The sequence below is a fragment of the Artemia sp. Qi Xiang Cuo genome, chromosome 7 (genome assembly GCF_049724085.1).
Source record: "Artemia sp. Qi Xiang Cuo chromosome 7, ASM4972408v1, whole genome shotgun sequence".
NCBI classification, from domain to species: domain Eukaryota; kingdom Metazoa; phylum Arthropoda; class Branchiopoda; order Anostraca; family Artemiidae; genus Artemia; species Artemia sp. Qi Xiang Cuo.
Window position 1 is genome coordinate 45,758,671 of NC_142800.1, and position 72,089 is coordinate 45,830,759.

Below are 72,089 nucleotides of genomic sequence, written 5' to 3' on the forward strand. Positions count from 1 at the left end.
ATGTCTTTGGAAAGTATTGCTTGGTCTTGGAGCATTCAAAAAGCTGTAAAGTAAGATTGTGGGTGTAAATGATGTGTACTTCAATTTGTAAAATGGGTTTAGGAGGGACATTAAGAAAAGAACTTGTTCTGAAATGCCATTTGAAAAGTATTGCTTGGTGTTGGCGTATTCAAAAAGCTGTAAAGTAAAGTTGTGTGTGAAAAAGGATGGGTACTTCAATTTGTAAAAAGGTTTTATGAGGGACATTAAAAAAAGGAACTGGTTCTGAAATGCCTTTTTAAAATTATTGTTTGATGTTGGGGCATTCAAAAAGCTGCGAAGTAAAGTTGTGGGTGATAAGGATGGACCCTTCAACTTGTAAAATGGGTGTATGATGGACATTGAGAAAATAACTTGTTCTGAAACGTATTTGAAAAGTATTGCTTGGTGTTGGAGCATTCAAAAGACTGTAAAGTAAAGTTGTGTGTGAAATAGAAGGGTACTTCAATTTGTAAAAGGTTTTATGAGGGACATTAAGAAAAGGAACTGGTTCTGAAATGCCTTTTGAAAAGTATTGCTTGGCGTTGGGGCATTCGAAAAGCTGTAAAGTAAAGTTGTGGGTGAAAAGGATGGGAACTTCAAATTGTAAAATGGGTATATGAATGACATTAAGAAAAAAACTTGTTCTGAAATGTCTTTTGAAAAGTATTGCTTGGTGTTGGAGCATTCAAAAATGCAGTATAGTAAAGTCGTGGGTGAACAGTATGGGTACTTCAAATTGTAAAATGGGTTTAGGAGGTGCATTAATAAAGGAACTTGTTCTGAAATGCCTTTTGAAAAGTATTGCTCGGTGTTGGGGCATTCAAAAGCTGTAAAGTAAAGTTGTGGGTTGAAAAGGATGGGTACTTCAACTTGTAAAATGGGTTTAGGAGGGACATTAAGAAAAGAACTTGTTGTGAAATGCATTGAAAAGTATTGCTTGGTGTTGTGGTCTTCAAGAGCTGTAAAGTAATGTTGTGTGTGAAAAGGATGGTAACTTCAATTTGTAAAAAGGTTTTATGAGGGACATTAAGAAAGGAACTTGTTATGAAATGCCTTTTGAAAAGAATTGCTTGGTGTTGGAGCATTCAAAAAGCTGCAAAGTAAATTTGTGGATGAAAAGGATGGGAACTTCAACTTGTAAAATGTGTTTAGGAAGGACATTAAGAAAATAAATTGTTCTGAAATGCCATTTGAAAAGTATTGCTTGGTGTTTGAGCATTCAAAAAGGCAGTATAGTAAAGTTGAGGGTGAAAAGGGTGGGTACTTCAACTTGTAAAATGGGTTTAGGAGGGAAATTAAGAAAAGAACTTGTTCTGAAATGCCATTTGAAAAGTATGGCTATGTGTTGGGGCATTCAAAAGTTGTAAAGTTATGTTGTGGGTTGAAAAGGATGGGTACTTCAACGTGTAAAATGGGTTTAGGAGGGACATTAATAAAAGAGCTTTTTCTGAAATGCATTGAAATGTATTGATTGGAGATGTTTCCTTCAAGAGCTGTGAAGTAATGATGTGCTTGAAAAGGATGAGTACTTCAATTTTTAAAACTGTTTTAGGAGGGACATATAGAAAAGGAACTGGTTGTGAAATGCCTTTTGAAAAGTATTGCTTGGTGTTGTGGCCTTCAAGAGCTGTGAAGTAATGTTGTGTGTGAAAAGGATGGGTACTTCAACTTGTAAAATGGGTTTAGAAAGGAAATTAAGAAAGTAACTTGCTCTGAAATGACATTTGAAAAGTATTTCTTGGTGTTGGAGCATTCAAAAGCTGTAAAGTAAAGTTGTGGGTGAAAAGTATGGGTACTTCAACTTGTAAAATGGGCTTAGGAGGGACATTAAGAAAAGAACTTGTTCTGAAATACCCTTTGAAAAGTATTGGTAGGTGTTGGGCAGTCAAAACCTGTAAAGTAAAGTTGTGGGTTGAAAAGGAGGGGTACTTTAACTTGTAAAATGGCGTTAGGAAGAAAATTACGTAAAGAACTTGTTCTGAAAAAATATAATAAAGCCTTTTGAAAAGTATTGCTTGATGTTGGGGTATTCGAAATGCCTTATAGTACAGTTGTGGTGAAAAGGATGGGTACTTCAACTTCTAAAATTGGTCTATGAATGACATTAAGAAAAAAACTTGTTCTGAAATGTCTTTTGAAAAGTATTTCTTGGTGTTGTGGTACGCAAAAAGTCAGAAAGTAAAGACGTGTGGAAAAAGATAAGTACTTCAAGTTGGAAAAAAGGTTTAGAAGGGACATTGAGAAAATTACTTGTTCTGAAAGGCCTTTTGGAAAGTATTTCTTGGTGATGAGGCATTCAAAAAGCTGTAAAGTAAAGTTGTGGGTGAAAAGGATTGGAACTTCAAGTTGGAAAATAGGTTTAGGAGGGACATTGAGAAAAGAACTTGTTCTGAAATGCCATTTGAAAAGTATTGCTTGGTGTTGTGGTCTTCAAGAGCTGTAAAGTGATGTTGTGGGTGAAAAGATAAGTACTTTAACTTGTAAAATGGGTTTAGGAAGAAAATTACGTAAAGAACTTGTTCTGAAAAGATATAATAAAGCCTTTTGAAAAGTATTGCTTGATGTTGGGGTATTCGAAAAGCCTTATAGTACAGCTGTGGGTGAAAAGGATGGGTACTTCAACTTGTAAAATTGGTCTATGAATGACATTAAGAAAAAAACTTGTTCTGAAATGTCTTTTGAAAAGTATTTCTTGGTGTTGTCGTATGCAAAAAGTCGGAAAGTAAAGACGTGTGGAAAAACATAAGTACTTCAAGTTGGAAAATAGGTTTAGAAGGGACATTGAGAAAATAACTTGTTCTAAAATGCCCTTTGAAAAGTATTGCTTGCTGTTGGGGCATTCAAAAAGCTGTAAAGTAAAGTTGTGGGTGAAAAGTATGGGTATTTAAACTTGTAAAATTGGTTTAGGAGGGACATTAAGAAAAGAACTTGTTCTGAAATGCCCTTTAAAAAGTATTGCATGGTGTTGGGGCATTAAAAAATCTGTAAAGTAAAGTTGTGGGTTGAAAAGGATGGGTACTTCAACTTGTAAAATGGGTTTAGGAGGGATATTAAGAAAGGAACTTGTTCTGAAATGAAATTTGAAAAGTGTTTAGTGGCGTTGGGGCATACAAAAGCTTTAATGTAAATTTGTGGGTTGAAAAGGAGTGATACTTCAACTTGTAAAATGGGTTTAGGAGGGAGATTAAGAAAAGAACTTATTGTGAAATACATTGAAAAGTATTGCTTGGTGTTGTGGCATTCAAGAGCTGTAAAGTAATGTTGTGGGTGAAAAGGATGGGTACTTCAACTTGTAAAATGGGGTTTGGAGTGATATTACGTAAAGAACCTCTTCTGAAATGCCATTGAAAAGTATTGCTGGGTGTTGGAGCATTCAGAAAGCAGTAAAGTAAAGTTGTGGGTGAGAAGGATGGGAACTTCAAGTTGGAAAATGGGTTTAGGAGGGACATTAAGAGAGGAACTGGTTCTGAAATGCCTTTTGAAAAGTATTTCTTGGTGTTGGGGCATTCAAAAGCTGTAAATTAAAGTTGTGGGTGAGAAGGATGGGTACTTCAAGTTGTAAAATAGGTAAAGAAGGGAAATTAAGATAATAACTTGTTTTGTAATGACTTTTGAAATATATTGCTTGGTGTTGTGACATTCAATTATCTGTAAAGTAAAGTTGTGGATGACAAGTATGGGCAATTCAACTTGTAAAATGGGTTTAGGAGGGACATTAAGAGAGGAACTGGTTCTGAAATGCTATTTGAAAAGTATTGCTGGGTGTTGTGGTATGCAAAAAGTCGGAAAGTAAAGACGTGTGGAAAAAGATAAGTACTTCAAGTTGGAAAATAGGTTTAGAAGGGACATTAAGAAAATAACTTGTTCTGAAATGCCTTTTGAAAAGTATTGCTTGCTGTTGGGGCATTCAAAAAGCTGTAAAGTAAAGTTGTGGGTGAAAAGGATGGGTAGTTAAACTTGTAAAATGGGTTTCGGATGGAGATTAAGAAAATAACTTGTTCTGAAATGCCTTTTTGAAAAGTATTGCTTGCTGTTGGGGCATTCAAAAAGCTGTAAAGTAAAGTTGTGGGTGAAAAGTATGGGTACTTCAACTTGTAAAATGGGTTTAGGAGGGATATTAAGAAAAGAACTTGTTCTGAAATGCATTGAAAAGTATTGCTAGGTGTTGTGGCCTTCAAGAGCTGTGAAGTAATGTTGTGTGTGAAAAGGATGGGTACTTCTATTTGTAAAACGGGTTTAGGAGTGACATTAAGAAAAGGAACTGGTTGTGAAATGCCTTTTGAAAAGTATTGCTTGGAGTTGGGGCATTCAAGAAGGAGTATAGTTAAGTTGTGGGTGAAAAGGATTGGAACTTCAGCTTGTAAAATGAGTTTAGGAAGGACATTGAGAAAATAACTTGTTCTGAAATGCCATTTGAAAAGTATTGCTTGGTGTTGGCGCATTCAAAAGACTGTAAAGTAAAGTTGTGTGTGAAAAGGATGGGTACTTCAATTTGTAAAAGGTTTTATGAGGGACATTAAGAAATGGAACTGGTTCTGAAATGCCTTTTGAAAAGTATTGCTTGGAGTTGGGGCATTCAAAAAGCTGAAAAGTAAAGTTGTGGGTGAAAAGGATGGGAACTTCAACTTGTAAAATGGGTTTAGGAAGGACATTGAGAAAATAACTTGTTCTGAAATGCCATTTGAAAAGTAATGCTTGGTGTTGGAGCATTCAAAAATGCAGTATAGTAAAGTTGTGGGTTGAAAAGGATGGGTACTTCAACTTGTAAAATGGGTTTAGAAGGGACATTAAGAAAATAACTGGTTCTGAAATGCCTTTTGAAAAGTATAGCTTGGAGTTGGGGCATTCGAAAAGCTGTAAAGTAAAGTTGTGAGTGAAAAGGATGGGTACTTCAACTTGTAAAATTGGTCTATGAATGACATTGAGAAAATAACTTGTTCTGAAATGCCATTTGAAAAGTATTGCTTGGTGTTGGAGCATTCAAAAATGCAGTATAGTAAAGTCGTGGGTGAAAAGGATGGGTACTTCAATTTGTAAAATGGGTTTAGAAGGGACATTAAGAAAATAACTTGTTCTGAAATGCCTTTTGAAAAGTATTGCTTGGTGTTGGATCATTCAAAAATCAGTGTAGTAAAGTTGTGGGTGAAAAGGATGGGTACTTCAACTTGTAAAATGGGTTTAGGATGGACATTAAGAAAATAACTTGTTCTGAAAAGATATAATAAAGCCATAAAAAAGTATTAAAAAATGGGGGCTCAAGGGCCTTTGGGGCGCCGGGGTCCTTTGGGGGTCTGGGGGGCCCTTTAGGGCCGGGTGGCCCTTTGGGAGCCCTGTGGACCATTGCGGACTGGGAGAGGGCCTTTGGGGGGCCCGGGGAGGGCCTTTGGGGGTCTGGGGAGGGCCTTTGGGGTCTGGGGGGCACTTGAGGGCCGATTGGTCCTTTGGGAGCCCGGTGGACCTTTGGGGTCCGGTGGAGGGCCTTTGGGGGTCCGGGGGGCCCTTTGGGAGCCTGGTGGTCTTTTGGGAGCCCGGTGGACCTGTGGGGACCGGAGGGTTCCTTCGGGATTGGGGTATGGGGATCGGAACCCTTTGGATCGGGGTAGGGCGATCGGGGCCCTTTGGGTTGGGGTAGAGGACCTCAGGACACTGTTCAAATAGAACTTGTTTACTATAACGACCACACTCAAAACCTCTTCTAAAACCCTTTCTAAAATCATCTTTTAAAATGTCTCTAACTGTTTCGCCGAAATAATTCCCTAAAATGGTTCCGCCCAAATAATCCCTAATCGTAACTTCAGCGTATTCCTTTTGTTTTTGGCATCTCTGCGCTGACGTATTTGAAATTTCTAGGAAACCCTTTCCTACGCTAATCTCTTCATCTCATAAATTTTCTAGCTACACTATTAAGGTTTCCTTGGAATATCAATTTATCTCTCCGACTTTAAGCTCAGTGAAGCCGTATTTAAAAATAGAATTTCTATCTTTTTAGACACCCTCATAATTCCAAGATAACAAGTGATGTCATTTCTAACTCCTGACAGTAAAGATCAATGAAGCCCTATTTAAAAATAGAATACTAATTTTTCTCTCTGACCTAAAGAACGTTTATCCCTCAGACCTAAGATTAAAGAAAGCCATAATGTTTCTTAATTCCCCCTTCGTGAATCAATATATTCCCCGCCGATTATGTAAATCAATTTCTCAAGTTAGGTTAGCCTAAAGATCAAAGAAGACATGTTTGTTTCTTAATTCCCCTTCGTGAATCAATAATTTCCCCGCCGATTATGTAAATCAAGTTCTCAGGTTAGGTTAGCCTAAAGATCAAAGAAGCCATGTTTGTTTCTTAATTCCCCCTTCGTGAATCAATAATTCCCCCGCCGATTATGTAAATCAAGTTCTCAGGTTAGGTTAACCTAAAGATCAAAGAAGCCATGTTTGTTTCTTAATTACCCCTTCGTGAATCAATAATTTTCCTGCCGATTATGTAAATCAAGTTCTCGGAAATCCACTTCCTCTTCGATTACGCAATCAAGTTCTCGGACATTCACTTCCCCCTCGAGTCCTAGATCAATAACATTGTTCCCGTTAGAATTCAATGCGCATGTGCAACCTTCGTCCCGGAGCTATTACACCTAGAAACAACAAATAAATCAACCTTGGAAAAAGAGGTCATTGACCGATTACGCAATCTTTCTCCCTAGGGACTCTATGCCCATATATGGACTCCCGTCACGACCTTTATAGTCATTTCTACTAACCCACCACCCGTGGGGGGATATTTTCCGGGGGTAAACGCCTAGACCCGTAGACAGTGACAGGGCGAAGGGAACCCCCATTAAAAGACATTAGAAAAAAAGAGAAATAAATCTAGTCTTAACGGTTTTTGACGTCCAATTTTCTCTGTTTTTGTGACAACAAAACAGAGCTTTTTTTATCAATCATCTTGACAGGCATTTACATATTATGACTTTAAAAAACAAACAATTCCAACAAGGTTGAACATGTCAAGATGCTAAATTGTGTTTTACCCAATGATATTGCCTCATATCTGTAGAATACTGAAAAACTGAGTATGGTGATTCGTTTGCACGAGGGTTGAGTTGCACGGGGGTGAAGTTGCACGGGGATTCAGTTGCACGGGGGTTTAATTGCATGGGGGTTCAGTTGCACGGTGGTTAACTAACACGAGGTTCAGTTGAATGGGGTTGAGTTGCATGGGATTCAGTTGCATTAGGGGTCATTTAAATGGATTTTAGTTGCACGAGGGTTTATTTACGTGAGGGTTCAGTTGCAGGGGGGTTCAGGTGCACGGGGATTCAGTTGCACGGGTGTTCAGTTATATGATGGTTCAATTGCGCGGAGTTCAGTTACACGGTGGTTCAGTTAAAGGGGTTCAGTTGCTTGGGATTCAGTTATGCGGTGGCTCAGGTATACGCACCGCTATTTTTTCCTTTTGATAACTTGAGAATAGAATGGCTCATTCGATTCAATATCGAAAGTTTTAGTATCCTTTTTAAGAGTCAAAAATGTGTTTCCTCTCTGACTATTGATTACCTAGGTAGTATAATTGGACCACTTACGAAATAAAACAGATAAAAAAAAATCCTTGGATAATTGTGATTTCAACAAGATGTAACAAGTCCAGCATAATATTGTAGCTATTCCTGAAACCTTGTAAAGAACGAACGACAGCCCATAGTTACGAAAACAAAACAAATGCGTTTCTGAAAAAATTCTCTAGTAAGAAAAAATTCTCAACTGGTTTTCTTTATATAACCAGCTGTTGTAGTTATAAACAGCTTACAATTAGAAAAATATATTCTTGAATACTTCGGAAAGAAACCTGACCCCCCTAAAATTGGCGTCTAGAGTTCGCAATCAGAGTTCCCGGCCTAAACCCTTAACTGAATATTCATAATTCACTATCTCAAAAATGTAAGAAAATTGTATTTTGGATAAAGACAAATCCAGATTAGCCTAACAATGGCAGACAAGAAGAGGTATATAGCAGAAAAGGCTATTTCAACATCCTTTCCTTTTTTCACAGCGCTAGCAGGCTACATGAAGGCCACAGGGTCGTAGTTATGGACTCAATTGACGGATAATTTTGTCTACGTAAACACTATGTGTAAATTTGTTATGACAGCCCTCGAACTAATAAAAATAATAATATTTATTTTTTAACCACGTCATATATAAAGATGACACTTGTGGGGTATAACAAAAAAAGAATAAAATACAATGTATACATGAAAACTTAGAAAGTTTAAAGAGCAGAGTAAATAAAGGAAACGAAAACATTCAAGACACAAAAACACAAGAAAACGAAACTATATGCGAAAAAAAAGGTAGATAAGACGGTTGAACGGACCAAGACTTAGAGGAAGATCATTTAATAATACAGAACATAATATTTGAAATATTTTGAATGATGTCCATCACTTAATATATCGAAATTAACATGACTATTATCGAAAGATTAGAAAAATACAGCAGACATTTAATATACAGGTAATAGATCGCATTTATGAATAATACTGCAAACACAGCCATAAAAAAAATACGGAATGGTCATAATTACTATAGCATATTATCATTTTTTTTTTATCCACTCTTAACAATAAAAAAAAATTGGAGCAAAAAAAAACAAACAGAACAGAACAGAAAAATAAATTACGACTGAAAAACCTGATAAGGCGGTGGTGCGAAGAATTTGGAAACGAGTGGTATCTGGAGGCTCTCTGTCTAATACTTCCAATTTTACAGTAATATTAGGAACAAGAAATTTTTTAATAAGAATCCGAGTTTTTTGTGCAAGGGTAGAGAAACAATAAATATTTACAAAATCTTAAATAACTAATCCCGATTCTTTTTGATTCATTTTTCTTAAGAAGGAAAAAATTTCCATAAGCTAAAAGAATTGAATGGTACAAAAAGCTGAGTAGAGCTTGGCAAACGCAAATTTTTTATGTTTACCACTATTGGCAACAATCTTAGCATATCCTGATTGGATTTTCTTATTAATATCTGAGACTGTGCGCTGACGCAAGCTTGGAGGACTATTAGTAATCAGGGTTGCCACTGAGGTTACGTTCGCACCAGTTTTGGTACGTTTTAAATAAAACGGTAAATTTTACGTTACGGTCCCAAAAACGTTACATTTTTGTTACGTTTTTGAATTTATGTTACAATTATGTTACGGTTTTTAATGATGAGTAAGCTTCACATTTTCTGAGTAATTTTTTTTTTCCGCCGTGAAAAAAATCCGCTGTTACACTGAGTATCGACATTCTTTCACATCGCGTCGTTTAATCTTATCACACAATCACTCAGTTATTAGGATGAGAAAATACCCACTTGGCTTACTCGCATAGTAAGTTAAGAGCCGAGTTTTCAGGCTCAGTGGGTTCGAACACGGGTTGTTTTCGTCTAGTTTAAAGTTTCTAGTTTTTCGTCTAGTTTCAGCAGCTTCGAAGTTTCAATCCCGTGTTTTCCTCGAGAACCCGCTTTGTGAAAACGCTTGATGCACTAGACAAGAACAACCCGTGTTCGAAGACGGGTTGTTCCCGACTCAACGGGTTCGAACACGGGTTGTTTTCGTCTAGTGTATCAAGCGTTTTCACAAAGCGGGTTCTCGAGGAAAACACGGGGTTGAAACTTCGAACCCGCTGAAACTAGACGAAAAACTTGAAACTAGCCGAGAACAACCCGTGTTCGAACCCGCTGAGCCTGAAGATGCGGCTAAGATAACATTCTCTCTCATGAGCATAAGATTATTATTTGCTTAGTGACAAGTGACAATAGTCAGTTAGTCACCTCACCAACTTTCAATTTCATCAGTTGAGTTTGAATCTTGTTCAGTCAACAATCATACTGAAATTATATCATATTGAAAATATATCATATATCATAAACATATATATTGGGCCGGGGCCCCAACACCCTGAAGACTTAAATTTCTCGGAATTTCTTTATTAAATTATAGGTTTTTTATTATACCCCCTATTTTTTTTTAAATTGAATGATTTCCAGTTCGTTTTTATTAACTCACTGATTTTTTTTCCATCTTCCATTTATTTCTTTGTCACACAATTTTTTTTTTAATTTTTGAACTATTTTTCAACCACTTCCGAACGTTAAGTTACTTCCCACATTTTTCAGTATAGCACAACAGTAAGGGCACTTCCTGATGCTGTGTTGACTTAGGTTGTAATCTTGGATGAGATATTATATTTTTTTAATTGGAAAATTAAAAATTTGAAAATTTTTTTTTCAGAATCTATAAATATAAGTGAAAATTAAGGGAAAAAATCGATTCATTTTTGCATACTTTAATCTTTTTACTTGTTTTCCTCAACTCATCGACTTTTTTCGTTTTAGCATTCAAAACCTAGATAAATTTGGTGTTTATAGTATGTAAAACCCAATGCTTTTTGTGCCCCTCGGTTTCTCTTATATTCATATATTCTTGAGAAAAAATAATTCTCTCCTTTTTAGTACATCTTGAAAATGAGTTTAACTTTTTTCATTATTTGATTCCCCCCCCCCTAAAAATTTTTTGTTCGTGCCTGGATTTGTGAGACCCATCAAAACAGCTTTAGGCTAACATTCTTTTGGTTGAATTGTGTGAAGTATCTTTTTTATTTCTTGAATTCTTTTGGTTGGGAGTTACGATTTAAATTACAAACAGAAAAAGGCATTTTATTTATTATAACTGCTGTTTCGTACAGGAGCTGAATACAACGATTGAAATATTTTTTGTTCGATAAAATAAAAAAAAATAAAAACTCGGAATTGCTCAAATCTTCATGTTGGAGCGATGGAAATTTGAAGCTGGAGGAGGGGAGACTGAAACCGAGCCAATCTAAGATATTAGACGGGAAGGGATTGATTAAAATGATTTTTTTTTTGAAGAAGTTGGATTTACTAAGATCGCTTTTTATTGAAATTTAACAATAAAAAAAATCTAGTTTGTTATCTTCTTTTCTGAAAAACTATAAATTTCCCTGTTTTTATTGATTTGCCTTTTATCTTGTACGTATTACTCATCAAATTTTGGTTTAAAACACCAATAATGGCAATTAAAACCAACAACAACAAAAGAAGCAAAATAGTAGCCTGGGGTTATATATACGGATTGAGGGGGGGGGTGTCTTTCTGTTGTGCAGGTAAACCGGAAGTAACACTTACAGTTGAATAAATAGGAATTTCCTAAAGGTCAAGAAGCATGAATTGTTATTATTGTATACTTTTTAGGCACCTTTTAAAAGTTCGAGGGATGGTTTTTAATGAGATTACGTAAAGATATATTTTTTCAAATTATACAGGCAACAAATGTCCCCTCTCCCCGTTAAGTACCGCTCTTGATAGCAAAATTAAGGCACCCTGCCTTCAAAAGAGACTTTCCTATCAAAAGTCACGAAAAAGTTACATTTTAAGAGTTTGGACGTTACGAAATTTTTTGGTCTGGTCGCAACCCTGTTATTAATAGAAATACCGAGCCATCGAAAAGAATCGACGAGAGGGATAGTAAAGCCACTACAACAAACGGGAGTGCTAGAATTCTTGTTAAAAGAAAGAAATTCACATTAATATAAATTAAGAGAAAGGCCTATATCCGAAAAAGAAGCGGCAACACGAAAAACCATGTTATATAGACTAGTCTTAGTACGGCTTATAAGAAGCAGATCATCAGCATAGGCAAGATATGATACATCAGAAAAACCAGAGACATAGGTAGCCGATATCTTTACCAGCACTACTGAAATACATAATTTAAGTAGGGTCGGAGATAAAATCCCACCTAGCCTAAAACCTCTTTTCACTTTAATAATAGTAGCTGGCGCCGATTTCAGCCGGAGAAAAGGAATAGAATAACAGTAATGAAGAAGCATTATAACCGAAAGATCAACGCCACAACCATGAAGAGCAGAAAAAAGCTAACTATCGAAAGTTTTTGATAGATCTAAAGCACAAAGATAGATACTCTTTCCCTTAGGAGAGTTTTCAATAAGCACAGAATATAACACGCGCACACGATGCACGTGCTTACTACCTACTCCGGGCCAAAATCCAAACTGGTTATCTCCCTCAAGCATATGATTTATTAGTCACAAAAGGTAAGTAGCACATGCTCAATAACTTTACTAAAAGTGCAAGAGAAAGTAATAGGCCGGTAAGAAGAGCAATTTAAAGGAGATTTTCCCCTCTTTAGAATTGAAGAAATAGTACCACACAAAAAACTCTCCAGCACACTAGAAGTACAAAGACACATCTGGAAAAGTATGTGTATATGGTCCAGTGGCGGATCCAGGGGAGGCTGAGGGGGGCGCGCGCCCCCCTAACGTAGTCTAAATTAGTGTAATTTACCTAATTAACGCAATATTGCGTCAATTAAACTTGCTCCCAACACAAGTTTATCGGATCAACCTATTATGCACCCCCCTAAAAAATCCTGGATCCACCCCTGCAGTGGCGGATCCAGGGAAGCAAGGGGGCGCCTCCTAACATAGTCTAAAGTAATGTAATTTACTTAATTAACCCAAGCTAGCGTTAATTTAACTTGCTCCTAACGCAAGTTTATCGGATCAACCTCTTTGTCCCCCCTAAAAAAAATCCTGGATACGCCACTGCTATCAGCACCTGGGTCCTTGTTATTTTTTAATCCTTTTAGTACTGTCACTCACAGTCTTCCTCACAAAGCAAATCTTCCTTTTACATCCAAATGGTTGCATACTTTTTCATTCTCTAGGCCTATATCTTTTCCATCTCTTTCTAACTTTTTCCTCATCACTTATATGGCTCCGTTCCTATCTCTGACTGAGACAGGTCTAGATTAACTATTCCCTCTCAATTTATAAACATGCAAGTACAATATTTTACTATCATGCCCTCTGGCTGCATCTTCTAGATCTTCAGAAATTTTATCCATGGCCTCCACTTCAAACCTCCTTAATTCACCGATTAATGCATTCTCTTTTAAACATACAGCATTTTCAATAATATTCCTAGCTTCGTGTCTAGCTTTCCTCCTTCAGACATCTGCGACTTCACAAACCATTTTCAAAATATATTCCATCCATGTTCTGTATTTTCAAATAGCATAGTCTATTGTCTAAGTTTCTATGGTTTTCACTGTCTAAATTAAAAAAAAAATATTTTGACTTTATAAATGGTTTTAGAAGCCAATTTTTTAAATTTATTTATAGCTTTCGGAACTTAAAAGCCTTTTTGAATTGGCTCCTAAAGGGTATTGGCTTTAAAATTAGCAGCCAGTTAGGAATATCTAGAACCAATTAGGCGTCTAAATTTGGAAACTTTTACCACAACGGAATGAGACACAATGTCATTGCGCATTCCAACTCTTTGGCAAGCAGATGATATGTAATTTTAATTTTTTTAAAAGTTAGAAGTTGCAAAAGACAGTTGAAGACAGAAGTTGTAAAGACATTTAAAGCTCTCAGATTTCTTAAAGCCTGTTTGGCTTGGCTCCTAAAGGGTATTGGCTTTAAAATCAGCAGCCAGTTAGCTTTTAAAATATTAGACGCCAATTAATCTCATAAGTTTAGCAACATTTAACATAATGGCATGAGACATAATTTCATTGAGTATTCGAACTCTCTGTCCAGTTAGTAAATAGGATTTTAATGTTGATGGATACTAGTTAAAAATCGAGCTCAAAACCTCCATGTAACTACTTTATGGGGACTATTGAATGGACCTTTAGCTCTTTTCTGCTTACAGTATTAGAGGCTGAAAGTAACCGCATTTTACTGATTTAAACAAGGTGCTACTTTTATATTCACTTGCACCAAGTCCAGACTTGGCTCGTTTTCTTACCGTATTAGGACTTCGTTCATTCCCGCATCGAATTAAGACTTGACTCGTTTTTGTTACACTTAAGTATGCAAATTCTTGCATTAAGGACCTGTGCTTGTTTCTGCGTGAAGTGAGTCTTACTACATAAATCATTTGGTTAATCCACATCAAGACAACCCCGTCTAGTCAATCCACTGGTTGGACTGAAATCGCTTTGGCACGAAATCAGGACTCAGGAATATGATGTATTAATTGATCCCTCTTCTACCTGGTATCATCAATCGCCGCGAGTTTCAAGTCCACCAGGGGCAAAAAATTGTTAACACATTTCTGGCGATACAAATTTATAAAGCCATTTTTAGTTTTTAATTTTTTCTCTGTTGAGATTCACTTGGTCCAGAGACTTAAGAATATAATTCTTGAGCCGATAGGAAGCCTAAATTTTCCAGCCTAAGGCCCCGTTTTTTGAGTGCAACGAATCTATTAGTATTTTGGTCTGGCAAGACCAAAAATATACAAATTCCAGTAGCTGCTTTTGTTTTAGAGTGACTGCAAATAATCCAGTCCCAGGCAGTTGATATAAAACTGCTCTTTAGCCAGTTCTTTGGTGCTATTATTGGCCATGGCGTTTTTTTACCCTTCAAGTTACCCTTTTAAGTTTTTCCACTCTATACTCAGAAACTTAAAGGCTTGAATTTCAAGCCAGTAAGGGGAAAGCTTTTTGGCTGTTTTTTGGGCCTCATTTTCGGACAAACCAATGTTATTTTTTCATTTATTTTGTTCATTTGAGTTCCCGTTTGTCAATAATTAAGAGATTAAAGTTTCAAGAAAATGGGGAAAATAGAGTTTGCCCCATTTTTAAGGGGCCTGCGTCCTAAACATATTTTGTTCTGTTAGTTACCCCTTTGTTGAGGGACTTAAGGATATGAGTTTTAAACTGATCAGAGACAAAAGGCCACTCAGCGCGTCCCCCGGTGGCAGATAGGGGAATGTCCGACAGATATGTTGGGTACCTTCACTAGCAGTTCCGAACCAAGGGTGGCCTAGTCTCTAGGCGTCCATAACAAATGGACGCCTCACCCGGGGTTCGTAAATACAGGCGGAGGAGGAAGAAGACCCCTCGAATGTAGACTCAGATAGGCCTACCGGCATGTGGACACGTCCCGTGACTTACAAACCTTCTTCTAGCAATGGGTTAAATTGCATGGGGAAGCAGAACACCCCCGTGGGACAATCTTCTATAGGAGGGTAACTGTGGCAGGGTGTAAGATCCATATTCATGGACAACGGCATCTGTAAACTTGTTGTGTACCCCACCTGCTGTGTAGATTCTGGTCAGAGTTACCGGCCCTAAGTCCGCATAAAGTGAGCAGGGCTGGGTCAAAGGCTTGGACCCTGTTCCCTGGAATTGCTTCGTCAAGGAAAACTATCTTGCAATGAAAAGCGTCAATTACGCCCCGGATATTTCTTTCCATTTACGATGCCAACCCTAGTATGTCCCTGGATATCCTGGTGACGGTGGTTAAACCACTCGAAGACTGAACCTCCTAGAAAATAGTGGTATCAAGATTGCTACTTGGAATATTCTGACTCTGAATTTTACAGGCGCTGAGCTAATTCTCGCTAATGAATTCAACTAGTATTCTGTTGCTATTGCTGGCGTTACAGAAAATCATTTGCCAGGAAAAGATGACCAATTCATCAGTGAAAATTACAGTCTAATTTGGTCAGGTACTGGCAACAAAAGGAGGGCTGGTGGTGGGCTAGTTCTTCATAAGAGAGCTAGAAATGCACTTATATCCCATAATGCCATATCAGAGCGTCTCCTCGCAGCCCGCTGGAGACACCGTCATGGAAGATTCTTTGTAGTTGTATGCTATGCGCCAACAAATGAGGCTGAACCCGATGATAAGGCCCAGTCTTTCACAGACCTCACGCAACGGTTTTTTTTTGTTTTTTTTACAGGCTTCACGGCTCCATCACAAATGATGATTTGCCGCTAGTTCTTTTAGTTACCTCATTTTCTAACACTGAGGTACTTGTTATATCTTCTCTTGAACGCGTCAAGGGAAGGATTTTTCGGGATTACCTCTGCCGGCAATCTATTCCATGTGGCAACCGATCGCCGGGCGAAACTCCTTTTCAGATATTCTTGGCGAAGAGTACCCTGCTCAAGGTAATCCTGATGAGCTGTACTTCGGTGAGTTGATCGCAAGGGCTTTGCTTTATCAGGAACGAGCTTTGATAGCTCCTCCGATGGAGGGTTACACAAGTACTTATAGAAAACCGACATGGACGCCACATCAAAACGTTCCTGGATCCGCTGTGGGGTTTAACTTTCGTGTTGCCAGAGTTTACTCCACACACTGTTCCATTTTGAATATGTTGGAGTGGAGCGATGTGGCTTTTTGGTGCACCAGCAAAGAGAGGACATGCATATTCCATGACAGGTCTGACGCATGAAATGAATAGTGGCAGAATAAAATCATCAGGAAGAAGACTTTTGCATCTTAGGATAACACCAAATTTCTTGTTGCAAGAGGATCTAATTTTACTGAAATGCTCAGTCTATGAGAGATCCGGAGATAAATTAACTCCAAGTAGGCGCAGTTTATCAAGTCGCGTTATTACCTCTCCTTTGAGGACGAAATCTGGATGAGCCCTCATATTACGCGCCATAGAAATTAGGAGCTCTTTCGTTTTCGGTGTGTTAAAACTTACAAGCCATGCATCTGACCACGCCTCAACTTTCACCAGGCCAGCCTGAAACTCCTTGTGGGGTTCACTGGGATCTTCGTCTTTTGCGATTGATGTTTTTATTGTTGTGTCATCCGCAAAGTGGTGAGGTTTTTTCACAAGGTTGTCCCCTAGGTCGTTTATGAACACCAAGAAAAGAGTTGGCCCAAGAATAATTCCTTGTGGTACTCCTGATAAAACTGGGTGTTCTTTTTATATGAAGCCATCGAGGACAACTTGCAACGATCGTTGACGAAGAAAGTCAGCAAGCACGTCAAATAGTCGACCATGAATTCCATAGGCTTTCAGTTTACAAAGAAGTCCTTTATGCCATACACGATCAAAGGCTTTTGCAATGTCAAAGGAGAGAAGGCGAATATTGTTTCCCTGAGAAAGGAGTTCAACCCATTGTTGATACCGCGCAATCAGTAAGTCTAAGGTAGACAGTTTTCTGCGAACACCGTATTGCGTGTCTGCCAACAACAGATGTGACTTAAGGGATTGGAAAAGGGTCTTAGTAATAACGCTTTCATAAACTTTGCCTTCGGAGAACAGCAGACTTATTGGACGATATGATCCTACATTATTAATGTCAGACTCTGCCTTTGGAACATGGACCACATGAGCAGTTTTCCAAGATTTCGGGATTAATCCCGCTGCAAAGCAGTTTCAATAGAGAGAGGCAAGAGGACCAGCAAGTTCAGGGGCACATCTCTTAAGAACGAGAATGGGAATCTTGTCATGTCCTGAAGTTTTGGGGACATCCAGCTGGCTTAACGTTCTGAGAACCCTTCTAATAGTAATGTTAACGCTTGTGATTTTTGCATCTGTTCGTGGCGAAAAGGGGAGAGGGGAGATTCCGTACTCATCAAGTCGGGAGACCTTTGAAAAGGCTTGTGCAAGAACATCTTCCTTTTCCTGGCCTGATTGGATCATTTTCCCTTTAACATGAAGCGAGAGAATTGATGTTAATTTAGATGACGGTAGGGCTTCTTTGACGACCCTCCACCACCGCTTTGCAGGGGCACTTTTCAGTTTATCTACAAACTTGTGCCTGTAATTCGCTCTAGCTTGACCTACAGCTTTAACAGACTCGTTTCGAGCTCTAATAAAAGCAGCCCGGTCCCTGTCGGATTCAGTTGAACGCCATCTCTTGTGAGCCTTCCTTCTGGCCCTGATTGTATTTCTACAACCAGCATTGAGCCATGGCTTAACTCGAGATGATACTTTTACTGTTTTTGAGGGGACCAATTGCTCAACAGCCTCTGTAATCACTTTTTCCTAAAGTGCTGCTGCTTTATGTGGGGCTTCTTTTAAAAATGTACTCCCCGGCTTTGCCGATAAGAAGTTTCGCAGACCATTTCAGTCTGTGCGGTGATACTGCCTGATGATCCACTCGTTGCTTTACTGGTGGAGGTATTTTAAGATTTCAACGAGCTATAACTGCCACAAGGCCGCTGGCAAAAGGATAGCTTTCAACACTAAAGGCATCCGAATGATCAGTTAAGAAGAGATCAAGCCTGATGATCCATGAGGGCCGATGTAAGTCTTGAATTCAACAAGTTGTTCTAGGCGTAAGCCAGACTCGGGTCTAGCAGAGCTACGCCCTCCACATCAGTCGTACGACTTTTCAGCCAGGGGCCATGATGGATGTTGAAGTCTCCTTGGATTATTATACCTAATTTAGGGAACTTTTGCTTCACAAATTACAAACTACCTTCCAGATATTCGGCGATTTTCATCTTTGGTGGATTATAGACTGTAATGACGAACGATTTGTTTGGTAGGTTTACTTTCATCCAAAGGACTTCCTTATCACTAGGAATCGAAAGTGACGAAAATGGGATGTTATTTTTAAAGGTATATAACAACCCCACCTCCACCAAAAGTCGAGTTTCTCTGGTTTTTGCGATCCAGCCTGAGCAGAGTGTAACCAGGAATACTGATCTCACTATCAATGACGCTAGAATTCAGGTTGGTCTCGGATACACACATGACAGAAGGAGAGACCTCATTCATCATATTCTGTAGAAGATCTAACTTGGATCGGAGACCATGTACATTGCAGTGTGTAACAGTAAACTTATTTATAAGAGTTCTCTTGGGGCGCGCATTTGGTCATCTACTAGAAGGAAGTCCGATCCGAGGCTGTTTTTTTTTCCGTTTGAAAACTTTGCACATATTGTCTAGATTGATAGTTTGCCGAAGCAGCAAGATAAGGGGTCCCTAAGACAGATTTTGCCTCATCAGATGATGAATGGTCTCAAGACCTCACAGTTGACCTCATCAATGGTTGCGGCGACCTAAATAGAAGCAGAAGTCGGCATCTTGCGGTACCTACTACTCTCAAGTTCTGCGGGCAGGAACGCCTACCCCTGAGTGGTTTGCCGGAGCATGCCACCGCATACCCAACATGCAGAGGCCGTTGTCCGAATCTGGATCTTCCGCCCATATTTCGCAGTTGTCCTGCTGAAGAGGATCCTCCCACGATGTTATCCTACAGTACCATACAATTTAACCTATTGCTGGAAGAAGGTTTGTAACTAACAGGACATGTCCACACGCCGGTGGGCTCTGCTCAGTGTGCATAAGAGGGGCCTTCTTCCTCCTCCACCTGTATTTATGGCCCCCGGTTGAGGGTACCCCGGTTTCAGTTTATGGACCCCCAGGGGCTAGGTCCCCCCTTTGGTTCTTGCCTCCCTTTATTGGAGGTACCCTACATATCTGTATGAAGTTCCCCTATCCGTAACCTGGGGACGCGCTGAGTGGCCTGGAGAGGGCCCCTACTGAGAAGGTGACTCAGTAGGTACTAAGTAGGCTCTTTTTCCTCTTCCCATGATATATTGCTTTTTCTTGGGGCTTCAACGCTACCGTTAGCGATCCCACGGGCATATGAAAATACATCATGGGGTGTGTTACCCCGGATGTAACTAATGACAATTGAAATCGTCTGTTTCAGCCCTGCTGTGCCCATTAGCTTGTTTTCTTCAACACAATTTTCTAAAGACCTCAAATTCACTAGTATTTTGGTATAGCAACGACGGCGTCACAAAGAAAATGATTTATTGTATCATCATCTCTCGGCGATAGAGGTCGTCGGTTTCTAATTGCCGCTCGTTTCGAGGTGCAGACCAGCGTAATACTGGTCATTCACTTTGTTGCAAAAATTCGAGTTAAGCTGAAATGTCAGAAGGTCAAAAAGCGCATTGCAACGCTTAATCTCCACGGTCTTGATACTCCTGTGCTCAAAGAAGGGTATGCAGTTGAGATCAAAAACCGTTGTGAAAGCGCGTTCCGGCTTTCGGATATTAAAACCATGTGAAACACGTTAATAACTGGAGCCATCGACGCAGCTAACAACTCTTGGCTTACAAGTTCAGGTCAAAAACCTTTGGCTGTCACAGGTTATGAAGACCTATCGAAATTTCAATTGCGTTAGGAATAAGCTGATCTATAGAGATTTCAAGTCATTTGTTGACGCCAAAGCTGATGAAATACAAGAATCTGCCAGTTTACAACAGTGGAGCAGTGTACAAACCCTTACGTGACCTCTCGGTACAGTGTGCTCAACCAATAGAAAGCATACTAAATGTGGACGGGGTGCTCCTTGAAGACATAGTGTCTAATCTTTCAAGCTGGAATGAACACTTTCCATCTCTGCTTAACGTGTCCCTCTATCTTCATCTGTATTAACTCCTGCCATCCCCCAAACTGTGATCTATAATAACCTCGTTAATGTTGATATTAAGCCATTCTCAGTGGGAGAAATTCAAAATGCTGTGAAGAAACTGAAAAACGGCAAAGCTCCTGTCATCTGTGGTTTCTCCGCGGAGCTGCTTAAAAAAGGAGAAGGCACTATCCTGCTATGGCTCCAAATGCTATTCAATGCAATGTGGGACTCAGAGATCATTCCAAAAATCTGGCATATAGGAGTGATCCTACCACTTTGGAAGAGAAAAGGTTCCAGGAGGGACTGCAAAAACTATGGAAGGATAACGCTCCTCATGGTACTAGGTAAGCTCTTTTCTATGGTTTTGTTGAAGCAATGTTTTCCACACCTAGCATGAAAGCGCAAAGTAGATCAGGTTGGTCTTATGCCCGACCGATCAATGACAGAGCTGATATTCTCGATAAGACAACTCATCGAAAAGGCGAACGAGTTCTGCCAGCAGCCTTTCATTGCTTATGTCGATTTCAAGGCAGCATTCAATTCAGTTTGTCGATATTATCTGTGGAATTTCATTTCTAATACTGGCCTCCCGTCAAAATATGTCTGCATACTCAGAGCCATGCATCAAGAGACTGAGAGCTGTGTGCAAGTGAGAACAGCTCTTTCCAGTAAAAACAGAAGTCAGGCATTGTTGTTGAGTTGCTCCTCAGCTATATAACTGTATTATTGATCTTGTGATGACTTGCACAGCCCGGAAGTTGAGCTTTGGATTCAAGTAGGGGAATAAAATTGTCACTGACTGTGACTTTACCGATGACATAGCACTAGTCACCATCTCCAAGTCGCAACTGCTCATGGCTCTAAACACGCTTCTTGGAAAAGCTGCCAGGACTGGACTATCCATTAATTGGAAGAAGACGAAAGTCATGGTAGTCCAGCCAAAGTCTGACGTCGATAATTCTAATTATTTGGTCACCGGAAACCCAATCGAACCGGTCGACCACTTCACTTATCTTGGTTCTATTTTATCATCGGATGGCTACATCGACCATGAAGTTGCTGCCAGTTTTACCAAGTTCTCTGCCATCTTCGGTAGACTTAGCCATGTTTGGAAGAATCCAATGATCAAAAGAGCCACCAAAATCAAGATCCTTAGACGGTCAGTCGGTTCGGTCCTGCTATAGGCAGCTGAAACTTTGCCTGCAGCTTCAGCTGTCCAGAGCCGTCTCAACTCTCTTCAATCTATGTGGCTTCGGACAATTGATGGAATCCGAAGGACAGACTTTTTCAGCAACGACCGCCTACTGAGTATGACTCCCCAGTCACCTTTGCCACACCTGGCTGATGAGCGAATACTTCGTTGGTTTGGACATCCTTTGCGATTGCCTGCCGACACTCCGACTCGGATTCTTTACCACTTTGAACCAACCAGTAGTGGCTGGAAGTGTCCAAGAGGAAGACCCAAGTTCTTGTGGCTTGATAGTCTAGGGAGTTTTCTGGAGCAAGCTGGAATTTTGCTGTCTGATGCACAGGTCCTTGTTACAGACCGCCCCGCGTGGAGAAGGATGACGACGCTCTCAACGCCACCCCGGCATGAGGATTAAGTAAGTAAGAGACGAAAAGTCTTTTGACCTATTTCCACCCTTCCCCCTAATTCTTCTCCGACCCCAAGAAATCTGAAAAAATCTTTGGCCACGCAATGATCCCTACAATTTTTAAGCCGATAGCAAAAAACAGGTGTCTTCGCCTTCTTTGTGCCTGATTGTCGAGTGAATTAACATTTTGTTTCAATTGTTTTGTGCAATTGGGGCCCGTTGATACAAGAAATTAAAAACAATTTATGTTAAGCTGTCCGAGAAGAATCTTTTTTTTTTCAGGGCCTCCCGTTCCTATAAATCAGAGATGTCTTTCTTCTTTTTTATTGGTTTTAGACGTCTTCAAGGACCATGGACAACCAAGTTTTAAGCCGATCAGAGGGAAATCTAGTTGGGTAGCTTAAGGATCCAATTTTCAGTGGGCTTGTGTTTTCAAACTTTTTTTTTTTTATTAAGTTTCCGCTGGGCCATGATTCAAATATTTAATTCCCGAATCAATAAGAGGCCAAAGGTTTTTGGCGTGTTTTTGACCTCCTTTATGCTCGAACTTTGTGGCCTATGCTCCTACCAGTAGCGTAGCTCCAGCATTTTATTGGGGCGAGGGAGGGGGTAAGAGGGGATCCATTTTGAATAGTCAATGGGCAAGGGCTATCCTCTAGGGGGAAGCAGTGGCGATTTTGGCCTCTTCAATTTGCTTATACTTACAGAAAGTAATAAGCGTTAATATTACAGTAAGTATGTAACTTACTACCAACTACGACCTGTAACTTGTTTTAATAGAGAAAAAATTTCGAAAACTACAAAATGATTATAAATTCTAGATTATTTATTTCAAATTTGCGCCCCTAAAACTGTGGGGAAAGCCCCTCTGGGGAAAAAGGTTTAGGAAAACTTGGGGAAACACAAGCCTAAATTTGTTTAAAAGATGTCTGAAAATTCTGATGATTTTGTTCCGAATTTTTTCCCACTATTGTGTTACTATAAGACGTAGATGGGAATTAAATCCCTTTTAAAACCTTCTTCTTGTTGTTGTAGTTTCCGTTGCTTTTTTAAAGTTGGTTCTGAGCCAAAGAAAGAAAGTAAGAAGCTCTGTCATTTTACCCTGTTATAACCAAATACAATGGGTAAAAATTATATTTTTAATAATGTTGACATCAAAGTTGGGAGCTGGACAAAACTGGCTTTTACGGAACTGGTTAAGGAACCGAAAGCTACATCACTGAGTCTAGGGATGCACTTATTCTGAATTAACAATTTACAGAATATGCAGCAGCCCAGCTGCTGCATATTCTGCCTGGCTGCCTGGCCATATTCTATGGCTGCATGGCAATAGATTTTGACCCTTTCTAAGGAAAATATAAGTTCTAATTTGTGACTGAGTGAGTCGTGTCCAGTTTTCCAAAAACATTATTGTATATTATTTGGTTTGAGTAACAAAACAAAACAAAAAATCAAATTCTTCATAGTAATGAATCAGAGGCAACGCTATAGCATTCTATAGTAAAGGCCATACGGCTCCAATGTTTTATTATTTGTTATTTATTTATTTTTTCCTAGAGGAACTTCATATGTAAGGGGCCGTCGTAGAAACCTCAAAGGGGACACATTCAATTGGAAATCGAGAGTTCTAGTTCCCTTTTTAAGAGTCAAAAGTGATCGGAAGGCAACTGGCCCCCCAAGCCCTTTTTTCCCAAATACAAATGATAAAAAATTTGAGGTAGCTATTTTGTTAAAAATAGCTCAAAGATCATATAAAAAAAACTCCTTTACGTATGACTATTTCGTTAAAAATAGTTCAAAGGTCAGATAAGAATAATAAGTTATGCCCTGGGGGGCATACAAGATTTTTATAGAAGGTGTTGTCGTACAAAACTCAAAACAGGCTCATTCAATTGGAAATGAAAGGGCTAATGCTCTTTTTAATAGTCGCAAGTGATTGGAGGGTAACTAGCCCCCACCCATACGCCCCTCATTCCCCCATACACATCCCTTCAAAAATTTGAGATAGCCCTTTTGTTCAGCGTAGTTGATTTCCAGATAAAAAATACATTTTTGAGGAGGAAACTCCCCCAAAACCTTCAGGGCAAAGGTGTTAAATTATGCCATTGGGGCCTATAAGGTTTTTATAGAAGGCGTTGTCGTAGAAACTTCAAAACAGGATCATTAGATTGGAAATTCAAAAGGATAGTGCCCTTTTTAATAGTCGAAATTGATTGGAGGGTACCTAGCCCCCCCTCGCCCACCATTTCCCCAAACACATCCAATCAAATTTTGAGATAGCCATTTTGTTCAGCGTAGTTGATTTTCAGATAGAAAACATGTTTTTGAGGAGTAAAATCCCCAAAACCTTCAGGGCAAGAGTTTTAAGATATGCCATGGGGGCATAAAATGCTTTTATAGAAGGTGTTAACGTAGAAGTTTCAAAAAGGGTCCTTTCAATTGGAAATTCAAATTGCTAGTGCCCTTATCAACAGTCGAAAGTGACTGGAGGGCAACTAGTCCCCCCCCCCACCTACACCCACCATTCCCCCAAACACATACAATCAAAATTTTGAGATAGCCATTTTTATTCAGCGTAGTTGATTTCCAGATTGAAAAAATATTTTTGAGGAAGACACTCCCCCACAACCCTCAGGGCAAGAGTTTCAAGTTACGCCCTGGGGGCATATAAGGTTTTTATAGAAGGCGTTGTCGTAGAAACTTCAAAACAGGCACATTCGATTGGAAATTCCGAGGGCTAGTGCCCTTTGTAATAGTCGAAAGTGATTTGAGGGCAACTAACCCCTCTCTCACGCCCAACTTTTCCCCAAACACATCCAATCAAATTTTTAAGACAGCCATTTTATTAAACGTAGTTTTAAGTTCTGGAAATTAGGTTTTTGAGGATGACAACTCCCCCAAAGCCCTCAGGGCAAGGGTTGTAATTTAACGGTTCTCCGAATCCTTCATATTATTTCTTATGGAAGGGATACTCGTATAAACTTTAGAGAGGGCTCATTTGATTGAAAATTGAAAGTTCTTGTTCACTTTTTAAGAGTCAAAATAGATTGAAGGGCAACTAACCCCTCTACCTCTTCCACGCCCAAAATGCATCAGATAAAAATTTTGAGATAGACATTTTGTTAAAAATAGTTCAAAGTTCTGATAACAAAAAACTCCGGTGTCGACACAGCCCCCCAGGGCCCACGGGTAGGCGTTGTAAGTTATGGCCTGGGGCATAACTTATTAAGGGGGTTTATAACTTATGGGAAGGGGTTTTGTATGTGAAGAAAACATAGGAAATCTATTATATTTGTCAAATTATAAGGTTTAAATACATACTCTGTGATAGATGCAAAAGTGCTTTGGCACACAAACTCCTATTAAGGTTAATTCCAAACAGCCCTGATCCCTTTGTGTCAGCAAGTGAAATGGTCTAAACCCCCTATATTGGAGCTATTTTTTCAATCCATTCATTGTTGTCAATTGTTGTCCACAAGTTATGCAAGCTGTCTATTGTTCATATATAAGGTTTTTATCAAAGAGGTAATCGTGTAGACTTTGAAAAAAGCCTCATTCGATTTCAATTGAAACTTCTAGATCCGTTTTTTATAGTCAAGAATAATGGCACAATAAGCACCCCCCCCCCATGCCATAAGAACTTGAAACTTTATGTAATAAAAAAAGAACAAAAATTAATTAATAAAAACTTTCCGAAAAATAAGCTTTTCAAAGAAAAGTAAAGTCCATTTGAAATTTAAGCTCAGCAGACACAAATACCTGTTAAAATTCAAACTCGAAACGACCAGAAATGACTATTAAAGAATAAATGAAACCCAAAACAAACAGAAATTAAATAAACAATCCTAGCAAAAAAAATACAACAAGTAATAATATAAATGAATAAATAGATCTTAAAGCGAGTAATGCTTAGATTGAATATGAAAATCAAGCTTTAAACAAAAAAAAATATTTTGGTACTAAAGTATAAATGAAACTTAAAACGAAAAGAAATTAAATAAACAATCAATGCGAACAAACCCACAATTAAATGAATAAATAAATCTTAAAACGCGTAAAACTTAAATTGAATATGCAAATCAAGTTTGAATCGAATAAAAACAACTACAAACAAGAGTTTGGGTATCGTCTCACTGCAGAAGCCTAAAACCTACTGCGTCATTGGCGCTATAAAACAATCAATGCAAATAAATAAACAATAAATAAACAATCAATGCAAACAAACACACAATAGATTTTAATGTAATTTAATAAATAAATCTTAAAACTAGTGAAACTTAAATTGAATATGCAAATCAAGCTTGAAACGAACAAAGAATGACTACAAACAAGAGTTTGGGTATGACCTCCTTCTCTCACTGTAAAAGTCTAAAACCTACTGCGTCATTGGCGCTTTATTGAAAACTACATGCTTCTCTAACAGTCTTGGAAAGTAAAAACAACATCAAATTGAATATTTGATGTATAATGATATTAATTATTGAAAGATCCATCAGTTCGAAAATTTATTTCACTATAATTTTATTCTTATTTTCAATTCTGTAAGAACTGGAAAAGAAAATATTTGGAATATAATTCGCTTTCAGTTAAGCGCCAATGACGCTTTAAGCCTTTGGTTTTTATCACAGTTTATAGAATTATCCAGTAAGTTTATCGCAGATCATTTTTGGTCTTCATTCTCGGTGCGAACAAAAAGCTCCTCCCACTTATTCATGGATTAGCGGGTTAGTCTGTATGCGTCAATCAATGAGAGATTGTTCGAAATTGTATCATTCATAATTGTGAATGCAGAAAAAAACTTGGTGAGCCAGCCAAGTGGTTTGCAAGTGTCCCATCTCACAGGTATGACTTAATTTATATACAAATTATGACCTAATCTATTATTTACAAACAGTGGACTCAACTGATTGGCCTATGTAGGATTTTATAAAAAACAAGGGGGCGGGGGGTTGATGAAATTTGTGAAAATAAGGAATTTTTTTAAACTAAAACTAATTCTATAAACTGTGGTATTTATTTACAGTTAGAAAAGGAGGCAGTATCCAAACACTTGTTCTTAGTGAAACTATATTCGTCTTGAACAACTTTAAAAAGAGCTAATATTTTAAACTTAATGTTTGGTGTGTATCGATATTAATCGGTAAAAGCTTAGCAGTTTAGATTTTTACTATAATTTTAATGTTTATTTTCAATATTAAGTACCAAAGAAAATATTTGTCATAAAATTGGTTTTAAGTAAAGCGCCAATGACGCAGTAGGTTTTAGACTTTTACAGTGAGAGACGGAGGTCATACCCAAACTCTTGTTTGTGGTGATTTTTGTTTGTTTCCAGCTAAATTTCCATATTCAATCTAAGTTTCACTCGTTTTGTGATGTATTTAGTCATTTACGTTAATATCTACTGTATGTTTGTTTGCATTGATTGTTGATTTAATTTCTCTTCCTTTTGAGTTTTATTTGTGCTTCAATAGGAAAATATTTTTTTTTCGTTTTATAAGCTTGATTTTCATATTCAATCTAAGCATTACTCGCTTTAAGATCTATTTATTCATTTTTATTATTACTTGTTGTATGTTTTTGCTATGATTGTTTATTTAATTTCTTTTCGTTTTGGGATTCATTTATTCTTTAATAGTAATTTCTGGTCGTTTTGAATTTGCATTTTAAAAGGTATTTTTATCTCCTGATCTTGAGTTTAAAATTACCTTTGCTTTTCTTAGAAAAACTTGTTTTTCGGAAAGTTTTTTTTTTTAGTTAATGGTAAGTAAATAACGATCCTTGTCAATAACGAAAGCATAAGAGCCTAGCTATTGATAACATTAAATCAAAGAATCAGCTTTTATGTTGATCCTATATTTGTATTTGTTCATTAGCAGTTAGTGCAGTTATTAGTACACAAGAAAGTTCGTTTAATTATATAAAACGCAAGGAAAATAACTTAATAAGGGGCAATTTCGGGGGAAAAAAAAAATATGCCGTCCACTTTTGCTTGTAGCTTTTGAAAGTAGTCAAATTTTTTGTGTATTTTTTGTGATTAATTCATTTTTTTCATTCTTATATACTTTTACTTTAGTTTACATATTTTTTTTCCATTGTCTTTAGAAAAATGTTTGTCTCTAAGCTTCATTAAATAATAGAAAAAATCAGTTTTTTCTACTGAAAGTAAGGAGCAACATTGAAACTTAAAACGAACATAAATTTTGAACAAACAATTGGGACAAAGAACAAGAATTGGGACAAAATTTAAATTTTAGCATAAAGAGCGAGGTGCTGAGGATTGAAAAAAGTTTAAAAAAAAAGGATTGAAAAAGGATTGAAAGGTGCTTTCAATTGAAAAAAGTTTTTTTATTTAATTTCTGATTGTTTTTTAAATAATGCCAGGATACCTGGCTTCTCCTCCACCGAAAAATCCCCCTTCTCATTGAAATATCCTCTGGGTAATTCAATCCTGGCGAAAATTTACCCCGGATAATTACCTTTAACATCTCCACGACTAAAGTTGAATCGATAAAGAAAAAGCAAGATATATGAATAAATTCCGTGTAGGAATTCTGGCAAATTCACCCAGTGCAAAATTCTCCTGAAAGTTTCACCCCCTGGGAACCTCCCTATCTAAGTGACGTTCTACCCGTGTCAAATCTTCCAATTGAAACATTTGTCCTCTCTTTCCCACCCGAAAAATGTATACATACTTTCTAATAGCATATAAAGCTAAGGGTAAATTTTATAGCTTTAAAACGTTTTCTCGGGGGTTTTAGGAGGTTATTTTATGCTAAAGACAAAGTTATTGGGCCTTTCAACTATGCTGAACAAAAAAGCTATTTCTAAATTTTGATCGGACGATTTTGTGAAAAAAGTGGAGTGGGAGGGGGCCTAGTTGTCCTCCAATTTTTCGGTAACTTTAGAAGGGTACTATAACTTTTCATTTCCTTTAAAATCAGCACTCTCTTAACGTTTTAGGACCTCTGGATCGATACGATCACTCATTAAAAAAAAAAAAAAAAAAAAAACAACAAAGAAACAAATAAACACGCGTCCGTGATCTTTCTTCAGGCTAAAATTACAAAATTCCACATTTTTGTTGATATGAGCTTGAAACCTCTACAGTAGGGTTTTTAGATACGCTGAATCCGATGTTGTGATTTTCATTAAAATTCTATGACTTCAAGGGGGTCTTTCACCCTTTTTTCGAAAATCAGACAAATTTTCTCAATCTCTAGCTTTGGATGGGTATAACTAAACTTAATGAAACTTATATATTTCAAATCAGTATAAAAGACAATTCTTTTGATGTATCTATTGTTATCAAAATCGTTTTTAGAGTTTCGGTCACTTTTGACCGGGTCGCTCCTTACTTACAGTTCGTTACCACGAACTGTTTGATTACCAATCAAAATCCAAACAGAAATCATTGAAAATTGAAATATTGATCTTTTTTCTGTGTATTCATGAAACTCTACAGTTTCATGAAATGTAGTTAAAAAAATAAAAAAGGTTTTTCAAATAAAGTAAGGAGCAAGTTTAAAAATTAAAACAAATATAAATTGCTCTGTATATAAGGGGGACTGCCCTCTTCTCAACGCCGTGCTCATTAAACAACAGTTTTTTAGTGCTTTGAAAGATCTTATTCTTCCAATTGCAAAGTTTCTTTTAAAATTTGAAAAGCCCAAACTTCACACTTAGGAGTAAGGAGCTAGGGAGGAGACAGCCCCCTTCATGTAAAGAGTAATCTGTTCAAATAGGTTTCAAATTTGTTCCTTGCTTTCATTTGAAAAGCTCTTTTTTTATTTGATTTCTATTTGTTTTCTAAATTGTTTTCAGGCCTAACCAGGATATAATTTGAGGTACCAGTCCCTTAAATCCCTAGTTAATCCCTTTTTAAATATGCAATTCAATAATTGTACGTTCATTAGTATCGTCCTACGTTTAAATTTTCAATATCAATTCTATATAAAATTTGACCATACTTAAAAAATTGGCGATGAATATTAAGTCTGGTAAAAAGTCCTTGTTAATGTTATTACTAAAGAATTTCGATTGGATGAAAAGGAGTATTATTGTTTGTAAGATTGAAATTCTGTGAGACCTTTGATCTTCTACATAACTGAAGCCATTATAACCTCTACGATAGGATTTCTTATCGATGAATACATTACATACAATTGTCTGAATACATTAAAGTACTCCATATAAACAGAAAAAGAAAATAACACCATTTAAAATTGCCGAAAACTAAGTTCCTAGCAGTATTTGTCATCCCAAAGAAATTTCCTGGCGGGGCTGAGAATAACCTGCCTTGCATTTTCCACCTCTGTGCTTGTAGATACGGAAATTTCACGTTTTAGACGAAAAGAGAAACAATTTAATTAATTCCTACTCCCCTCCCCACCTCTTTCAACATTTATCTGAAGCCTTATGGAGAGTAAGTAGTTTGTCCATTTGAATGTACGTTTTTATGAATCTACCCTATCCCCCCCACCTAAGCCGCGTTTTCAGGCTCAGCGGGTTCGAACACGGGTTGTTCTTGTCTAGTTTCAAGTTTCTAGTTTTTCGTCTAGTTTTGTCTAGTTTTAGCGGGTTCGAAGCTTCACCCCCGTGTTTGATACACTAGATACACTGATGCAAAATGCTTAATGCCCTAGACGAGAACAACCCTTGTTCGAACCTGCTGATCCGTGAACAACCCGTCTTTAAACACTGGTTGTTCGTGTCTAGTGCATCACGCGTTGTGCAGCACTGCATCTAGTGCATCAAACACGGGGTTGAAGCTTCGAACTCGCTGAAACTTGACAAAACTAGACGAAAATCTAGAAATTTGAAACTAGACGAGGACTATCCGTGTTCAAACCCGCTGAGCCTGAAAACGCGGCTCTAGACAATGGCTCACTCCCCCTCAGTATAGCTAATACACAATTACAGATCACCAAAAGTAGCCTAATTTCATTACAAATGCAGCGAATCGGCTGTGTTGAATCCATTACTGCCACCGTGTGGCATTACTTCTTTAGCAACTGGGAAGCATAAAATATAGTTATTGATACTTTTAAATCAATTAGCTTCTCAGAGTTCTAAATTGATTGCAAATTCGTCCTCTTCGGGGTAAAGTCGTAGTTTGGTGCCCTAAAATAGCAAGAAAGCAAGACTTTCCCCTGACCCAGTCTGTATGGTCACTTAAAAAAGAGCTTTAAATTCAAGTTTGAATGAGCTCCTTCCCAATTATTTTGGACCTTCGGTTTGATATAATCACCCCTGTGAAAAACAAAACACATAAACATGCATCGACGATGTTTCTTCTCAAACAAAAATTGCAAAATTCAACATTTTGAAAATAAGAGCTTGAAACCTCTATGGTAAGGTTCTCTGATATGATGTATCTCTTAAGAGATTTTCAATAAGATCGCCTGCTTTTTGGGGGGGTGTTTCCCCTTTTTTCAAAAATCAGGCAAATTTTCTCAGATTTTTGGTTTTGGGTGGGTAACAATAAACTGAAAGAATTTTAGATATTTAGAGGCAGCATAAAAAGCCATTACTGTCAATGTAGCAATTGTCACGAGAATTACATTTTTAGTTTTGGTGAATATTGGTCCAAGTCACTTTTTACTTCCAGTTTTTTATCACTAACTATTTGATAAGATTCTCTTATGACAGAATTTTCTTTGAACCTGTTCATTTTATTTAGTTGAATAGGAAACTAAAAAGAAACAGGGTTAATTTGGCATCTGGACAGTAAGTTTAAATTTTGTTTTTCTTTCGCTACTCTATTTTTTTAAATGTCTGAATATATAAGGGATTTAAGTTCGAGGGAGGGAGAATTGTCCTTTTATGAAATAGGTACATTTTACATGGCCGTTATAAAATCAAAACGTGGTTTATATGCAGACAGGAGGAATTTTGAGTATCTCTACTTCTTCTGTAAACTATTCTAAGGCATAGAAAATTGCACAAAGACAAGTCTACATCTGTTATAATTTACGGAAGCAATAAATTTCTCTGGAATTTCGGTTTGAGATTGATTTTCTATTAAGATTAAACGCATAGTAATTAAATATATTATTGGTTAAATAAATTTACCAGGAATCCTTGTTGTCTAAAATTTACTGTATTTTGTTTCATTTAGCATGCAATTTAATTGCTATTTTTATCTGAGAGGTTTTTCCTAAAATTATTTAAAAATAAACTTATTCCTACGAAAAAAAATTTCTGAAATATTTTCCTCGTCACCCAACCACCACTGATATTTTGGCGTTTGGCCCCCCTGGAAAATTTTCTGCCGGCGCCCTTGAATTACACCGACAGCGCCGAAAATACTGGAGGTGTAAAAACCCTAGATAATGCTCATTTCTGGAGTCTAAATGCTACATCAACATTTTTTTTATGGAGTTCTTGGAGACACATTAAATCCTGACGGGAAAAAATGTTCAGATTCGTAGTTTCTTAAGCCGCGTTTCCATATTGAGGTTTTAAGAAAAAAAAATATGTTCATCAAACAAGAAAAATTTATGAAAGTATTTTTTCAACACAGCACGGAAAAATCAGGGTTTTCAATTGGCTGGTTCGTTTGGCGTTTTGACAATAAAACCCCAAAAGCAAACGCGGTATTATTGATCAACTAGTCTATAAAAGTACACAAGTCTGGCTAAATTAAGGCATTTGTAGATTTCCTGATGTCGTCATCGTCAATCCAATTCCAAACTTCTTATTGGACTAGTTTCTCAGACAAACTTCTTATCCCACTAGTTGCTTTAAAGAAAGTTGTCAGCTCCTCGCTTCCTATTATTTCAGAATGATGGTACGTCAGCTCCCAAAAATATGACCATATAAGGTATTGCCCAGCTCTTCGCAATCAAAGACAAGGAACGAGTATTAAAATCGGGTTAGTCGTTTTCTAGCTGTTCTGTATTAAGGTATGAGGAATTATGAGCTTTATGAAATTAGTTGTTTTAGCGTATATGATGTTTCGTGAATAAGTGTTTAATAATGCAGCACGAGTAGGATACAAATCTGGAGGATCTGTCTCAATTTCATTAACGTAGATAGGCCTATATTTCGCTGAGATAATAAGTTTTCGTAAGCTAGGTCCTAGGTAATTCACTGAAGCATCAACAATAGCCTATCTTTACTTCCTTTTTAATCATAGCCTAAGATTTGGTAACAGTACAGTTATCCCGTCATCAGTAGTTTTACTAGCCTACTGATGACAGTCACTGTTGGCTATATGTGACCGGAATATCTGGTATTTTTTGTGAATTTCTATACACTGTCTATTAAAAAGGATTTTATCCCTATTTTGAACTTTTGTTTTATCGTCACGGAAAGGCCTAATTTAGGAATTAGGGAAGAGGGTTCAGCTAAACTGGAAGCAACTAGTAGAGGCATCGAATAATTTTGAGAAAAAAATATTGTAATTATTATTGTATAGCTGGACTATCCGGATATGGACCCCTCTTGCCAATCCCCAATAAAAATAATGGGGCTACACCCATATGGGGGGGGAGGGGGGGGCTCTTGTCCCCCCCTTGGCTGAATGATGCTGCCTTATTTTCATATTTTTGTTCTGAGATTTCTATTATATAGCATTAAAAGTAGCAATTATACGAAGTTTGCCCCCCCCCCGGGAATTCAGCTTATGGGTGCCCATGTACACCCATGACAACTCGCTAAATCCAATCAATGCACTTGTCTAGCTTATGTTAGGTTTTGAAATACCCTAGCCTACATCCTCTAGTTTGTTTAAAGTCTTTAAATTTTTCAGGTTTACTTAAGTCATTTCCAACTTTAAATAAAAATGTGTGACGACGAAGTTGCCGCATTGGTTGTTGACAATGGCTCTGGCATGTGCAAAGCTGGATTTGCAGGAGATGATGCCCCTCGTGCCGTTTTCCCCTCCATTGTCGGCCGTCCTAGACATCAGGTAGGCCTAAGCTTTTTTTGTGTAGCCTAGGCCTATTAGGCTGTTGTGCTTTAGACACTCAAAAGGTCTGGGAAAGTATTTTCAAGGGAGCTCTATTGACCTTTCCTGACTCTTAATAGGGCTATTGATCCATTCCTGAAAGTTTAGTTCAACTAGCTGAACAATTTTCCGAGTTAGCCTAGTGAAAAGCCACTAGGCCTAGGCCTACATGCTTATGCAATTTTACTTTCAGTAGTATTTTGTAATTTTAGCTTAAAAAATAATTTTTTTCAATAACATTCGAGTGAACAGAAATTGTCCTAAAGTCAACCCTTTGCTTCTCATGCTAATGTGACTAGGCTAGGTCAGATGCAGTTTTAGGGGTTACAGATGGGTACTTGCCCCGGGTGCTGAAATGTTAGGGGTGCAAAATTTCGAATAAATGATTTAAATGGTTATAGTCTAGTCATTTTGTAATTTTTTTAATTTTATTTTTATTAAATAAAGTAGAGAGGGCACAGTTGACAAAAAGTATAATTAAATTGAATCCAAAATTTTAATTTTTATCATATTGTTCATTACCATTTTTGGTAAGTTTTTCGCAGTCCATATTTTTGACTTACGAATAAAGGAAACATACCGCTCGATACCTTTTTTATGCTCTTTCCAAATATAATAATCGTTTTTGTTGGAAAGGAATTTTACCCCCTCCCCTATATATACCAATTCAGGTTATATATTTGCACATTAAGGGGGGGGGTAAATTTTATTTATGATGTAGATGAAAGGTAAGTTTAAACTTAACCCGGGACAAACTTTATCCTGTAGACCCATCCCTGAAAGTTTCATTTTTCCTAACCTTTCCAAGATAGTCAAAAGTAGCTAAAGTGGAATTTTACTGGGGCGTTAATCAATATTTTGCCCAGGCGCAAGAGAAGCCAGAATCGTCGCTGGACTAGGCTAAGCATTTTTGGTTGCAATAAATGTAGCACTTGCAAGTGTTTTATTTACCGATTGCCTTTAAAAAAATTGAACTGAAACTTTTATTGTTTATAGCAAGTGTGTATAAATAAGCCTTTTATTCCCAGGATATTAGGATAAAGAAATCTTCAGTCAGATAGCTGTTGTATTACAGGTTCGTTCTAGTAGCAGTTACAAAAAAAATTCAACCTTAGTGTTAAAGCACGGGATTTTGGAGGTGGCATCTCGTAGGTTAATTAACAGCCTTACGACTACTTCTGTAAGTTTTAAACACCAATCTACTTTTACTTGAGAAAATTATTTTCATATTTAATTAATGCGCGGTTTTACATCATGTTTAGGATTATCCTGAATACGGAGGGGGGTGACTACCACCCTTAATCTCCCTGCCTTTACATTAAATTTTAACCTTGTTATGTACGATTCCTACTAAAAAAAAAACTACCGAAATCGTTATAAGAAGGGAGCTGACACTTTCAGCTTGTTGGCACGATCTATATGATGATAATTCCACACTTTTGAAATTAATTATATTTTGTCTTGAAATTGATACTATTCACTTTTTTAAAGTTAAGTTTATTTAACTAAAACAGCTTTGTCATTTACTATTCAGCTAGGCCTACTTTCGGGATTTATTTTGGTACTTCAATAGTAGCCGGGCAACAGGCGAGAAGAACTGCATATAGAATGTCAAAGATACTATCGAAAAACAGGTTTCCGCTGCATAGTGAGTTATTGCTCACTCCGTGACTAAGATTTAAACTTTAGTTTTTTGGGGTTAAACGGGCAAAAAAGGTTCCTAGGTTAGGTTACGTATTAAATATATGCTTTGCTTTACCCTCACCCCCTAATGTGCAAATATATATCCCAAATTTGTTTCTAAACTATCCTATTTTTATCATATTTCGTTTTATTTCATTAGCATTAATCAAACTTCACTTCTCGCGTGTTGCCCGGCTACTTATTAAATATCTTAATTTTGTTTTCTTATAAATCTGTGTAATCTTTTTTCCATCAAGTATAACAGAAGCTTTTTTTTAATTTCAATTTAATCAGGAACTGTTAAATTGTTTTAAGTAATTGTTATTCAACAAAGTACAAACAAAATGCTGTCATCCGTCTGTTACTATGCAAGTGAAAGTGAATTTTACTTATAGGGAAAGTCTAGTGATGATTCATAAGGTCTCTTTTCCCCTTATTTTGGAGCATCATCCTGAACGCATCGATTTCCGATTCCTATAAAAATTAAGCACTTGGTTTCACTGGAAGTTGGAACCTTATGCTACTTTAAAAACCCACATACCTAAATAGAGCTTCAAGCGGTTTACCAACTGATGTTGTAACGGACAAATTTAAATGGCGCGAGGAGTTAGATACTTCAGTCCTTTAGTTCACAAAACTTAGTAAAATATTTAGGACTGAGTGCGCTCAACTTAAAATGGGATAACGGCCAGTTTAACATCAAAGAAGTTTTCTGAAGCAAACCAATATGCTTATTTAATTTCAACAGCATATCTGTTTATTGAAATATTTTTGATTCTAGTTGGTATTACATTTTTCTCCTTTTTAATCACATAAGGTGTGCACGGGAATTTCTTGTGAGGGAGGGGGTTTCAAGTTTGTGAAAAGCTCAAAATGCCAATTATAGGAAAAATAGTGAATACATGGGTATTTCAGGAGGACAGCCTCAAAAGTCTCCATGGGTTTGTTCTTGCTTGAAAACTTGATACATGCATCTGAAAATTTTTATTATTATTAACGGTTTGGAATTTATTTGAATAACAGGAAATTTTCAGTTTGAAGAAATTTAAGCATAAGGTTATTGTGAAGCAGTTGTTTTTTTTTCTTGTATTGGGGTTATATTTTCGAGCTATTGTTGTATTATTTTTTTTCCCCTGATTTGTCCTGTTTTGTAAGAATTTTGTGTTTGATATGAGGTCCTCCACAAGCTATGCTTCTTGGGATTTCTAGCGCTTAAGTCTATGTAATTATTGTAGTACTGAATAAATTGAATAAAAGTGGCAGTGTGTGTCATCGTCTGAGCTATTGTACAAGTGTCTGTTTTTACTTCCGTCAGAGAATATATCGCTTTTCGTTTCTTGTAGATTTTGTCGGTAAGATTTTGCGGTTAAAGAGAATAAGCTATTATTTTTCCCACTGACCCCTCCCCCATATGAAAAATGGTGTTTACTATTTATTTCATTTGAAAGGATCGTGGTTTTTCTTAGGGTGTCATGGTGGGTATGGGTCAGAAAGACAGTTATGTGGGAGATGAAGCACAATCTAAGAGAGGTATCCTCACCCTCAAATACCCCATTGAACACGGTATCGTCACCAACTGGGACGATATGGAGAAGATCTGGCATCATACCTTCTACAATGAACTTCGCGTTGCCCCAGAAGAGCATCCAGTTTTACTCACAGAAGCTCCTCTTAACCCAAAAGCCAACAGAGAAAAAATGACTCAGGTAAATGTCATTTTTTTAATATTTTACTTATTTATGGTTTCTTTTTTTTTATTTTGCTTTTAAGTAAAAGGCTTATTTTGTCTACTGGTTACACGCGTGCTTCTGTTGTCTTAGTAAAAACTTTCTGCAACCATTGGCCCAAGGAGTTGCAGAAAATTAGGCCCTTAAGAACTTGTTTAGTTAAGCGAAATGGCATGGTGATTAGTTAGTTATAAACTACTTCGCCACTGCGGATCGGTTCAAAATAAGTGTTTTTGTTCCATCGCAATGTTCAATAATTGTAATATATAAGAAACAATTTTCATTGTTAAGAAAATTAATTTCTTCGGTAAAGAAAGGCCGTTTTTTAAGTCTTGTGCGTAAAAGTTATATCCGGTAATGAGAATTAATACTGTAAAAGCGGTATAACAAGTGATTATTTGCGAGACAAAAGGGATTAATTGAAAATGACCTATATTTCGCATCGCACTGGGATAGAATCAATTGTTGAGGTGTTTTTCCAATGATAAATTGTCGGAGGAAATTGCTAGTATATTTTCAGCGCAAAATTTTGAAATTTTGTTGGGCATAAATAGAATTAGTTAATTTTTTAAATTTTACTCAAAGTCATGATTTTTCGGGAGTTAGGCTACTACTCAAGTCTATAAAAGTAAAAGAATCTCACAAGCCGCTGAAGCTTTTTTTGTATTTTGTCGTTAAATGGGTGATCTCATTTTAGTTGTTTACTCAGTATAAAGTTGAGAATGATAGCTTGTCCGTGAGATTATTAAAATTCTGGACTCTTGCTACGTGAAATGTTAATAAGTTTGCCTTTGAGGCTTTGCAAATTCCTATCATCTGTTATAACCATCTCAGTGCTCGTTCAGTGACTCCGTTTGTAAATAGACCATGAATTAATTATCTTTCTCACCAACTTCAAATTTTGGGTATTTTAAAACTGTAAGGAAGTTAATTTCTTAGAATAAGTAACATTTTATGTAGAAGCGTGATGTGTCAGTCAGTCTCCCATATCTTGCATATAGGCTATGGAAAGTGGAACTCAGTACAAAAAATATTTGTTGTCGTTTATTCATTTTTAATGAGAAGCGAAATTAAACCTATATGCTTGCAAGTGCAAAGGTTTTGTGGGGGTCCTCGGCTAATGAAATATCGAAGGCCCCTTAAATAGATTTAATTTCATTTAAGTACTGAAATAAGTATACGAATATCTTCTTAATCGAGGTCTCTTAAGTGTGCCAATAACTCTCAAATCAGAAGTCGATTTCAGATTACTTTCAAAAGATTTTCAGATTTTCAATTTTCATTACTTAAAATAAAAGTTTTATTTCAAGCTACGTGAATACTATCTACAATAATTTAAAAAAAATGAAAATCTTTCTAAAATAATTTCTCTTTAGCTTTCCCTATCCCATTCCAAATTGCTGTTTTTGATCGAGAAAATTTTGTTCTCTTTTTAGTATGTTTCCTATTTTTCGCATTATAAATTTTATGTTATGAAATTTTTAACTAATTTATGTTTTTCCACAATTTGATGCCTTATAGATGACTTGCGCACTTATGTTGGGGGTCGTTGGGTGCACACTCACCTGGAAAATCCAAGATATGTGCGACGTTCTCATAGTTCCTATTGCTTGCCAGCTATTTCTGTTTTCTCAAGACTCCCAGACCTACCTCCGAAATGAACTAGATACAGTCCATTATTCAGAACACACCCAAGAAGTGAAGTTAGGTTAATTCTAATGAAATATACCAAAATAGGATGAAAATACAATACTTTATTAATAAAATAATGGAAACTACATCATAGAATTATGGAAAGCAGGCCACCCAGAACGCATTATATTAAATACCTAACCACCTCTATGTATTAAATTTTTCATTAAAATATACCTGTATCGTAGTTTATTTCACGATAGAAGGAGCTAATTATAACCGAACGCGAGAGAAAAACCGGTTTGCTGAGATCAAGCAAATCCAACTTCTTGAGTGTGTTCTGAATAATAGACAGCTACCATAAACTGGTTCATATTGACCTCAGATGAACTTGGTGCAAATTTAAATACCTCAGTAGAGGAGCATAGTTAGAATTGGTATTGAACAGAAACCAGGAGGCAGGACCGTCGTTCGAAAGATGTCTCGATTTCGAAGCAGGGCGTTGCGGTGTTACTACAAATTGTAAATTCCACAGAACTTGGGATTTTCATGATTGCCATTTTGTAAATAATCCCGTCCAAGTGTATATAAGTCATTTCTATTACAGATCATGTTCGAAACATTCAACACCCCTGCCATGTATGTTGCCATCCAAGCCGTCCTTTCCCTCTATGCATCTGGCAGAACTACTGGTATCGTTCTCGACTCTGGCGATGGTGTCTCACATACCGTACCCATCTACGAAGGTGAAAAAAATAATATAAATAATCTTTTCTTTGTAAATTCTTACGCTCTTTAAGTTTTTTCCTTGGGATTAACGAAGTTAAAAACTGGGAATAGACCATAGTATACTAACAGTGAAATGTTTATGAATTTCGACAGTACGGTTTCTTTACGTAGAGGGTCTCAAACAGCTTTAAAGGGGCGGTATTCTGTTGCAATCGGCTATAATTATTGAAAAAATAACCCGACTTTAACTATGTAGGCTATATTCTTGTTTAAATTGTATCAGACAATTTACTCGGCTTGCCGAATATTGTGGGTTTCTGATCAGTTCCCCTTGATACTTCTCTTCTTTTTATATATTTTCCTTTTTGATAACCTATTTGCTTCAATATTTCTGGTTCACTTTGCATTTTTACTGTTCCTATTTACTCTTTCTTGTGATTCGAAAAGTGTATTACTTTGTAACAAATTTAAAGACTAAAACTAATTCAGAAAATATAGATATCACTTAAAATTCTCCTTGTTTGTTTTGCAACAAGGACGGGGGGGGGTAGACTAATGAAAATTACGCACCCAATACAGTTAATTTTTCTATTGGCAATTATGATGGTTTCAGTTTATAGGAACTTCATAAGGATTAGCTAGTCTGCTAAATTATGCATTTTGCCGGACTAGGCGCCATTTTGTTGACGTAACACAATTTATTCTAATAGAGCTATTTTTTGTGTAGTGTTTTTTGATTGCTAAATTTGGTAATTCAGACATCTGTGAGCAAAAGTATAAATGGTCAAAACTTTCTTGCCAGTCGCTGCCTTTCCTAATTTGGCTTGGAATAAAGATGTCCAAATTTGGAGCTGTTTTTAAATTTAGGTGGGCGTATGAAGTTAAAACTAGTTATGCTGTTTAATGTATATAAGACGAAGGCTATCTGAATTGGAATGTATGGCCACGTCTAAATTTATAGAATGTCTGTACTTATGTTGGGTATACATGGAAATATCACCCGCGGCACCATCATTTGGGGAGAAGTCAATAGCAATTTTTTTGGGGGAGGGGGAAGTAGCCTATAAGGAATTTCTACCCACTGTAGATCTACAAGGCACGGTGCTTTCTGACTAGGTTTTTTTTTTCAGTACCTTGAAATCCCTCTTGAAAACATTTTAGGACCTACTGAACATTAGAAAGAAGCCATTGCTCTTCTCTCAGTTTTACTCCTGGTTCGTGCATGCCCTGCGCAGAAAGAACACTGAGGTTTATAAAAGCAACAACGGAATTATTCCCATTCCCGTCCAGCAAATAAGGTGAATGCCAAATGAATTGATTCACTATCAAATGGGAAATAGAAGTAATATTGTAGATCTCCAATTAATCTTATCGTCATTAATTTGGTTTCTTCTAGATATCTTCTTTTCGGAAGACATTAAAAGCTAGAGGTTTTGAAAAGCAAAACCAGTTCTGTGTTTTCAAACGGTCACCTTACACCTCTACTGTCTTTCTTTCCTTTATTTTATAATAATAGCCTTAACCATTATAGGTTATGCCCTTCCACATGCAATTTTGAGATTGGATCTTGCTGGTCGAGATTTAACCGATTATTTGATGAAAATCCTAACCGAGCGAGGATATTCCTTTACCACCACTGCTGAAAGAGAAATTGTTCGTGATATCAAAGAAAAGCTCTGCTATGTTGCTTTGGACTTCGAGCAGGAGATGGCAACTGCGGCCAGCTCAACGTCTCTTGAAAAGAGCTATGAGCTCCCTGACGGTCAGGTAAGTATCCTAAAAAATCTAACATGCTACTAAATAAGCAGGCTAATTGCTTATTTTAGTATTGTGGCCTGTTCTTTTGACTGGTCTTTATCTTTTTGATTCGTTTGACATATTTCGCTGAGATGCCTTGGGATTCTACTGTCCAGTTAGTTTTTTCCCTCAGATAATATTACATTTTTTTGTAGTTTGAAGAGGGTGAGAGCCAAGAATGTTTGTATAGGCAGGCTAAAAGCAAAGTTTTTTTTTGCTTGGGGACAAAAATGTGAAACCTATCTTTTAGCAGCTTTGACACATAGAGGTATTTTGTCTTGGGATAGGAGATTGCCCTCTGACCTTCTCATGTATGTATTCCTAGTACCCTACTTGTAACATACACACACAAAAAAAGTAAAATCAGAACTAATATTGTCGTTAAACTTGTTCATTGGGTGAATAGATACGGAAGAAATAGAACATTTCCGTCGAAATTAATGAGAAATATCTATGATTTTCGGCAAAATTCAACTAAATTTGTGCGTAATTCCAGTTTAAGTATACTAAGGTTGATTTTATACATTGGAATTATATTATTCTTTACATGTAAGTTTTACTATTAGGAAGCCAGACTTGCTATAAACAAATCTGGTCTTAGTAGAAACGATGAAATTAAAAATACACAATTTATTACCGATTGTTTTTTTTCCAATTTCGGATCCATGATTTCTAGGCGTAATGAGGGAAAGCGTATGAGTAAAAATTCCTGGTGTGTCAGTATTTATTTGTGTATTATTTGTTGTATTTCTTTTATTTTGCTTTGTTTTATTCTGTTTTTGTTTATCTCGTAATTTTGTCCTTTTATTTGTTTATCTCGTAATTTTCTCCTTTTATGGTGTAATTTCTACTCTTTGTTTAACCGCCATTGTGCTCATAAGTATATGTCATGAAAATAAATCTAAACTCAGAACTAATATTTTAACAAACTAAACATTAATTCTGTTTGACTCTCCTTAATAAAATATTCTAACAGATCCGATACTCAAACATTTGCAAAAGAAACAAATTCACAGGAGTGGGCTTAAACTGCATCCCTCCAGTACACTCTTTAGGCAAATGATAACAACTTTCTTTTTTATTCATGTAAAATATAAATTAATTATCATTGTCAGCAACAGAGCTTTACGGATTATATACACCTTATTTCGATACCAGGTACGCGTTAAAGTAATTAAATAAGTCTTCTGTAACAGATAAGTCTTCTGTATATAAAGTCTAATTCTTCAATTAAATAATGAGCAGAATTTAGTTCTAAACTTGAATTACCTTTAAGGATGAATGCTTTAGATGAAAGTGTGTAGAATGTGCTACAATTACTACCTTTTATTAAAAAATGTATAAATTCAAGGTTTTGCGCTTGGCAGTTATTATTATACATATTTTCAAGTATTAATCGAGTTCTTAATTTTTCAAAAAAAAAAATCTTTTTTTCTTTAATATTTTTCTCACCTACAAGTATACTTACCGAAAATTGGCTTTTCAGGTTGCATTATTAACTTTTTGAAATTTTACATAATGTCAATAAAATCCTTCCTCGCTATTAACTCTCCCTTCTTCAAAGAAGAGGATTGGCTACTTCCCTTGCAACCTATATAGTTTAACTTCAACTATTGAATTAAGTTCATGTTTCATGCCCAGTTCCTCGTACAAACAAGCAAGTTGTTTTAGAATATTATTAGCAATTGCACATTTATGTCAAGTAGTCAGTCCAAAAAAGTCGTAAATCCTATTTAACATAAACTAAGAAATGTTTCCTCAATTAATTACACGTCCTACTATTTGTAGGTTATCACTATTGGTAATGAGAGATTCAGATGCCCAGAAGCCTTATTCCAGCCATCCTTCCTCGGTATGGAATCTTGCGGTATTCATGAAACTACCTACAATAGTATTATGAAGTGCGATGTTGACATCCGAAAGGACCTTTACGCAAACACCGTTTTGTCTGGTTAGTTTTTCTGTGATATAATTGTTTTGTTTTATCGTTGTTATTATTATTTAGATATCAAGCGAATCTGTGTCATGAAGACAAACGTAAGAACGATTTCTTAAACTAACAATTGAAACTACGATATAGCTGACCTTGTGGAGAATGTAATATATGTGGAGAAAAGCGATAATATGATGTATATACAGACAGAAACAGAACTCAGCATGAAGAAAATGCACCTGAAAAACTTCGGTTTAAAAGTCAAACGACTTGGTTTGGCTGACAGCCAGACTTTCAGTTATTCGTCGATTTTCAGCTCGTCTGTAATGTCAGTCTCGTAGTATATCATGACGAGGTGATCCAAACGGTAATCTTCCATTGTTTTACGAAAACGTGTCATGACTAGTTTCAGTTTGCTGAAACCTCTTTCCATCGTGTCCGCAGTTGGTGCTGTTGCAATTCACTGGTAAATTGATCAAAGAGTCGAAAATATCAATTTGACAGTATTAATTTCACGGAATACGCCCTCGAAGATGGTGTGATAAATGACTTTATGGATTTAGACCTTAGTCCTGGCCAAAAAGAATTCTGTACTCTGGTTCCAGAAAAGAGGAGTTATCGTGGGTTGCATCGTCCCAGTCGTTCACTAGGGCTCTGAAAACCCCTCCGAGTTCCTTAGCATTGAACGATTTCCAGTCATCCAGCAGGTTGGCTTCAAAATTAGAAACTGCCTCTGAATAAAGAGCAGGTGTCTAGGACGGTGTTTAAGTTGGAACTCGTCTTTGGCTGTTGAACCAACTTTTTTCGCTGCTGCTTTTGATGTCTCAATTGGCATCTATCCGATCCGGGTCCCGGAGGAGAGCATCTAAGAGGTCGCGTGTCGCCCTGATTTATGTGTTTGCGGTTACCAAATCCAACTGTTCAGCCAGAAGCTTTACTGCAAGAACCTACGGATTGAACATGACTTGGCGTATGAACATAAGCATCAGAATAAAATCCAAGCAGGTAATTTGGCGGTAGAGAACTTCGGCTTTCTCTTTCGTTATCTTGTCCTAGTTCTGCTTTATTACCTCTTCCAGAACTTCAACACTGGTGTCAAAGTTGGTCCACAACGCTGTCAAATTCTCCGACCTGGACATCCATTTTGTCATTGACAGATTCCTTCCCTTCACTTTTATTCCGCCAGTAAAGGAGGCGTACAGTTCCTGTAAGATTTAAAGCATTTTTCGAATTGTGGGACTGTTGCTGCAGGCGTGCTCCACGATGAGGTTATCCCTATAAGCCATGCATCGAATGTAGTGCACTTGTTATTCCAGTTTGGCTGATGTTTGTTCCTGGAAACCCTCTCGAATACCAGGCATATTGCTTGCATAACCATAGCTGTGACACATAAGCGCCTCTTTGCTTACGGCGTTCTTTTCTAAAACTCCCTAGAATTTTGTCGGTGGTAATGCACGGCCGGTTCCATTTTTTGGGGTGCTGATGCGACAAACCGGTTGCAAACAACCGGTTCCCCCGCTAAAGTTTATTTAGGCTCGTTATTTTTGTAAAAAAAGGCGTTATGCCGTTTACGATAGACTCGAATATATTCATGTATCCCAAGCACTTTCTTTTTATTTGTTTCGTTTTTAAACTCTGTTCTTTTGCACTTGAGATCAATCATCCAACTGATGTAATTTGCGAGTTTGAAACAGACACGTAGGTCTTTTGGGTGGGCGTCACTTTCTTTATCACACACAGCTCACTTCACTAACCACGTGACCTGTTGTAATACATGGCTGGGAATTCGTCTCCTTGTTCCACTTCTAGTCAGTAAAATCGCTGCATTTACCGACCGAGATCGACATTTCGGTGCGTGTCATGTCAGTATTTTACATGTTCTTTATTCAGGGCTGCCACAGGTTCAAATGATGAAAAATAGGGACTTGGGGACCTCTTTTTAGTCGAAAAAGGGACCTGTCTAGGGACCATTCTGGGAGCAAAATGAACCTCAAAACTCAGTTTTCAGAAAGCTTTTGAAAGAAAAAGCAGTGACACAATAGCAAATAACATTTGACTAAAAAAAAATGATAGGAATGATCATTTGTAGGCATCTCTCCATGATCAGAGGCCAAGTGATAATTAAGAAACCGACCACACAAGAATCATCATGTCCAACCACCATTTTTTGCACTGCCTTCTACTGGAATAGAGATGTGAACAGTAAGTGTTTCTATGAAACTAACTGCTGCTGGTTCTTTAAGTCCGATCTATCATAGCCTGTGCTAGCTGTATCTTGACCAAGTCCTTCCAATGGCATTTTTGAGCCGACTATGAGCTTCCTTCAGTAGCTCGTCTGCGGCCTGCTCCTTGGAACCAAACAGTTCTTTTTTTTCTTAGAGAGATTTTTCGAGAGTCTCTATTGTCTGTCTTTTCAAAGAGGTTTTAGCGAGCTGCTGCTCTCACAGCCGTTCTCTTGCCTCCAAATCCTGCCACTCTTTCAGCTTTTTTTTTAAGGCTTTGTCCTGCTGTAGGTACAAATCATAGCTCTTTCTAGGGGATTTGACCAATTTTATCAAGTCTTCAGTGACAGCAACATTTTGCTCATGTCCTCCAAATCTGCCCCACCTATCTATCATAAACCGTTTTGTATTCAAATTTCGCTCATTCATTGAAGCTCTTTCTTCGATGAGTACTCGCCCGGAAAGGGAGAAACTCCGCTCAATGCTGGCAGACCCGTGTGAAATGGTCAAAGCATTTTTCATAACTTCAGACAAGTTTGGATATTTTCCTCCCTGGAGCACGTTGTTCCCCTTGTCGTCGATCCTTCCTGGCTCTGATGGAAGTTTGGATAACTGAACTAGCTTAAACTCATCAACCAACATGTCTTTTTGCGTCGCGATGGGTAACTTCCTGGCAATATATGATAAACTGTGAGCAGAAACTGACTTTGAAACTTCATCGGGATGCAGAAAAGTTAACGGTTTCAACAACTGCTTTCTGCTGACTTCATCAACGATCATCTTCCGGAAATAGGGTCCAAGAGCTTCGGTTAAAAATAAGCGAACTTAGTTCACCCGAAGAAAAAGTTTTTGAAAACTGTATCTCGAAACATTTTTCCATGTACATCTGCTATTCCATCTGTGGATTTCCCAGAATAGTCAGACTAAATCATCTTCAGAGCCCATGTATTTCTGCAACTGTTGTTTCATCCCTCACTACGCAAACACCTAGGTGCATGGGCTGTTTTGCCGGTTCGCCTCTCTCCATGGAAGACGCTGCCGAGAGATGAAGCTGATTCGGCGTTAGCTTTATGGTAATATTCTTCGTATGTTCCGCAGTTCTGGCGTTCTGCATTAAAGGGTAGGAGCCCGTATAACAGATCAGCGATGTATTGCAGATAGAACAATAGAAAGAGAACAGATCTCCCGCAACGGCTCTTCACCACTCTTTCATTTGGTGCCCTGTCGCATCTTTCTCTTCCAACCAAGTCTCACAGAATTTGCTCTTTCCCATTCTAATTCAAAATGAAACTTTAAACCCTAAACTTTAAAAAAAGAAGTTAGTATAAAAAAAAGGTGCTAGGAGGTAGTTTTAATAGTACAAGAAATGTACGTAAGCTTAAAATCGCGCAAGAAACCTGGTTTTAATATCACCGCCTTCGTATTTGTACTTCGACCCATTCTCTTATATATGTTTATTTTTCTCTGTGTGCAACAGTGACACCCAGAAAATAGTTTTTTAAGTAATTAACAACCAAACCTTGCCGCCTTAGTCTTTTGACTCCAGAGGCAAAGAGGGTCACTCTTTTTCGTGACTAGTCTGTCTACTCTGTCCAGACAATAACGCTGTAGTCTATGTAACAACAAGTTTTGTCTTTCTTAGACAAGCCGAAACAGGTTCCAAGAATCTCAATCGAAACAACAATACTGAATAACGTATGCTCACAAGTATTGTTAGCCTTCAGGATATGTAGCTTTAAACCAAAACAAGAAAAGGGACTTCAGGGACCTTTATCAAATTAAGGGACCAATAGGGTCCTTCACTTGATTTCAGGGACTTTGTGGCAGTCCTGTTTATTTGCCGCGATTTTAATGACTGTTTTTTTTTCGAATGGCTGAAAATATAGGGAGGCCCCCTCCCCCCCTACGCGACTCCTCTGATCATAAGTTGTTAGTTTGTCAAGACTTTCGTTGTTTAAGAAATAATTATCGACAGCTGATGAACATTGCACCGACAAGTTTAGTATGATTTGAGAACGTTGATGCAAGCTTTTCAAGCGCCTATATGCAAAAGTACAAAATTTTTTATCTTGTCAAACATGTGACGATAGAATGCCTTCATACGGTTCGTTTGAACATAGTTTTAAGTTCCAGTGTCCTTTTAAGCAAGAAAACGATTATTACCAAAGCATAGTGTCGATCTCTGTCGTTCTTTTGTGCTAAACGACGGCAAAATTATGCTGAGCGAGAAGCTGCTTTTTAGCCTCCCAGTTGCTGATGCCATAAATTAGATTTACCCGTAATGGAACTCAGTTCATTTCGAATTGATATCCTGATTCACAGTTTATAGAATTATCCAGTAAGCTTATCGCAGATCATTTCTGGTCTTCATTCTCGGTACGAACAAAAAGCTCCTCCCATTTCTTTCTGCATTAGCGGGTTAGTCTGTTTCCGTCAATCAATTAGAAATGGTTACAAACTGCATTATTCGTAATACCCGGTTTCCCCTTGTTTCGTGTCCAAAAGAAATCTGATTCGTCTACCTATGAATAGATCTAATGCCGCTTATGTTTCTATCTACGGAAACGTTCTCTGTAGCACTCGCACCTTGGTCTGGGTTTTTAAACTGGGTGAGATAGAGTATGATCATACTGCTAATTCTATAGACTGTGTCCTGGTTAAAACGCTCCTTTTTACCATGTGTATGGGATTGTTTTTATGTTACGCCTACGTCGCCATGATGATAGTGCGTTTCGGAATTCTATTATCATTAATATTATTTGTTGTGAAGTTCTGGTCTAAAAAAAAAAAATATCAGGTATGATAAGAGTCACCTTCTTCGAGCCTTAAACATCAATAACCCTGAGCTTCTTTAAATGAGCCAACAATGTTCATTTTGAATGAAGTCATTTGCCGTAGGTATTGTCTTGTTCATAACTTCACTTCACTGTTAAGTGGGATTTTGATGTCGAAAAAAAGATTCGACTAGGTCCCTGGAGTTATCCAGATGACAAAAATAAGCCATAGTGAGATTTTCCCCCATGCTTCGTCATTACTCATTCCTGTGTTCATTGAACTGAATGATGGCTGCATTCAAGGTGAGAATATACGTCAGGAGCGCCAGTTCACGAAAATTTAAGGGGGAAGGGAAAAATGTTTTTTTTTTAATCTTAAGAGGTAGTCGTCTCTCCTCCTCTCCCCCCCCCTCCCCCCCAAAAAATAATAAAAAATAAGAAGAAGTAGGACTAAAAAATGAAGCAACTATGTCAATTGTTTCAGAAATAAAATAAATTATAGGGAAATTTTCAGAATTTCAGGCAGGAACAAAGGACCCCATCCAGTCTATGTACCTAGTGGGTAGTTTCTAATCAGATACTGTTCGTTTCTAGAAAGAGATATAACAAGTTTTGAGAGAAGTTTTTACGAAGTCATTTGCCGTAGCTATTGTCTTTTGCCGTAGCAAAGACAGTGGCATGGACAAAAGAATGCCGTAGCGAAGTCATTTGCCGTAGCTATTTTTGTGTCGAATAATGGCTTCGACTGGGTCCTTGGGAGTTATTCAGATGACAAAAAAAAACATAATGAGATTTTTTACCGCGCTTAGTAAGGTATATTACTCATTCCTGTGTTCATTGAACTGAATAATGTCTGCATTCAAAGTGAGAATACATGCCAAGAGCGCCAGTTCACGAAAATGTAGGAGGAGGGGCAAAATGTATTTATTAAAATCTAGGAGGTAATCGTCTCCCCCCCCCCTCCCCAAAAAAAAGAAGATGCGGGACTAAAAAAGAGGCAAATATACGTGAATTGTTTCAGAAATAAAGTAAATTATAGGGAAATTTTTGGAACTTCAGGCAGGAACAACAGACCCCATCCCACTTATGTACCTAGTGGGTGGTGTCTAACTAATCAGATAATACTCGATTCTAGAAAGAGATATGACAAGCTTTGAGAGAGTTTAATCCGCTACGAAACCAGTATGAAATTTAAAAGTGTAAACTATATTACGTCAGAATCAGTCGAAGCATTTAAATAGATAACATGCAAAAACGATTTTTTGTACAATTCGTTACATAATTTCTTCGTGATCTTCCTTGAATTTCCTACTTTGTCTGACAATTGCTTCGAAATACCAAACAGCGCAGGTGTACTCAAGTTTTGGCGTATAAGAGGAACATTTTCAAACATGTAGATTCATGACGCTGAAACTTTTAGTGGTTCAAAGAGAGGTTGTGGGCATTGGCATGTCGTAAATACCGTTAGTGTGATAATCCATTTCGAATCTTTTGTGGCCGTAAACGTAAATAATTTTATAATACTCTCACACTCGGGAGTGCCGGGACAAGTCAAAAGAAAGATGAGAGTTTTGAGGAGGCTAAATGTTAAAATGGTGATTTTGGTGTAATAGGGCGATTTTCAAGGATTCACTGTCGTTGTCGATTTTTAAGGATTGACTGTCGCATCGTTGGTTATAGCTTCGTCTGGTATTTTTCGAAGGGTATCCACTGGTCTAATATTGATCTAAATCATCAACAAATTTCCATATTGTTCAAAGAATTAGCGTCTTGATTAATTGTTATAATTAAAATAGGGTCTAACTATGCTCTATGGAGTACGTCATTATAAATTGATTGTGCTTATAGGGGAAACAAGGTAGTTGGGTGGTCAGAGTAGAAAAGTTTCTTCCTAAAAATAATTTAATGAAAGGAAAGTATAGAATACTTAAGTATTTTGGCTTAAATAATAGTACTTAGAGGTGAATATATGTTATGTTCTCTTTTTTTGTATATAGAATACAAGCTGAAATTAACCATGCGTTAAGACTATAAGGACTACTAAAACTTTCCCTCTTAGTTCAAAATTTTTTACATATAACCATGGTTTTGAACACGATTGGGAACAAGCGTCAAAGATATTTTTGGAGTTGTGTAGCTTTTTGCCGTTTTCTGCCTAAAATAGCTCAAATGAGGCTATTACTTTACTAGAATAATACATGATGTCGCTATTACGCTCATTTTACCGTACCGTTTCTTGCAGGTGGTACCACCATGTACCCTGGCATTGCCGACAGAATGCAGAAGGAAATCACTGCCCTTGCACCATCCACCATGAAGATCAAAATTATTGCCCCACCTGAGCGTAAATACTCTGTATGGATCGGTGGATCTATCCTAGCTTCCCTCTCAACATTCCAACAGATGTGGATTTCCAAACAGGAATACGATGAATCCGGACCATCCATTGTTCACAGAAAATGCTTCTAACCTGCTTATGTCCAAGAGTGAACATGCCACCAAATGTGATCTTTGTTAAAGAAATTGAGTTGAAAGATGATTAAGGTCACCATCATCTTAAGTTTAACCAAATTAAACCCGTTTTTTGCTAAGTCATTGAACGATTAATAAAATTGTTAATACAGAGGGCGTGTTACGTTTGGTTTTATTCTACTAGCGTTCATTCAACGCCCTCACATTTAAGAGCTGGGCACACGTAGCTGATTTCGGGAACCGATTTCAGCTAGGGTGTATTCCACGTCGAATGATTATAATTAATGATACTAAGAGGCGGGGCTTAGTGACGTTTTTCGGGGATTAATCATAATTAATTACGTTCTAGACAAGGAATGTGCTAGGGCTTTAGAGCTTTAGGCATGTAATTAATCGTATTTAATGATTATCGTAATTAATGATGATTAATCGCCGAAAAACGTCACTAAGCCCCGCCTCTTAGCATCATTAATTATAATCACTCGCCGTGGAATGTACCCTTGCTGAAATCGGTTCCCGAAATCAGCTACGTGTGCCTAGCCCTTAAATAACAAATTAAGACGGCAGAACGAGGTATGATATGAATCATCTTGAGATGTAAAACAAAACAAGGATTCTAGATCAATTGACAAACTTTTTCTCTTATTTTCCTAAGTTAGTTCAGAGCCTTGTTTTCAGGCCACCCGCATCCAACACGGAGTTTGACATAGGTTTTGCAGATTATCGTTTTGAGTGCCGTGTCCAACATTGCGAATGTCTTCTCAGAACCTGTGATCAACCATGCTATTTTAGCGTATTACCGTTTTGAAGAACCATTGTCCAATACGCTTGGAACCCGTAAGATGAAAACGCTTTAAAGTTTTGCTAGGCTGAGCACGAGGAAAGTTAAAACGACTTTTGTCTGACACACTTCAAATCCGGTGCCTGAAATTACAGCCCAGGGTAGCTCAATCGTCTAAAATCGTAGCGCGTTCCCTTCAACAAACAAGTTTTAAGCTATTGTGGTTTTGAGGAATGGAATTGAGTAGAAAATTAAAGCTGACAAATAACAGAAAACTTCTAGGTATCTAAACCCGTTTTATCAACGGCTTCCTTAGAACAGATTATCATATGAAATGATAAAATTAACACGAAATAGGTTTCTACAGAGAAAGCGTTTGAATTTTGGACGTCCGAACTACCCAGGACTGCTCTTAAGCTTCAAAACTAGGCTTAACTATGCCTACCAAACTTATAGTTTTTGAAGTTTTCTGTGGTAACGAACTCGTTTTCGGTCCCATGATGTTGCGAATATGTTGTTCCTGCTCAATAGGGCCGTATTGAAGTGTAGCGAATTCCCTCCATAATTTTGTTTTTGAATTTAAAAACCTGTTTTGAAAAAGGTGATCAAAAACAGAAAAATTAATTTCTCACAATTTTTCAAAATGGTTTTTCAAATGAATTTTCAGCACAATTATCTCCCCTATTTGTAACAATAATATTAAATTAAATTGAGTAATTTTTACTTGTTTTGCTCTAGTTATGAATAGCCAATTGTAATTTTTTCGTGGGCACTAACCTACGATGCATTCGCCAAAGCCTTCATGTTGGCAAAGCCAGCATGAAGCTCGAAACATTTTTGGGGTCAGACTTTTCCCCTATTTTAATGTGGTCCATTGCATCATTCACGAAAATTATCGCGTCTTGTCGTGTCTCCCTTTGATATGACATCATCAAGGCAATTAGCGAGCGATGACGCCTACCGTCTTTTAGTAAATTGTTACACCTAACCCAATTATCTTTCATTTCACGCAGAATAGTGTTATGCCAAGAACATGTTCATTTGCCTTCCCAATATCGAAACGAAGAAACCGATCAACACATCCTACAGACAGGAAATATTCCTTCCTGGTATTCCACTATCAGGTAGTCTTAACGCTGAGCACTTTTTCCTGAATCCATGTTCCAATCTGATTGTAGGCCCAAGGCTGATTAGTATTTGTAAAATGGCTGATTTAGAATACTCTAACACACTTTTTCTATACACGAAAAATACTGATGGGTCAAGATTAGCCAATCAGAGCAAGTACAGTCTACCTTGTTTTTCAAGATTTATGGTTTTTTTTACTCTGAACATAAATCAGGATGGTTTTTTTCCTGTGATCCTTTGAAATAACCAGCTGTTGGGTAGCTTTTGATATTCTAGTTTTAAAAAGAGGCGCTGATTTTCAGGATCTTCTCTGCAAGATCCCGTGGCATTGTTGACGATAGAACTTATCATAGTGGTGCACTTGCGAAATGTGCTTAATTTGTGAGGTGGGACAAAGTATGCTTGGTTAACTTATACAAATGGGAACTGGCAGTGGTATTCGCAAAAAAAAAAAACGCTATCTAGCGTTTAGTGACAGGCGGAATGTTTTGAAGCTATATAATCGGTTTTCTCTTTAGAACTGAGATCAGACACCTATTGCTACCCTAATTTAACTAATTACACTAATAAAATTATTTGGTTTTACTTTTACGCTGAAAAATGCCAAGTGTCGTCAAATACTAAATAGCGCTAAAACAGCCATATTGTCATTGGCAAAGGAAAATTTATGTGATGAACCATATTTGTTTTCCGAAATGAATAAAATATTGTCCCTTTTCCAACATTCGTTTCTAAATTAAGAAGAGCCTCGACTATAAAGGTCTAGACATGCAAAATTCTTACATATTATTTCTTATCTAAGGCTACGTAGAAAAAATATCGAAGGTTATTTAGACTTGGTTGATAAAACATAACTAAAAGTTATCGAGTTTTCCGCTTTTGCTTACATATTGTGTCTGAAACAGAATTGCCTACTTTGGATAGCGTGAGTTGACCTGGAATCAAAATAACTATTCGCTTAGGAAATATAAAAACCCCTTTTGAAAAAGGAAAGCTAAAATAGGAATAAAAATTAATTTATCACAATCCCTCAGGATGAAAAGTTTTGAGCTAAGGCTAATTCCTATTTGTAATAATAACAATAAGTTTACCTTTAAATTTCTTACTCTTGCAAGTTGAACACCGTTGTGCAAAACTTTTTATTACGACTTCTAGACTCATTTGTGAGCTTAAGAGATAAGAAACTTCTTATAATTGTCGTGGTCCCTCACATCCTTGGCTGGTATCTCAACAGGAATATTACTGTTACCATCGATACGAAACAGTAGCTGAAGACGCTCCTTACTGACTCCTTTTGCTTTTCTACATATTTTGTCTGGGTGACTAAGTCTTGACTCAGCGTAGTGGATATCTAACTTCCGCAGTGGACACCCGTCAAACACAAGCTGGCACGTGCCCTCGAGAGGGCGGATTTGGTACTTCTAAGAAACTCCTTAAATTACTGGTTAAATTCTTTCTACGTGTTTCGTGTCATCTAGTTTTCATCGCTGGCCGAAACAACAGACTTGGCCAAATTATAAGACCGCCTGTCTCGCCGTTTCAGTTCAGCTCACTTGAATGTTTCTCGATTGATCCTCATCAAACATCTTATTTCTTCTTCACACTGTGTATTGTTTGAAAAAAATTAACATAGTTGTGACTGCTTGTTGAATCTGTACAGATCTTGAATAACCTAGTGCAAACACAGGGCTATGCCACGAACAGCAAAGATAACCTAGAAAAGAACGCCATGTGAACGGTAGTTGAACATCACTTTTTACTTACTTACTTAAAGCTCTTGCTCGGCAGCGTCGCCAGCGTAGAGGGAACCAGTCGTCAGTGCCGTCAGTCTTCTCCAGAGTGGTCGGTTTTGGGCGAGGGTTGCCGCTTCAGACGGGTTGATGTTTCTGGAGGCGAGCCGATTACGGATAACGTCTGCCCGTCTGGTGCGTGGTCTTCCCCTAGGACGCCTCCAGCCGTTTGCAGCTGGGTCGAAATCGAAGATGAGCCGGGTGGGTGTTTGGGCAGGCAGACGGAGCAGATGACCATACCAACGCAGCGAGCGAGACTCAAGCTGCTCGGACAGGGGTGGGAGTTTGAAGGACCTGAGGATTTCCGAATTTCGTACCCTGTCGGGCCATCGGGAGCGCTCGATTTTTCGGAGGTGTTTCGTCTGGATGGCATCTACCTTCAGCGTCTGTGTCTGAGTCAGCGACCAAGTCTCAGCAGAATAGAGCATAACGCTGGCAACCGAAGCAGAATATATTCGTGCTTTTGTGAGACGGCTGACCTGGGGTTTATGGAAGACTGTTTTTAGAAGGCGACCAAAGACAGAGTTTGATTTTGCCGCTCTTGCTGATATTTCGGCATCTAGGCTTCCGTTTGAGCAGACAATTGAACCAAGGTAGGTAAACTGCTTGACTACCTCTACAGTCTGGCCACAAATTTCCACAGATGACAGGGGGTTGAACATCAGCCATTGTGAAAATAAAGTGCAGCTGTTGAGCCTAAAGTTGAGTTAAAAAATTGTTTAGGAAATTAGACCATCAAGTTATTTTAGCAGCTCTTTCGAAGACATCTTCACAGATTAAAGAATAATATGAGGTTTAATGACCCATTGGCTAAATTTGCCGTACATGACGCAAGAGGCGTTCATGGCAACAAAATTACTTTTGCCAGAAGTTACCAGCCCTTTGTATTCTTGTGTCTCTGGCCAAATTTTTGATTGATAGCCTTTTCGTGCTGATCATTATCACTGTTTACGTTGCGTTGAGCGATAATTCGAAGTTTCTGTATTTTTATATAAAAAAAAATTGAAAAAATACGAAAATTTCTGTTCTTTAGTAAAAAAAAATGTAAATTCTTTTTCTTTCGGAAGTGGGTTTAAAGTGTGGCTCATACGAACATAGTAAAAATACACTAAAACACTACGTCAGCTTTGTGTATGGTAAAATAGCATTTCAAATTATTGTGTCTTGTCTAAATGACTTTAAGAACACAAAGATAGTTCCACAGCAGTTGTAAAAGCAAAAAGTGCAAATTCAAGTTTTATATACAGACATAAAAAATTTACCTTCTGCATGCATACAACAGAATTGAAATTATTCTATATCAATTAGATTTTCTGGTTGTTCACTCACTGTAAGACGTAGCTTAGAAGTTCACAAGAAAAAGAAACCACTCAGGGAACTATGAAGCAACGATGCTTATTTTTTTGTCTGGTGCAAATTAAAATTTTTGTAAAACAAAATATAGTCTGATTCATTAAAAAACGAACTTTGGCTTGACGAGACAAAATTTGCAAGTTAACTGGGGACTTTCCCAAGAAAAATGTTTTTTTTTTCTGGGAAATGTCAAGGTTCTCTGTTGATTTGTTTTATTTTAAAGTCGTGGATATTCTCAGTGATAGATAATAGATGTCTGGTTGACATAATAAACAGATAGAGTAAGTACAAAGATTAAGAAAATGACAATAGTAAAAAAAACATCTATAAGAGTGCAAAGGAATGTTCGCTCACGAAAACAGACACACGTATCTCAAGGCAACAGTGGTTCTGGCCTCTATTGCGCCTGGGGAAAATTTTTTATTAGCCCCTCCCCCCTTGTCTCCCAAAAATCTAAAGGTCAAATATAAAAAAATAAATAATTTATTAACAACATTTTTCATTTATTAAAATCTATTTTTTTTAAATTTAGACTAGAAAAAGTATAGGGGAAAAAAAAAATTAGGTTCAACTTGCTTTTACTTACTGTCAAGTGCACCTCTACTTTATTTTAATAAAATAAAATTTTAAAAAATTTAAAAATTATTGTAAATGCTAGATTATTTATTTAAAATTTGCGCCCCTAAATTCTTTTTTCTCGGGGCAAGTGATCCCTCCCTCCCCCCTTAAAACTGCCTCTGTCTCAAGATTACTTGCATATAAAAAAGGGTGTGCTATACTGGACATTTTCAACTAGAACGTGGACAAGTGAATCCCTATATTTGGAATCAGCACCATCAATTATTCTAAAAACCATCGTTAAACCGACTGCAACAGATGTGTAACACCAAGCCCTTTTTTTTGAACAAAAGCTATGACTCATTACGATTATTATGTTTATCTAAAAAGGAGATTCAAATTAGCGTTATTTTGAAATTAAGGGCGGCAATCCTTAATAGTTGTGATTTGGCTTCTGTTTTCTTAAGCGACTGGAGTAAATACATGTTTATTTTTCTTTACAAGGTCCTGTTCCGTAAGAATCCAATTTCAAACAGTTTCTTTTGTATTTTGCTAACAGTTGGAATGTTCCAGCATTATTATTTCAGACGCCCTTTAGAGATCGCAGTCGCAATCGTAATAGTTTCAAGATTAAAGCTAAAGAACTTCAGTTTCGGAATCTTCCTTGGAAACAAATATGCCTATCAACAAAAGTAAAAGAGGAAAAAAATATAGTTAATAGTAATTTTGAGTAATTTTAATCTGATTGAATTATGCAAAACTTGATACTGCTTGTATTGCTCTCTATATATTTTAAGATATAGATGTCACTATACAAGTGACTGAAAAATTCGAAGACTGTCAATGTTACAATTGCCAGGTTTGTTTTTAGAAATACAAGTAGCATGCCTGTCGCCTAACTCTGCGGCAGCTGGGATTGAGCCTGGGACCCGTATTGCCAGCGGAGATCAATACACTGTATTTCTACAGATTTAATCGTTGCACATTTATAGAAGTATATTGCACACAACTGCATTGTTACCACAGAGCGTTTTGGAACTTTCCTCCTCCGTCTCATGAAAAGAGTCCTACAGCAGTCTGTTATACTACAGCAACTTTAAAAGTGTGAAACACCTAAATAGAAATTAAATATTATGACAAAATGTATATTTTGGAACAAAGAAAGTAGTATATTTTCGGAAGGAGGGTTGAAAAAACCAAAAACTAGCAAATTATAGATAAATAAAATAAAAGTCCTAACAAATATTAAGGTAATTTATTTTTGGAGGGAGAGAGGGGGCAGACTGCTTCTAGACTGTTTAAGTAAAGGCTCTTATTGTTTCTCAGGTTTTTGTTATCCGAATAAAAAAATTGTCACTCAAATTTTATTCTTGGTCTCTGTCAATCAGCATCTATTACCATAAGCCACTTTGAAATTTAGTGGAATATTCACCGGTATAATTATACATACACAATCTTCTTGTCGACTGGCATATTGTCAACTGTAAAAGATGTTTAGGGTGAAATCCAAGCTCTCCGAAATGAAACGAGGGATATTCGTGCTGATTTTAAGAGTCTGTCGTCCAGAACTGAGTCCTTAGAGACTGTTAAGAAATCCCAAGATCAAGTGATATTCAAAATTCAAACTGAATTTTAAAATCTTATAAAATCTTTAAATCGGAAAGAAGCTTCAGCTAAAATTTAGCACCTAAAAATAAGGTGATGATTCTGAAGAATGGTGATCATTGTCATAACAATGTTATTACTTGGAATCTGAAATGTACGTCTAAAGAGGAAAGTATTGATAAGGCTGCTGATTATTCTTTCGAACCATCTGTCAGTCCACTTTGAATACATAGTTGTTAAATTCAGCGAAAAATTTACAAAATTCCGTCTTCGGGGTCACAAAATGACGTTTTCGGTTTTTCAGGCGAATAAGACACTTGTCGAAACAAATTTCAGGGAGTGATTTGATACCGATAACAATGTGAACTATGCAAGTTTATATTTATCGCATGGTGTTAACAAAACAGTGAGTGACATTCGAACATTACTTGCTGTGAGAATAAATGAGCTACGTTTGAGTTGACTTCAAGCTTGGGCCTCCTTATTATCCCTCCAGTATTGTGCTTTATTATTGCTTTTGATAAGAAAAAGAAAGTAGAGTGATTCAGCACTTTATTAGGGATTATGTTTTAATTTCTTGGGGGCAGGGAGCTGGGGCCATCTTTTGACTGTGTATTAAGATGAGATTATGAATAGTAAATTAATTGAACTCTCGTCAACAAGGTTGCAATATTTAGAAAAAACGTCAGTTTTATTTAATGCAGCTTTCAAGCTTCTTTAGCTCATGATGTTAATAATATTTTACATACTTTATATTCCACGAAAGAAATATGTATCTTTTAAAGAAATAACTGATAAAAATTAGTATTTTATGATGATAACCTTCTGCAATTGCCGGAGATGGATGAGTAGACGGAGTGTAACTAACATTTTGAAATGGTCTTGAGTTGAAGGGACATGAAGGTATTGGTAAATGTTTCAGTGCTCATTTTGCTTGCATTGGTTCGCAAGTAACGTGTAATCTTGCTTCATCTCCATCCCATTCGCAGAAAGATTACTTACGTCCATCAGAGGATACAACCTATGATGAATTTTGGAAAACAAGTTATTATTAAGTGATCCTCTGTGCTAAGATTATTTTTTAACCACTTTTTTTCTTTTTTTTCCCTGAAAAATTACCATCTAATAAACTTTTAACGTTCTATAGGCTTCTATTTAATTTTAGCAATAGGTAGCGCTAAAGTAAATATTTCACAAAGCCAAAAATCCCAAGGAATTCATTTTAGCCTAGAAATGCAAATAAGAAATACTGTTGTTTATGTATGCAACGAAATTTCTTTGAAATTAAACCTGAAAGTATAAAATAAATCATACTTAAGCAATTCACAAGGTGTTATATATCGGTGTGAAAAAGCGAAACTTGAGTTAAAAATATTTTGTGGTTTATTTTGGGACTGAAACAATCTTTGAGTGATCAGCATAAGAATATTGTGTGAAACTTTTCCTTGGGATACAGTGATATCTTTTGTTTAGTGGTGGTTTTTTTTTTTTACATTGAATTAGTTTATTTTAAGTGACCTAATTTACGACAAATTTTGATGACTCTTTCAAATTATCTACTTCAAAGCAACCACTTTGGGAGTTCACATAGTACTGGAGGCGAATTTTGCATTGTTCATAGCAGTTCTGGCAATAGGGAACTTGAATAGACTCCAATTGGTCATTTGCAGGTGTTCGAAGATTTTTTATTATCCTAAAATGTCATTCTTTGAAGATAATTTTAATGTTTTTAGGAATAAGAAATTAAAGGGTCTGAATTTGGGTGAATAAAAGGGCTGAGGAACAACAAGAATAATCTCGATGGCAAAAATCCAACCTGATTAAGCCAGACTTGATCAATCTTGCGTCAAACTCTATGATCACTTTTTACAATATTATCCATTCATAGAAAAAATAAAAGATTTTAACATGGGTCGCAGTTTAATTTTCTTCACGGTTGAAAAATATTATTGGTTACCTTTAACGGCTCACAAATTAAGTTCAAACCAAAGTATGTTTGGTTGAACCAAAATATGTTAAACCAAACATATATTAACCAAAATATGTAAAATGTATGGGTTGCGCTATAGAAGTATGGATTTCAAGATGGTACAATGATTTGGGCCTCAAAGGGCAAAACTCTTGGGGAGGTTAAAAACTTGTCGTCCTGACCTCAGGAAATACAAAATCCATGTATTTTTTAGTTTGATATGGATCACCGTATATTCCGTTTTTACATTTTGGATTACGTATTATTGAATGGTGGTACACTTGGAAACTAATGGGAACTAAGACTAAACATAGTTTGAGAGTGAAAAACATTTTAACAGACAATCACATTGATTTAGAACAGTGTGCACAAGGGTCAATAATGCGCTCTCTCTTTGAATTTTAAATTAGTTTGTTGTTGTCATTAGGTGAATATTTAAAAATGTGATTGAAAAGAAGTTGCGACCCCCCACCCTATAGACGTTATGCATATTGGTGCACTTCTTATTTTATTCGATTATGTCTTTATGCGCTACTTAAGTATATATTTATGCTTTAAAGTTTTATCATTCAATTGCGAGCATCATGCGAATATTCAGTCATTTTCCAAAAATACTCTTTGGTGGCTAATATTTATTCTTATCCACCAGCGGATGATTTTCAGAAAAAATTCTCAATAGGAAAAATAAATGCTGCAGAAATATTTTACGCCTCATTAAAGATTATATGATTTTTTAGATTTTTAAATTGTGGTACGCGGTTATCTTACAGATTTCTTGATTCAAGATTTTTGTTTAGCAAAGAAAATAGACAAACATAAGAAACTAGACAATCACACAAAATAAACAAACCAACATGAGAAACTAGACAAAACACACACACACACACAAAAAGAGAGCTGAGGTCTAATCGAAGGCTACTTATCATTAAAATAAATTTTGTAATCCACCTTAAGACACAAACAAGAAAAAAACAAAACAAAAAAAAAACAACAAAACATTACAACTTAGATCAGGATTCATCCTCTGATCAAACTTAGGAGCAGAGGATAAATGAGGCTACACCGATTTGGCAAACTCACAATATTATACCCCCCCCCCCAGAAAAAAAAGAATAAGAACTACTTGTCATCAAGGGTAAACAATATATTCTGTTAGCTTTTTCTTTAAATGAGATCGGCTATTTAGATTTCTAGATTTATTATTTTATTTAAGCCTATTTGCTGCAAACGGGAATTGAAACCTCATTGAAAATCTAGCTCTTTCGCAATTCATTGAGGTCTATATATTCCAAAACAACCCAAAGTAGAAGCGGGGCTAGCAAAGGGGGGGGGGGAAGGATATGTAAATCATAAAAATAATTCACCAAATAATGAATATCATAACGCCGAAGTGATAGCTGCAAATCTTGAAGTGGACTAAGGCTTAATATGTTAAGAAATAAGAATAGAGTTTATGTTTCTGAAAGACTTTGAAGTCATGTAGGGTGACGAAGGAAAATAGTAAGCATTCTTATAGCTTTATTATGTATTATCTGGGGAGGTTTAAAATAAATAGGGAATCTCTTCAAGTATATGAAAGGACAATATCTTAGATATGGTTCTATTAATTAATGATAAAAAAAGCTAATAGTTGGAAAAGGAAAGCGCATTTTATAGTAAAGGCCATACGGCTCCAATGTTTTTTTATTTATTAATTAAAAAAAAATTTTCCCATAAATAATTGATTCAAAGAAAAGTAAAGTAAAGGCCATTTTAAACTTAAGCTCAACAGATACAAATACCTGTTAAAATTCCAACTCAAAACGATCAGAAATTACTATTAAAGAATAAATGAACCCCAGAACGAACAGAAATTAGATAAACAATCATAGCAAAAACATACAACAAGTAATAATATAAATGAATAAATAAATCTTAAAACGAGTGAAACTTAAATTGAATATACAAATCAAGCTTGAAAAGAACAAAAACCACTACAAACAAGAGTTTGAGGGTCGCCTCCATCTCTCACTGTAAAAGTCTAAGACCTACTGCCCTCCAATCTCTTTTGACTCTTAAAAAGTGAACGAGAAATTTCAATTTTCAATCAAATGAACCCTCTCCGAAGTTTATACAAGCATCCTTCCATAAAAACGATATATGCCCCCAGAGCATTACTTACAACGCCTGCTTCGGGGCCATGGGGGGGGGGGTTGCGTCGACACAGGAGTTTCTCTTATCTGACCTTTGAATGATTTTTAATGAAATGGCTATTCAAAAATTTTATCGGACAGGCTTGGGGAAAAAAGAGTTTGTGGGAGGGGGGGGGGCAGGGCTAGTTGCCCTCGGATATTTTTGACTCTTAAAAAGTGAACTAGAGCTTTCAGTTTCCAATAAAATGAGCCCTCTCTAAGTTTACACGAGTGTCCCTTTCATAAGAACCATACACGCCCCAGATGAGTGTGAAGTATAGAGGAGCATCCCTTTCATAAGAACCATGCCCTTAGGGCATAACTTAAACGCCTTCTCCCGGGTCCTGGGGGGTTGTATTGACACCGGAGTTTTTCTTATCCGACCTTTGAACTATTTTTTTTTAACAAAATGTCCATCTTAAAATTTAATCAGATGGGTTTGGAAAAAGAAGGCGTAAAGGAAGGGGGGCTAATTCCTTCGGATCTCTTTTGACTATTAAATAGTGAACCCAAACAATAGTGAACCCAATCAAATGAGCCCTCTCTGAATTTTATACTAGTATACCTTTCATAAGATCCATATATGCCCCAGGACATAACTTACAACGCCTGCCCCCGGGCCTTGGGGGGATTTGTGTCGAAACCTGAAATTTGTTATCTGACTTTTGAACAATTTTTAACTTATTGGCTATCTCAAAATTTTTATCAGATACATCCGGTAAAAAAGGGGACGTGGGGGGGGGGCTAGTTGCCATCCAATCTCTTTTGAATCTCAAAAACTGAACTAGAAGTTTCAATGTCCGATAAAATTAGCCCTCTGAAGTTTTTACTCCCTCTCTGAAGCCCTCAAAATGGCAATCTCAAAATTTTGATTGGATGTGTTTGGGGAAATGGTGGGCGTGGAAGGGGTGTTAGCTGCCTTCCAATATCTTTCGACTATTAAAAAGGGCACTAGCCATTTGAATTTCCAATGAAATGAGCCCTTTTTGAAGTTTCTACGACAACACTTTCTATAAAAACTTTATATGCCCTCAGGGCATAACTTATAACCCTTGCCCTGACGGCTGTGGGGGGGTGGGGGTTCATCCTCAAAGACCTAATTTCCAGAATTTTCAACTCCGTTGAACAAAATGACTCCCAAAATTTTGATTGGATGTGTTTGGGGAAATGGTGGGCGTGAGAGGGAAGTCAGTTGCCCTCCAATCACTTTCGACTACTGAAAAGGGTACTAGCTCCTTGAATTTCCAATCGAATGAGATTTTTTGAAGTTTCTACGACAAAGCTTTCTATGAAAAACTTATATGCCCCCAGGGCATAACTTACAAGCCTTGCCCTGAGGGCTGTGGGGGAGTGTCCTCCTCAAAAACGTAATTTCTATGTGGAAATCAACTACGTAGAACCAATTGGCTATCTCAAAATTTTGATTGGATGTTTTTGAAGAAATGGTGGGCATGGAAGGGGTGTTCGTTGCCTTTCAATCGCTTTTGACCCTTAAAAAGGGCACTAGAACTCTCGATTTCCAATCGAATGAGCCCCCTTTGAAGATTTTACGACAACCCCTTCCATATGAAGTGACTCCGGTTCGAAAGAGGAAGTAAGGGTTGGAAGAGAAGACGCTCTGCTCATGACATATGGCTAATCAAAAGGGGGAAACCTGGATGAACTCTGCAGGGAAGTTTTTAAAAAGAAGGTGACTACTGCTAGCACGTTCGTCTACTCAGAACAGTTACCACTACCTTCTGATGTGGCTAAATTCCACAGTTACATGGTTTTCTACCTGGTTCAGCTATGGAGTGGATATCATGATTCTGAACTTAAAGCCGAGGAATTGGGTTGGAAAAATAAAGATGACCTTTTGTATCCATTGACTACTGACGTCCCACCAGCCTCTCGTCTGCTTATGAAAATCGTGAAGTACTTCTGTCAACTGGAATGTAGCTTAACGAGATGTAGCTCCTTTAAAAACGGCTTAGCTTGCACTGCAACGTGTAAAACGTGCTAAGGGACAGTACGTTCTAACTCTCCAAGAATCGAAAGCTGTAACAATGAGGTGAACATCGAAGCTTAGACATCTGAATCAAAAGAATAAGCTGTGAATACTAATGGAAGTTTCATTTTGTCTTTCAAATGTTAATGGAGTTGATTTGACAATATTATCAGTTGTGAAGACTAGTCAGTGTGTTGATAACACTTTATTCTAAAAGATCTTTTAAATGTCGCCTGCTGAAAACTAGTTTCATAGATGATTTTCCTTTTCTAATATTTTCCATGTTTTAATAAACATCTTGCAATCGCTTTTTTTTAGGCCGACCCATCAGTTGATGGAGCCAGTGACAATCAGATTCAGGTTAACTAATTTTTAGATCTCAAAACCGACAATTTAGCCAGCAAAAGATGGTCTGGTAAAAAAGGGGGTCACGACGACAAGAAGCGTAGAAATTCCATACTGATGATTATGAAACTTTTTTTATGTACCGTACACCAAATTTGACTTCATTTTCCCACTCATCTCGTCTTTTTACATCGGAATAATAATTCAGTTTAAGTAAAACGAACAATTACCGGAACTTGTTTTTTTTTGTCAGGAAAGTTAGAAAAATGACACGATACGCAAAAAAAAAAAATTGCGTCGACCTAGAACGTGAAACTTTCGATATGTTGTACAGCTTTTTTCGCTCTACAAGATGGTGTAAAAACCATTTCTGTTGCAATTTGTTTGGGGTCAAACACTAGTTTGCCTGTATTATTATGTGAAGTTATTTTCTGAGCTTTAACACATATCAAAAGCCAAGATCGTTCATCGCTAAAAAGTGTCGGAGATCATACATACAGCAGTGTCAAACATTCCACCAAGTTATAATTTTTTATGCAGTAAAAAACAGGCACATTTATCTCACTAAAAATTTTACTTTCATTTTGGCTTAATACTTACCACCCAGCGACTGCGTTCGAATATGTTCGATTAAACTAAGACGGTCAGAATTCTCTTTTATTTATGTCATTGCAAAAAATCCGATTTTCATGAAAAATAAGGCGTATCATTTTTGCAAGTATAATAAAGACAACTTTTCAACTTTTGCGGCATTTTTATTTTAGATTTTGTATGTTTCTAAACGAATTCTAAAGCTATATTCTTTCATATGTATATGTATATTGTTACCTAAAAAATGAATCGTCAAAAAATTTTATTTGTCTTTCAATTATATCTATATGGGGTCGCCAGAAAACTTGCAATCATAAATGGGGTCGTGAATAAAAATTTTGTAGGAAGACCTGCTCTAGATCATCCCTAAAATATTGCTGATACTTCCTTTTTGACAACCAGCTTCTACATTAATAGTTTTGATTAAGTTCAACTTAACCCTTAATATTCTCTGAAATTTTCAACTTAATTCCTTTAACTTTAGCAGTAAGAGTGGTCGTAGAATTCTTAACCCATAAGAAGTCCAACCCATAAATGTTTGTCCCCCAGAAATGTTGAGTTTTAACGAGGTGAAACTCGTACATTTTTAAAGTTGGGCGTCAAAAGTTATCAGCATTAGGAAATGTGCATAGTTTAAAAAAAGGACTGACCCAGCAGTCTCAGACTGTCGGGTAGGAAAAGGGAAAATTCTAGTGCACTTCAAGTTCAAGTTCTGACTGCTACCATTTTGTCTTATAAAATAATACTTTTGGGCTTAACACAGCCAAACTGTAATCGAGCATAAATTATTAGATACACTATCAACTTAACACTATGAGAAGGGTATTTGTATATTATCCCGACTTAAGAGATCGTGAAGGCACTCGCTGGCACATTCATCTCAGAAACTATAAGGTCTATAAAGCGTGAGCCGTCAGATTTTTGTTACGGATAAGTCTCATTTATGGGGAAGTATTTCTATTCTTTTGGCATATTTTAGTATTGTGAGGTTATCGTAACGAGCTGAGAGTCGGGTAGTTTTTAGCCCCCCGCAAACATAATCATTTCTATTGGTTTCAAATTTTGTTTTTATTTCTTACTTTTGATTCTAAATCTTATTTTTGTGAAAGTCATTCATTCATAGTGTAGTTGCTATAATTATTCTTAGTGTGTGTAGCCTCTTGTGTGCCGCGTAATAAACTTTACGCAGGGCATCACGGTATTTATTTCTGTCCAAAACGAATAGCTAATCAGCCACAATGAACAATTTTCTTCTATTAACTGTTTGAATTTGAATCAAGAACAATGATAGTGAAAACAACGCTTCCAAGTGGATATCCCCAGTGTTTTTGGTTAAAATTTGAATCGGAAATATGAACAAGTTACACAATTTTTTATTTGTCATTACTTTAGTTTCTTATTCATCATCATTATTATGTTGCTCTTCTTACGCTTCTTTCACTTTATCTGAACAAAGTATTTTATCTACTTTCTTTTTCTTTTTTTTTGTTTACTCTTTACCAGTATTGATGAAAGAATTACGCGTCTTATTTTCTATATACTCCTGTGCATAAGAAATAAGACACGTTTTGTTTTCTTATTAGCTAACCTTATAAAATGCACCTTTATTATGATTTGAACAACATATCATCAGACACGAAGGATATTTTTCTCTGGGGAGCGAGAACAACCTTTTAAGCATTGAATAGTTAAGGTGTTTGATATAATCCTTGTATTCCTATTTCTGTTCCCTTTCTCAAGTTAAGTTAATTCACCGCTTGAAAATTGCTCGGCCTCAGGGAAAAGGTTGGATAGAAATTTCTTAGGAGTTGGGATTCTGGTAACTGAACTTCATGAGATTTGCAAACTGATGCCTTAGGCTTCTGTACTAAAGTAAATACTTCCAATTATAGAGGCTCAAAACTCTAAGTTCGTGTTCTATGAAACTTAGAATTTACTAAACCTAATTTTCAAACAACGCGGAGGAATATTCAAGTTTGAAAAAGAGAAATATTACACATAGTAAAGTGAAGGAAATATTCAATCTGCTGTGAGATTTAAAAATTTAATTATTTTAAATTTAATTATAGATGCTAAGAAACGACATTTGTCAATGCATATTGAACTATAAAACATATTAACAATATTTTCATTGAAGTTTATGAAAACAGTAAACATACTGCTTTCTTAACCCTAAAAGGGACATGTTAAGCGTTCAAACGCCCACCACCTACTGTCACGCTTCACTTACTCAAAAAATTACTTACTATTACAAAAATCTAGAACTTTTGCATTTTTTCCAAGAAGAAAGAATACGGATACGGGGTTTAGTTTTTATTTATTTATTTTTGTTTTTTCCAGGGATGGTCACATCAAACCAAGAGTCCTAAAAGATTATGAGAGAACTCACTCGAATGGAAAAAAAAATTTAATGTCCATTTTAAATGACCCAGAGATTGGCCTCAGGAAAGTTGGGTTTTCTACCATTTTGTGGTAAAAACTGCAATTTTGCTCCGAAGAGGACTTAACTGCAATTATTGAAATATCTGAGATTTTCAATCGCTTTAAAAATACCAAAACACCTTTATGTTGAACTTCCTAGTTGCAGAGGACGTAATGCTGCCTGCAAGGTGGCGTAGTCGTTCCTGTAAAGTCAGGTAGTCCACACAAGGAAAATGACTAACATGGACGTTTAAATTAGATGCTGGTTTATCTAGGTTAATTCACTTGATTTTTTATGAAATCATGTTTATTTATATATAATTGCGCATGAGCTATTTTAAGGAGGGACGGTTAGTGTGTGGGTGGGGGGCATATACCTATAAGAGCGCATTTCAGTACAGAAATTGTCCGACTCTCCACGAGCCCCTCTTCACTTTCATAAACAAACCTATCTGTTTTATAAAAAGCATAAACTCTACAATTTTTAGTTAAAAATAATCAAGTGCATGAAAAAGTATGAAACCCCCTCCCTCTTTCAATTATTAATTTCCCTTTTCATAAAAAATGACTCTGGATATAAACGTTCTTGATTTCCCTTTTTTGGGCAAATGAGTTCGGATTAAATGTACAATTTGGGAACCAGGGGGCTGGTAAATCCTCATTTTTTTTTGGGAATGGCATTTTAATGGTATACATCAGTTTAAATTATCAAAGTATTGCGAAAAAGTGGAACGAAACAAGTTTTTGTATTTCATATTTGGAAATTTATATTCGATCGTGAAATGAAAATATGTTGTCCATATTCCCTAAGCATTGTTGCGCATAATTTCTTTTTTAGTTTAAGGAGCAAGGTTTGATGGGGGTAGGAGCCCCCAATATTCAGTTTACCCTAATTAAATGTTAAAAAACGAACGAAAATTAACTTAGATCAAATTAGAGAATAAAATTAGATCAAACGGGACTAAGAAACAAGCAAAGCTAAAAACAACGCGAAACTAAGTTGTACATAAGGTGAGCTACCATAAGATCAATCCCTCCCCCCCCCCTTTACACTAAAGTGACTTTTCGTCTCACTGCTTTAATCGTACCAAAAAATTTCCTGTATTATTTGACTACGGGATCGACATAAAGGCCCCTGGTAAAAAAAAGAGAAAAAAAAACACAAAAAAAAAACCAAAAAAGACGCATATCCGTAAGAATCCCCAGAAAAATATGGAATTTATTTTATCTGCTGAAAGGAAATTGACACTCACCACTCAAGAGGTCTAAAAAATTTGATCATATAGTTTTCAGCAAGTTCCAGCAACACACCAATTTATTAGGCCATTAAGTTTTAACTAATAACTGTAACCTTTAAAAAAAAATTACTTTCAGAATTAACTGTCGTTTTAAGTTAAGTTTGAATTCATATTCTTTTTTAAAGTTGTGTTTGGTATTGAGAAGAATCACTCCTTTCTTGCCGTTCATTAGCCTACTCTGAATAGTTTGACTTCTCCTGTAGAGGCTTACTCAGATCCAAATTTGGCTTTTCTTTGGAAGCCTTTCACCTCATAGACTGCATTCTTTGTTGCATATGGCGAACTTAAGTGGTAGCTGCTGGAGAGAAAGTGTAGCTAATGGTATTAATAGAAATTTGCTTGATTCTTTGAGCTAGATTTTCCGTAGGTGTTCCATATAGAATACAGAAAAAGGTACTTATTGAAGTGGAAGAATTGTGTTGACAAAGTCGAATGGTGTGAAGGTTAGTTCTTAACATTGAAAAGATTTTTTTTCTAAGAGTGTTAAACAGGAATTATTGAATTTTAAAATAAGATGGATTTGTTAATCACAATGACGGTGACAATGCATGTCCTTTAAAAAAAATCAACGAAGGTCAGGTAAATATGACTTTTAGGTAGACTTCGGAGAGTTAAATGAGTATGAGGGACAATCTTAAATAATGAATCAATGAAAAGAAGCTTAACATTATTTGCAAAAATTAAAGAGCTCTATTGAAACTTAAAAGGGATCTCCTCTTTGCGAAACTACAGAATTCAGTCATTTTACGAAAAGCATGGTGACAGAGGTTTGTTTTGTCTATTTCTTTTGTTTGTTTGTATTCTCTCCCCCCCCCCCTGTAATGACCATACGTTAGAGTTTAGAGTTCCTAAGCTTCTATGAACAAATATGCGAAATTTTCTATTAACCCAAAGTCAAGAATATGTGTATTTTTTCGGAGATTGTGCTGAATCGTGGAGTGCGTAATATTTAGACAGTGGTCATATAATATCAGATGGCTCATTCAAATGGAAATTGAAAGTTTTAGTTATCTCATTGGGCAGAAATAGACATTTCTTCACGTCAAAGTGGCATTTTCTGACTTTTCGCGGCACGAATTATCAATTTTGGCCCAAAGACGGACGAAATTTTATTTAGTGAAAAGCCCGAGATACCAAATCGATCATACTTTAGAAGAGCTATTTATTCAGCTTCCCAGCTTCAAAGGCTATAATAATGCGCGCCATTGCATTTCGAATATTTCATGGTAATCAAAGCAAGTCGGGTGAATATTAACCCAAACACTAAAAAATTAAATTTTGTATCAATTGATAGATCAAAAGTATTCACTTTTATCCTGATTTCAAATATACAAATTTCATTAAGTTTAATGTTACCAATCAAAATATATGAGCCCGCGAAAATTTTCCTGATTTTTAAATAAAGAGGAGAGACACCCCCAAAATGTCAGGTGATCTAAATGAAATTCACACCAACAGATTCAGCATATCAGAAAATCCTGTTGAAGAGGTTTCAAGCCCTTATCTACAAAAACATGGAATTTGCATTTTTTTTTTGTCCAGAAGAAAGACCGTGGATACGTGTTTATTTTTTTCTTTTTTTTCCTATGGATGATCGCGTCGAGCCAATGGTCATAGAAATTGGGAAGGCTCATTTGAACGGAAATCAAAAGTTCTTGTGCTCTTTTTAAATGAGGAAAGGGACTGCAAGGCAAATAGCCACTCCTCCCCCATTCCTCCCTTGATCACAATTTTGAGATAACTATTTGATTTAAAATTGTTGAAAGGTCTAATAACTATACCTCTGGGGGTAATTAGATCCCCCATAGCTTTTAGGGAGAGGGTTGTAAGTTACGGAATTTTTCCATTGTTTAGCCTATATATTGTATTTGGTATTAGGAAATATCCACAATTTTTGGGGGGTGAAATTTTATTTTGGGGGGCTATTCTATGGGAAGAATTTCTAGGAGAAAAAATTTCGGGGGACATTTTCCAGGAAAAATTTGACACGGGAGAGGGAGATTCTAGGAAAGGGATGATTTATAAAACGGTTACAAATTAAATAAAATGAAGTTTTTCAACTTAAAGTAAGAGGCAACACTAAAACTTTAAACGAACAGAAATTTGTGCGTGTGTGAGGGGGACTACCTCTTCCTCAACCCTCGCTCATTGCGCTATTGTATGACTTTTTCCCTAATTTTTTAACAGCAACTATTGGAACACAAATGTCGTTTAGTTGGAATAAGAAGGTTTTTAAAGCACTATAAAACTTTAGCGTAATGAGCAAGGTATGATGAAGCGGTAGGCCCCTCATATACAGAATAATTTCAGTTTGTTCGTGTGCGTGTAACTGAACCACCGTGTAACTGAACCCCAAGCACTGAACCCCTGTAACTGAACCACCGTGTAACTGAACCACCGTGTAACTGAAACAGCGTGCAACTGAACCCCAGTATAACCGAACCCCCGCGCGACTGAACCCTCGTGTAACTGAACCACCGGGCAACTGAACCCCATTTATTTAAACTCTCGAGCAACTAATCCCCCGTGCAACTCAACCCCATTTTACTGAACCCCCATGTAACTAAACCCCCGTGTAAATGAACACCCGTGCAACTGAACCACCGCACAGCTGAACCACCTTGTAACTGAACCACAGTGCAACTGAACCACCGTGTAACTGAACCATCGTGCAATTGAACCACCGTGCAACTGAACCCTCGTGTAACCGAACCATCGTGCAGCTGAACTACTGAACTCAGATTTTCAGTTCTCTAAAAATATTAGGCAATATCATTGGGTAAACACAAGTTAGAATTTTTACATGTCCAACCTTGTTGAAATTGTTTGTTTCTTAAATTCATGATATAAACGCCTGTCAAAAGTATTCACAAAAAAGTTTTGTTTTATTTTTGCAAAAGAAAAAGAAGATCCGATGTCACAAACCATTAAAGCTGATTTATCACTCTGTTTTTCAGTTGAATCAGACCTTTTGGACGTTAAGTAATAAACATATGTGTTGAAAATATTTGCCCTTTGTGAATCTAGATAACGATTTTTTATCAGTTTTCCTTGAGTAAATTGAAACTAAACAGGACATGGGAGGGGGACTGGTTGCACTCCAGCCTTTTTTTCAACAATCCTTCAACTTGCACTGAAAGTTTTAACTTCATATCCTCAGGTTTATACCCTTAGCTGTTCTCGACACATTGCAGATACAACGTCTTTTAAAACTGGATGCACATTGTACCTCTTGATTTAGTTGAAGATGCTCCTAAATAATTTCCAAACAATGTGACGGCCGATACCATCAGCCATTGTAAATGTTCCTGGTATTTCCTTTACCACCAAACT

At 36.8% G+C, this 72,089-nt stretch overlaps 2 protein-coding genes across 2 annotated transcripts; both read left to right on the plus strand.

Annotated features, from left to right (window-relative positions):
* The first annotated feature begins 21,489 nt into the window (after positions 1-21,489).
* On the plus strand, positions 21,490-21,849 carry LOC148950336 (uncharacterized). Its single transcript, XM_089091841.1, has one exon. It carries the CDS (start codon positions 21,490-21,492, stop codon positions 21,847-21,849), a length of 360 nt encoding a protein of 119 aa, XP_088947967.1.
* An 11,719-nt stretch (positions 21,850-33,568) lies between these two features.
* On the plus strand, positions 33,569-50,912 carry LOC148950337 (actin 403). Its single transcript, XM_089092305.1, has 6 exons — positions 33,569-33,751; positions 36,940-37,179; positions 39,440-39,578; positions 41,093-41,328; positions 43,147-43,309; positions 50,530-50,912. The coding sequence occupies exons 1-6, from the start codon at positions 33,626-33,628 to the stop codon at positions 50,754-50,756; spliced, it is 1,131 nt and encodes a 376-aa protein (XP_088948431.1). The 5' UTR covers positions 33,569-33,625; the 3' UTR covers positions 50,757-50,912.
* Positions 50,913-72,089: the final 21,177 nt, after the last annotated feature.

Bases quoted from the DNA above. Each gene is read 5' to 3' on its own strand.
- LOC148950336 (XM_089091841.1), top strand. From the start codon at position 21,490: ATGTGGCTTCGGACAATTGATGGAATCCGAAGGACAGACTTTTTCAGC.
- LOC148950337 (XM_089092305.1), top strand. From the start codon at position 33,626: ATGTGTGACGACGAAGTTGCCGCATTGGTTGTTGACAATGGCTCTGGC. The intron at 33,752-36,939 runs GTAGGCCTAAGC...GGTTTTTCTTAG, and splicing joins TCGGCCGTCCTAGACATCAG to GGTGTCATGGTGGGTATGGG. The intron at 37,180-39,439 runs GTAAATGTCATT...TTTCTATTACAG, and splicing joins ACAGAGAAAAAATGACTCAG to ATCATGTTCGAAACATTCAA.